The 70,141-nt window shown below is 53.0% G+C and overlaps 1 protein-coding gene across 1 annotated transcript; it reads right to left on the reverse strand.

The window, feature by feature from the left end:
• Positions 1-13,769: 13,769 nt before the first annotated feature.
• LOC131561679 (hydrocephalus-inducing protein homolog) lies at positions 13,770-44,395 on the reverse strand. Its single transcript, XM_058811058.1, has 17 exons — positions 44,366-44,395; positions 42,426-42,560; positions 40,987-41,186; positions 38,214-38,338; positions 36,736-36,940; positions 35,365-35,554; positions 34,174-34,273; positions 31,505-31,673; positions 29,547-29,614; positions 27,141-27,373; positions 25,134-25,234; positions 23,824-23,887; positions 23,140-23,202; positions 20,041-20,205; positions 15,717-15,800; positions 15,486-15,623; positions 13,770-13,811 (listed from the first exon to the last, which is right to left on the reverse strand). Exons 1-17 carry the CDS (start codon positions 44,393-44,395, stop codon positions 13,770-13,772), a joined length of 2,112 nt encoding a protein of 703 aa, XP_058667041.1.
• Between the last annotated feature and the right edge of the window lie 25,746 nt (positions 44,396-70,141).

Here is a 70,141-nt window from a genome sequence, read left to right on the forward strand (position 1 = left end):
TGGGGCAAGCTGTGCCAGGGTGGCACCATGCTCCGAGTAAACAAGTTCTTCCTTAGACCTACTCTGATTAGGTGCCCTTAGTGTTTAAAAATATTTGTCCATATCCTATTGTAACTGGCCCTGTTAAAAAAGATGTTCCCCACTTTCTTCAAAGCCACTGTGAAGTCTTGGAAAGTGGCAATAAAGTCTCCCTGGGGCCTGTCCTTCACAAAACTGAATAACTCCAGCTCCCTCTGCATTTCCTGTGAGGAGAGGTGCTCTGTCCTCTGACTGTGTCTGTTGCCCTCTTTTGTGATTTGGTGGAGTGTTCAGTTTTATCTAATGGCAAAAGAATTGAAGCAGAGCAATGCAGGGTACAGAGACATGAAATGGTGGTGGAGGAACCCAAGGAAGCCAGTCCCAGCCTAGGGGTCAGAGATTTGGCTGTGGGCAGGAGGGGCTGTGGGGGGCTCACTGTGAGCCTCTGAGGGGCCCTGGTTTGTGCCCCCCAGCCCACCCTCAGAGGTTTCTGCCACGCAAACAGGGACAGCTGGGAGGGACTTGTCCCAGCCCCATCTGCTGCCTGGCACGCTCAAGCAGACGGGAACTGTGCCAGGGTTACTGCCAGGTTGTGTGGCAGAGAGGGAACTGCAGGGCCCAGTGCCACTGGGCTGGCCCTGCTGGGAAGGAAGGTGCCATCCAGCACACGAGGGGCAGGGCATGGAAAGGCAGACACTGCTTTCTGTCCCTGTGGGAATCAGCACAGTGCCTGTCTTTCAAAGGCAGGGACCTATGTGAGTCATTGGAGTTTCCTGAAAGGAAGAAAACCCAGGGACAGAAAGCACCATTTCTAGAGCACTGGCAGGGCAAAAATCCCAGCATGATGAAGACATCACAATAAACAGATGAGTGGGATTCTGGGCCAGGTTTGCCTGTGATGGCAAGGTCTTGCACATTGGGGATGACTGGGGAGCAGATGGTCCCATTGCTCCTCTTTCTGGGTCTTTCCAGCAACTTGATGTATCCTGATTGAGTCCCTGAAACAATGAGCTTGGAAAGTAATGGTTCACTGTTCTTTGTTGTATTTTTTTTTCCGGTGGACAGCATCCATTTGTAACTTCAGCCAAGCCACCATTCATCCTGGCACAAGTCATCAACTCAGTGAAGAAGACGAATAACCCTAACCCTAAACTCTAAACCTAAAACCTAACCCTAACCTTAAATGCTAACCCAAACCCTAACCCTATCCCTATCTCTATCCCTTACCCTTTCCCTTACCCTTTCCCTAACCCCAATCCTAAGCCTAAGCCAAAGCCTAAACCTAAACCCAAACCTGAACCTAAATCTAAATCTAAATCTAAGCCTAAGCCTAAGCCTAAGCCTAAACCTAAGCCTAAACCTAAGCCTAAGCCTAAGCCTAGCCCTAACCCTAGGAGACGAGAACATAGCAATCATGTCAAGATGTTATCTCTGTTACCAATTTAGAGTAGGATTGTAGAGTAGGGTTGCTAAAGAGATTTGAAGCATAGAATTATAGATTAGAGTTGTAATTAATAAAGTTTCTGAAACATCAATTCACTTGGAAGATTCTCCTCCTTCTGACCCCTTCAGAAAATTCAACATTTTTTTTTGAATTACCAATTGTTTTTTATTGGTACTAAGTCACACATATGGCTTTTTTTGTATGGTTTCATAAGTGAGGAGGCCTCTTCTTCATTCATCCTCTCCAGACCGCACTGCCTTTGGAATATGACCCACTGGCTGGTTATGGCGCAGCTGTGGTATTTCTAGTTGAGGCAGAAAGGGCAATGGCATTTGAAGGCAAAACCAAAGGAAGAATGAGGCAGCCCAAACACCCTGTGCAGATGCAGGCCTTCAGCTGTGACTGGAGAGCAATGGGGTTCCTGCCACTTGGATTTGTATCCCTAAATGCAATAATCTCTTTGGCTGGAGGAGAGCCTTGCTCAAGTGAGAAAGCAGAAAGATCAGAGAGGGTGCTCGGGAAGGTCTCCTGTGGCGCAGAGCTGTCAGCGCCTGTGAGGTGAGAGCGGGCCCGGCCTTGCCCGGGCTGGAGCCCCAGCAGAGCCCCGGCAGAGGCCGGAGCAGCCTGAGCCCCGGCAGAGGCAGGCTGGAAGGAGGCCCTTGGAGCTGCAAGAGGCAGCAGCCGGGCCCTGGGTGCCTCTTGCTGGGAGCGGGCGAATCCTCCGCTCTCAGAGCCCAGGTGGCAGCTGGCTGCTGCCGAGGGGAAGCGCAGCCGTGCTGGGCACAGCCCGGCCTGGGGGCCATGGCCGTCTGGAGTGTGCCCAGGAGCAGAGAAATGCCAAGGGCAGCCGCGGGCCGCTGGGCTGGCTGAGGATTCCTCCTCTTCTGCCGGCTGCCCTGCAACTCCTGGCAAAGGCCAGCAGTGTGTGCAGCACTCTGGGCACCGGGGCAGGGAGCCGGGCTGCTCGGCAGGCTGGAGCACAGGGCAGCTCCTTCAGGCCCGGCACTTGTGCCAGGGAAGCGAGGCCAGCGTGAGGCAGGGACAGCTTGGCAGGGCCCATCTGCAGGAGCCAGCGCCTCACGCAGCTCTGGGAGGAAGCGCCTGCAACCCTGCAGTTCTGCACTGAGCCAGAGCAAAGGTGTGAGATGCAGCGTGTTTGGCAGAAATATTCAGGCCCACCAGGCCGGCCTGCTTTGTGCTCTGTGGTGCACAGCAAGCGCTGTGCAATGCAGCTCTGAGCTGCTGGGAGAGAGGCAGTCGGGGATGTGCCTGAGGTGAATCAAGGGGTTAGCTGAAAATGTAAGGAGGATAATTGAAAAGTGAGGATGAGTCGAGGGGCCAGCTGGGAATAGAATTGGGATAGTAGAAGATTGCATATTTTAGTTAAGATTTTAAAATGAGGTAAGAAGCTAAGTTAGTAATACAGCTAGCAGAAATCATGTGCCTTAGTTAAAGCGCAGCAAATAGATTAGGAACATAAAGCTAGGAGTGACAGGGATAGAGGAAGCATTTGTGAAGAAGCTGAGACCATAGAAAGACCTTGCCTTAAGAGTAATTGAACCAGGCTGGTTTTGTCCTGCCTGTAGCTCTGAGCAGGGGTCAGCAGAAGGGAACATGCAGCTCTTGGGCTGGAGCTGAGCTGGAGACCCGGTGTGACAAGCACTGGTGGCCACCATCCCCCTGGTTTTGTTTGTATGGTTCATGGATGGCTGGGGCCCTGGGCAGAGCCCTGACAGCCTGGTCTGACCCCAGGGAAGGAGAAGGAGCCCCTGGAGAAGCTGTTCCAAATGGGGCTGGTGCTGGAGACACCAAGGACAACCTCAAAGATGACAATCTCTTCCTTGGCCTGGCCAGCTGAAGATGATGGACTTGGATTCTGGCACCTTCTTCAAAGCCAGGCTCCAGGTCCAATTTGCAGGTGAGTCTATAGGTAGGGGGTTGCTCCCGGATCTGGGCATGGCACAGCTGGGCACCAAAGGTTCCCCCTTTGCTGGGGCAGATACAATGAATTCTTCAGTCAGCTGCCCAGCTGCTTTTTGGCTCTGGGCAGCTGCTGAGGGCTGGATGTGCCCTGGCTGGCTGCAGGCTGGGCACATGTGCTGCCCTCCTGCTCTGCTGCCAAAGGCAGCAGGGATGGGCAGCTCTGGGCACTGCCAGCATGGCCTGGGCACCGCAGGCCTTGGCACAAGGGCACAGGAGCCCTCAGCTGACGGGCGGTTTCTGCTTTCTCTCCTTGCAGCCGGGCTCTGCGGCTGCTGAGGCTGCTCTGGGCTCTGCCAGGGCTCTGCTGGGCTCAGCCCTGGGCCCAGCTGGGCTGGCTCTGCCCTCACATTGCTCTGACAGCTTTGCATCAGACGAGCCCGTTGTGAGCACAGCGCCTGAGCTTTCTGCTTTGGCAGGTGAGTGAGACTCTGCTGCAGGCCCAGAGATTGCAGCTGGGGACACACATCCAACTGGCAAGGACCCAAACTCTCCATAGTAGCAGCTGAACGCCTGGATCTGCACAGGGTGTTTTGTCTGTCCCATTCTTCCTTCTTGATTGGCTGGAATTGTGCAATTGCACTTTCTTCCTCCTCTGGCAGTGCCACGAGTGGGCCAAAGCTGGCGAGTGGGCCGTGCTCCTGAGGCAGTGCAGTCTGGAGCTGGTGGATGGAGAATTGCCCTTCTGCACTTCCACACCAGAGCAAAAAGCTGTCAGAGGGACTTTGTGACTCTAAGAAATCCCTGAAAGTTTCAATGGGAATGTTCCGCTCATTCCCAGGCTGAGAAGGAAGGTCGTCTTGTAAAGGATTTGGGCTTTGAAAGAGTTTCCATTCCCAGTCCTGCTTGGAGCTGGAAGGGCACAAAGCAACTTCCTCTTGCCTCGACCACAATTTAAAATAACAATATTGGAAACAATCCCCAAAAACTTTTTAAAAAGACTGCTGAGGTCAGTAAGATGGATCCATGCCATCAGCACATTTACAAAGTAAATAACTTTTCTTTTCAAAAGATCAGTTGCCTCTTAATTCAAAGTTAGAGATGACTTTTCACTGCACACTTGGGGTTTTTTTTTATCTTTCACATTTTATATAGTTTTTGATTACTTTTTCCTTTTTTTTCCTTTCAATAGAAAACATGTCCTATCAAAGGAACATCCTTTGCTCCTGGTTCCCGTGTGGAGCAGCTCCCTTCCTGCTGGCTGAGCTGCTCAGGCAGAGCCCGGCAGCTCCTGGCCCTGCAGGGCTGAGGCTTTTCCCCGTTGCTGGGCACAGACTGATGGAGCAGCACTGCTGAACACGGGCACACAGAGGCACCAGCAGCAGCTGCCTTTGGCCACCTGGGGCTCCAAGGCCCAAACTCTGAGCAGCCAGGGCTGGAAGAGACTGGCAGGATCTGATCCCTGACTCTGGGCAGACAGGGCTGCACAAATGACCCCACAGCAGCAGCAGCAGCACATGGAGCTGACTTTGAGCACAGCCCCTGCCCCTCTTCCCTCCCGTGTGCAGCGGTGTCACAGCAGCCTGAGGCACCTGGGAGCCCCCAGGGCCAGCAGGGACTGGAGATGGCAGCCCTGGGCTCCTGGAGGCTGTGCAAGGAACGGAGCTGGGCATTCCCTGTCCATGGGGAGCTTCCAGATGGAAAAGGCTGCTGTGCCCAGGCAGCTGCAAGGGCACAGAAAGGAGGCTCTGGAGTACTGGATCTGTGCCAGTGCCACAGTCCTGGGCAGCAGCCAGCGAGCCCTGGGGGAACAGAGGGCACAGCAAGAGGGACAGAAGCAGGCAAGGGCAGAGACTGGAGAGAGCCAGGCCTGGGAGCAGGAGCAGCTGCTCCATTGCACTCTTGGAGAAAGCTCTTGGCTGGTTCAAAGCACTGAAAGGCGTGAAGGGCAGAGAGGAGGCCACAGCAAGCAATGCTCCTGTTTGCACAGCCTCCCCTCTCCGTGTCCCAGAAGGAATTGCATGGACTTTGTTCTTCTCTCCGAGCCGTCTCGTTCAGCATGAGCAGCTCAGCACCAGGAGCTGAAGGAGCTGAAGCCTCAGGCCACAGGAGCTGGGCAAGAGGGAACTTTTGGAGCAAAGTAATGCTGCTAAAATAGACCCAGCTGAATGCAGTGGATAGAATCATGGAATCACAGAACACAGAATCCTTTCTGTTGGAAAAGCCCTCTGAGCTCAGCCAGTTCAGCCGGGCACCCAGCAGTGCCAAGCCCAGCACTAAACCACGTCTCTGAAGTGCCAAGGCCTGGACACCAGCCCTGAGTGAGGCCTGGACAGCAGGCCCTGAGCCAAAGGTGGCCTCTGGATGAACCTTCCTAGCAAACGTTATCTTTGTATCTGCTCCCTAATGAAATATGCATGGTCATTAGCACTGAGATAGATGTAGCCACTCATTAGTGAAACGTGGATTGACCTTTGTGTATTTAGAAGCCAGACAAGGCCATGAAATCTGACATCTGGCCTTGTTTGGGGCTGTATGGTCAAAGTCAGCTCCCTTGGTTCCTCCTTGAGCCCTGGCCAGGCTTTGGGAGGGACCCAAGAGGAGGATGAAAGCAGATGTTGCCACACTAGCAGTGCTGTCAGTTTGTTCATTCAGCACTGTCAGAGCTGGGCCCTCTCCCAGCGGGGTTGGAGCCTCACCTGGGGCTGGAGGCACCTGCAGGAATTCCCAGTGCCCAGGAGTGGCTCTGCAGCCCTTGGCTGTGACAGCTTCCCCAGCTGCTGTGTGGGTCTGGGGGATGGTAAAGGCTGAGGGTAAATGCTGCTGGATCTTTGTTAATCATTGCAGGCAATCTTTGGTGGGGATGGTTGGGTGCATTGCTGAGCTGCTCCTTTTGTGATTCTTTGCTGCTCTGAACTGCAGGAAATGACACTGATTCCTTCAGCTGGAGTCTGTATCTCTGGTGCTGACCCTGCCCACTGGTAAAACAAAACTGGCACAGTCTGGCCAGATGCCAACAAAATGTCATTTGTTCAATGTAAATGTGAGGAATCAGTCCTATCAGAAATTGCCAGCTGGGAAGCCCTTCCCTGGAGTTCCCTGGCTCTGGAGTGGGCTGAGGTCGGAGCCCCTTGTGAGCAGTGGGGCAGTCAGGTAAAAGAAGCTGCACCCCTGGATGGCTTCAAATGCATCCAAAAATTGCAAATGGAAAAGGAAAACACCTTGTGGGTTTGGGCAGACAAAGATGAATTTGTTGAGAGTACATAGGAAACAGCACTTTCAGAAGGAACAATGATTATTGGAATGCTCCCACATGGAGCAACAGAAGGTTTTAATCTTGAGCTAATATGCATTTGTACTAGTGAAATATTGATATAATAAATATCTATATACATATTTATAGTATATAAAGACATATATATATATATTAATATATTCACATATATATGTGAGTATATATGTGTATACACATATGTGTAAAAAATATGTATATATTTTTTATATTGTTTAACACATCCTGCCAGACCCTGTTTGCTCTAAGGGCCCCTGTGGAAAATGCTCTGATCCACGGGGCTCTGTGTGAAGGCTGCTGTGACACTGAGGGACTTGCACAGCAATTCCATCCAGGAGCCTGGGTGCCCCTCAGGGACTGGGACCCAGCCCCTTCCAGCCAGAGGGGAAAGGGCCCCCCAAGCCTTGTTAGCCACAGACAGCATGGTAAAGCTGAACAGCAAAGGACCTGGGGGCATTATTCTGGAATTAAAAAGGTGCCAGCTCCATGGACAACAGAATTCTTGTTCCTAACTCGAATGAGATTGAGAAAAAATAATGAAGAACGGTGTCACTAAAGTACTACTGATGTCTGTAAGGTGTACCTTGATAGTCAGCCAGAATCTTTGTCTGCCACAAATACCTCTGGTGTTTCACCAAGGGATTGGTCATCAAAATGTAATGATGGGTTATGATGGATTGTTGAGCTTCTTTTGTAATTCTTTGCTAATGATGATGTGCTTTGCTGAGCTTATCCTTTTGTAAATCTCTGCAGCTGTGCATGATATAAATGACACAATTCCTTAACTTGGTGTCTGTGTCTTTGGTAGTGACCCTGCCCACTGGTGAAACAGGGCCCCCTTTTGCCTAAGTGTTACCTGGGAAGGCAAAAGCCCTCCCTCCAAAATTCCCCCCTTCCTCCCTGTTCCCCCCTTCATACCCTGAGCATGATGTGCTCTGGTCTGGGCTATGCCGGGGGTCAGTTGGGGTCCCCTGTCCTGGCTGTGTCCCCTGCCCAGCTCCCCTGCAGCCCCAGCCCCTCCCCAGCGTGGCTGGACGAGGGGCAGGACAGGCCTTGGCTGTGCTGCAGCTCAGCAAGAACAAAACCATCTCTGCGTGCTCAGCGCTGTGCTCAGCACCCGGCCCAGCAGTGTCTCAGTGCCAGGGGCTGTGCCCTCAGTCCCTGCCGGGGGTTTCCATGGCAACTGCCAGGCCAGGTGACCCAGGTGTCCCCCCAGTGCCGGTTGCCATGGAAACAGTGCCCAGCCCTGCCCCTTTCTGTCTGGCTGACCTGGCCTTTGGCCCTGGCAGTGCCGGTGGCTGCTGGTTCCTGGTGCCAGAGCGGCCAGCGCGGCACAGGGCAGGTGGCCATGGCACAGCCCCCAGCAAGGGATCCCCTCTGGCTCTGGGCACTGACACCAGCCCTGAGCAAGGGCCCAGGGCAGCTTTCCATGGCCACCAACCATCACAACGGGTCCGGGCATTGGTTGCCATGGCACCAAACCAAGGAACGGGTCCCTGTGGCCGTTGCCATGGCACCTGGTGGCACCAACGAGTGTCACTGCAATTGTACCTGGAACAGCCCTGGCACCGCTTTGTCCCAGGGTTGCCATGGCAGCCAAGGGCAGCAACAGCTCTGCAGGCAAGTGGCCATGGAACCTGGCTGCAGAAATGGCTCCTTGGGCTGGTTTCCAAGGAAACCTGAACTGATGGGGGTTGCCATGGCACCCAAACCCAGCAGTGGGGTCCTTGCAGTGTCCATGGCAACAGTCCCTTGCAATGGCACCACTGCATGTTGGGATGATGATGCACCCTCACAGCTGGCCCAGGGCAGGTCTGGAGTGCTTCTGGTGGCAGCTTGGGCTTGGCACACAGTTGAGGAGGATGTCTGTTTTCAGTGGGGAAACTCAGGAGTTTTAGATTGCTTCAAAAACAAATGAAGGAAAATCCCTCTTTGGCTGTGTGCAGCCACTTCTCCAAGCAAAGCAGGTTCCAGGTGAGTGAGGAGAGAGACCATGGGCTTGGGAAATATGAAGCAAGGTTGTCCACACTGGCTCAGAGCTCAAGGCACCACTTCTCTGAGCAGGCCAGGGCTCCTTAGGAGAGTCCCTGGATCAATATCAGTCACTGAATGCTGCAATCACCTCTTGTGTAATAAGAACAGCAATAAAAAGACACCCTTTAAAATAGGACTACATATTTCCTGGAAGCTCTTTGAACTATTTCTCCATAACTGTCAAAGGAAAACCTCCTAATGAACTACACTGGAGCAGAGGGAAATCAAGGCAGAGCCAGGGTTTGTCAGGACTTGCTTGATCCTCATGAGCCTCACTGTGCATTTGGAGTGAGCCCTTGAACCTCAGGGCCTGGGAGGAGATTGCACAAACCTTGCCAGGAGTCAAAGGCAGAGGAAACACCCCAAGTGTCTCCAGGCATTCATGGCTCCCTCTGAGGTCCCTCTCCAATACAGGCTCCTCATGGACTCCTTGGAGGAGAGAATTTGTGGCCAGGATGGCACAAAAACCTCTCAGACAGTGTGGAAAAGAAAATCTAAAGTACCTTCAACACCTTGAGTGTCTCAAAGCATTAATGAGCCCCATTTCGTGTCAGTACAAAGCTCTCCAGGGACTAATTAACGCAGATAATTGGGGCCATGATTGGACAAATATCTCCCAGAGTCTATCCCAAGGGAAACACCAAATACCTTAAAAGAACTGAAGTACCTTGAAGCATTTATGAGCCCCACTGAGTGGTGTTACTGACAAAGCCTCTCTAAGGACTAATTGCAACACATAATTAGAGGCCATGATTGCACAAAGCTCTCAGAGACTCCAAGGCAAAAGCAAAACCCAAAGTCCTTTGAAAAACCTGCAGTCCCTGGAAGCATGAAGGAGCCCCCAGGACCATTCCTGAGCAAGGCTCCCCAGGGACTCCTTCCAGCAGATCCTTGAGGCCATGGGATGTGGGCTAGGGGAGGATGCTGAGGGCAGGACAAGGGGCTGACAGTGCCCAGCCTGGCTGGGGCTGTGCCAGGAGGCCCCCATGCCTCAGGACAAGGTGTCTCCTCCCAGCCCTTGGTGGCACAGACCCTGCTGTGCCCCAGGGCACCAAGACTTGGCTTCTCTTTGTCCCCACCTGTCATCACTGCCTCCAGTTCTCTGCTCTGCCTGGGGCCTGGGGACACTTTCCCTGTGGTGTCCCTGACAGGGATCTCTTCAAAGTACAAGAAACTTCAGTGTTTCAATAGAACTGAGTTCTTAAGGGTTCTTGAGGGTTGTGTGACATCACAAAGCTGGCTTTGACATCACAGAGCTTGCTGTGACATCACAGAGCAGGGTGTGAGGCTATAGAGCAGTGTCTGCTCTCATAGAGGGTGGCTCTGAGGCATCAGAGAGTAGGTTGTGACCTCACCTGGTGGCTGTGTAACATCATAGAGGAGGCTGTGACATCACAGACCAGATTGTGACATCACAGGGTGACTTTGTGACATCAGTCTTCTGCGATGTCACAGCACTGCTGTATGAAATCACAGGGTGACACAGAGTTGGCTCTGTGATATCACAGGGTCAGTGTGATATCACAGGGTCAGTGTGACATCACAGGGGCTGTGTGACATCATGGGGGCAGCATGACATCACAGGGGCTGTGTGACATCTCAGGAGCTGTGTGACATCACAGGGGCAATGTGACATCACAGGTGCTGTGTGAGGTCACTCTGCCCCGGCCCCCCTCACAGTTCCCCCCAGAGCAGTCCAACCCTGCTCGTGCACAGCGGGGTCCCCTGTCCCCCCGGGTCCCCCGGCCCCGCAGCCTCCCCCAGAGGATGTTCCACGGGATCGACCCCAGAGCCTGACACGGGGACGGGGCCCTGGGGGTGGGACAGGGGGACAGGGACTCCCCGGCAGCGTCCCCATGTCCCCCAGGGCCAGAGCCTGGGCCAGGGCTCCTTCACCCTGTTACAAACGAGGCCTTGAGAGCGCTGAAAAACCCCCGGCAAGGGATCAGCCAAAACCAGATTTAATATTAAGGGACAGCAGCACAAAGTTCCTTGGCAAGAGTCACTCTGCTCCTGACTGGACACTTCAGGCACACCAAGGAAACAAAGCAACTACAAAACCAAACAGAATCCAGGCAATAAAACCAGAAATTAACCTGGAACTGTCCCTGTGTGTGCATGTGTGAGTGACACAAGGACAGCAAGGGCAAGGATAAAAGGAACATGGTCTGAAAGCTTAACAGAGCTCAAACTTAACAGGACTTTACTTATACATTAACCTTAACTGATACTTTCAACCTCACAGTTTAGCAAAAGAGCAGAGTATGACAGCATGTAACCTAACTTAAACCTATGACTTCACAATTTAACAGAGGAATAACACTTAACAATATTGAACTTAACATAAAACTTATACTAAAGGTAACTGCTTAGCAAAAGAAAACCTCTCAGCAGCATTTAACTTCACTTAGGCCTTGTGATTTAACCTTCCCTACAGGCCTGACTGACTCAGCTATCCAAGGCACTCAAGCCCCTCAGAGTGCAGCATTTCTGCCACATTTCCCCAGCACAGGCACTCCTGTGTGCACACAGACACAAAGAGTCAGTGCAAGGCACCTGTGAGCAATTCCCCTGAGGGCAGGAAATGCTCACTGTGGGTCCTTTGGCATCTCCCCAGCGGGTGAAGGGTTGACCCTGGAGGAGTGGGGGGATCGGCCCAGGCTCTGTTGTTGTTCAGGATCCCCGAGTGCAGCAAACGGGAGAGTTCCCGGCTGGGAGAGGCCCCACTCAGAGGGAGTGGCTGGCCCAGGAGAGCTCCAAGGGCTCCTTTTGGAGCGCTGTTTGCAGGGCCCCAAGAGAGGGGCTTCAGTCCCAGCAATGGTTCATCCTGGCCGCACTTGGCATCAGCAGCTTTCTTTGGCAGGGTGAGAACAGGGATGTTGTGCCGCTCAGGGAACACAAACAGGTCCCAGGGCTGCTCCTATAGGAACCAGGAGCTGGTTGGGCAGCAGCAGTGCCTGGAGCAGACAGTGTTTGTGATGAGCTGCAGAGGAGCTGAGCCCAGGGGCTGTTGGCCAAGGCGAGCATTTGTTGCCCAGGGAGCATTTCTCAGCTGGCAGGGCGGCCTGAGAAGGGGAGGGGGGAATGCAGCAGCACCGGGCATGGAACCAAGGGACCATTGTGACCCTGTGGGGCCCTGTGAGACCAAGAGACCATTGTGACACTGTGGGACCCTGTGACAACAAGGGACCATTGTGACACTGTGGGGCCTCATGGAATCATGGAGAGCACTGTGACGTTGCTGGGCCTCATGGATCCATGGGGACTGTACTGACGCTGTGTGGCTCCATGGAATGTAGGGATCATTGTGACACTGAGAGGCCTCATCAAAACAAGGGGCCATTGTGACAGCGTGGGTCTGCATGGAACCATGGAGACCATTCGGACACTTTGGGGTGTTATGGAACCAAGGGGCCATGGTGACACTGAGGGGCACCATGGAAACACAGAGACCATTGTGACACTCAGGGGACTCATGGAAACGCAGAGACCATTGTGACGCTGTGAGGCCTCATGGAATCAGTGAGACCATTGTGATCCTGGGAGGACCATTGTGATATTGTGGGGCCTCGTGAAACCAAGAGGCCTTTGTGACACTGCAGGTCTTCTTGTAATCAAGGGGCCATTGTGACACTGCTGGAACCCATGGAATCAAGTCACCATTCTGACACTGCGGGGCCCCATGGATCCAAGGAACCATTGTGACAATATGGAGCCCCACAAAACCAAGGGAACACAAAACAAGTCTGGCTGCTTTGGCCTCCCATAGACTGCCTGACTGGTCCAACTGACCTTTGCATGTTGAGTGTCACTTCTCATCTGCTGCTGAAACACTGAGGCTCTGTGCTTTCCTTCCCAATGGAAAAGAACCGTCCTCCTGCTCTAGGCACCCATGGCCAGAATTGGGATTTCACCTCCAAAGGTCCTTATATCCAGGGATTCTTCCAATAGGAATATTGCCAGGACAAGTCTGTCTGGCAGTGGTTTCACAAGGGTCACCTCTCATCCGTCCCCAAAACATTGGGAAAGGCTCCATGCTCTCCTTCCTAAGGAAAGAACTGTCCTGCTTCTCCAGGTGCCCATGGCTGAGATTGGGTTTCCACCTCCAAAATTCCCTAAATCCAAACTCTGCAATTACTGACAATCTAGCTGGCCTTGGCCTGCTGAGGCTCTCACTTGCCTTCCAAACCTTGAGGCTCTGTGCTTTCCTTCCCATGGAAAAGAACTGTCCTTCTCAGCCAGGTGCCCATGGCCACAATTGGGATTTCACCTCCAACACTGCCTGTTTTGACAGACTGGAGGAGATTGTTGGCTCTAAACATTTTGTGTGTGGGGGAGGAAGGGGCAGGTCCAGCCTTGCCCTGCCCTGTAAGCCCAGCCCTGCCCTGCCCTGTGACCCCAATCCCCTCAGGGGCCTTCAGTGGGTTTACGGTTTCTACCTGAAGGGCGGCACCCTGAACCCCCAGCACCGCCGTTCCACCCTGGGCACTGGGGCCCTCTTGGCTCTACTCAGTGCTGCCGCTGTACTCGGGGCACCCTAAACGCCGCTAGGGACCCGTGTCCTCCTACTGCAGGGATTGTGCGCGACTCACACTGCCCCGATCCTCCACGCACCCGGAGCTCCATTCAGGGCTTGCGTGCCAACTCACCAATTCATCTGCCACCTTTACTCAAATTTGGTGCACAGGAAAAACACCAGCCAGATATTTGTAAGAGGTCAAAATGACACAAAATTCTACTGGCAAAGTGCAAAAAATCAAGAACTTTGGAATAGGATTTAACGCAACATCAAATTACACATAAAACACTAATCATAGCAGTAACTTCATTAACTTAGCCCATTTATCCTGGAAACATTAAAACACGTAAGCTGTTAGGGTATCCAAAAATGTTCCATATAAAGAGCATTAGAACAAGAAGAAAGAGAGAGAGACAGAAAGACAGAAGCTCTATAGAAAGACACATATATGACTAACAGCTCCTAGGGTTCCAGTGTGGGTGAGACACAAACCCCAGGAGAGGGCAGAGTCCATACCAGGGGCTCACCTTGTGCTCTATATTTTAAGCCCCCAGGCCCTTGTGAGCCTCCCCCAGGTGGGATTTCTGATCACACAGGCAATCAGGTTGCGTTAGCACTGTACCCACTGTGTGACTGATTGACAGCTCATCCCACAGTGTCTCAGGACATTGATCTCATCCAGCCTCTGACAGTGACCATGGTGACACAGGGGAACCTCATGGAACCGTGGGTCAGTTGTGACAATGTGGGTCCAAGGACACACCGGGGGATGTCATAGGTAGAATAATGATAGAAGAAAAGTATTACCGCACCTGAGTGGGCGCTGCTGGTGATAGAGAGACGGTGAATCTTGTTTCTTGAATCAGAAGGCTTGATTTATTAAGATATTATATATAATACATTATGACTATACTAATAAGAATATAGAGAGAGGTTTGCAGAGCAGCTAGGCTAGCTAGGAAGAGATAGAAAAGAATCCCAACAAAGCTGTGGCCAAGGACTCAGTCCTCTGGCTTACACTTTGTGATTGGCCCTTAATTATAAACATGGGAACATGAACCAATCACCAATCAAAATAGGTGCCCCTGTTGCATTCACCAGCAGCTGATAATAATTGTTTATGTTCTCCTCTGAGGCTTCAGCCTTCAAGAAGACACAGAAATCTGAAATAAAGGATTTCTGTGAAAAAATGTCTGCGACATCTCACCTTTCTAAATTGTATAAAATAAAAAAAATGCTGATGTGGAATGAACAGGAAATTTCTTTACCTGTAGAATATACAATAACTAACAAATCACTAGAACAATGCCACAATATAAGAAAAATGCAAAATACAATGCAAAGAGAATTTGAGTCCATGCAGCTGAGTTTCAGGAACAGTCCAAGAGCCAAAGTTGTTTCCCTTGGAATATCTGAGAGTCCTTTTTGGTCCTGAAAACAACTTGCTGCAAAAGGAATCCCATCAATAGTTATCAAAAAACCATTGACAGTCATAACACAATTTTTAAACAGTTTGTGGAATGTCCTTTCTGGCCCTTCAATGCTTCAGAGCTGCTGCCCGCTGTTTTCAATCTTTTTTATTTAATTTTAATTTTTTTTTTTTTTTTATTGAAAAACAAAAGAGCAGCAGCCAAGCAGAGCAGTGCCAGACAAGGAAAGGCCCTGGGGGCCCTGGCCCATGCTGAACCAGGAACCCCAAAACTGGCTCACAAAGGGGGACCAGGACCGGTAGGAGAAACCAGAGTCCCCAAAAACATAAGGAGGCCACGCAGTGGGACCAGCCCAGGAATTTTTTGAGCCCAACGGCCCAGGCCAAACCCATGAGGAAGGCTCTGCATATCCACAGGCCTGAACCCTGCTGCCAGTACAATGGTAGCACGGGTAGTGAGACGCTTCCTTTCCCCTAAACCACTGAGGCATGCCAGCAGCAGGGAAATAGAAGCTGCCCCGAGAATCTTCATCTTGGGTCTGGGAATGTTTGTTTCCCACAGCAACATGTCACCACCCCCACCGGGCTGGGGACCAGAGGCAGAACTTTCGGGAGCCCCCTCCCCCCCGCCGCTAGGGCACAAGATGGGCGGCAGAGATGGCAGCCTCTATGGGACAGCAACCGAAACACCACCCCCCAAACCGCCGAGCTTGAAAGCCGGCAGCTGGACTGCCGCAAGAGTCAGCTGGCGGGCAGCCCCCGCTCCACTGAAGGAGAGACCAGACTCCGGGGCCGCTTCCTGGAGCGGGCCCGGGGCTGGCGGGCTGACCATGGGGGGCGCTGGGCCAGGGTGGGGGCCCACGGGGCTGTGGATGACGCTGGGGCTGGCCTGGAACGCGGCAGTGACTCTGGCCACGGAGGAGCCGGCCGAGGAGGGAATCACGCTGATCGTGGGATCAGCCGCGGGCTGCTCCGAGAGTCCCGCAGGTTCAGCGCCGTTTTCTGCTGCTGACTCTGGGACTGTCTCGGCTTGAAGCGGCGGGGATGCGCGAGAACCCACCTCCGCCGCGTCCCCCAGCCCTGAAAGCAGCGGCAGGCACGACACGGGGCCGGCGCCGTGCCCCGCCGCTGACTCCGGGGTCTGCTGCAGAGGCGCAGTCGCAGTCTCCTTCGGAGCGCAAACAGGCAGCAGCGGAGCCGGGAGAAGCGGCGGGGCATCGCTGTTGCTTAGCAACAGGTCAATCGCCGAAAGTGCTGTTCTCTTCTGCCTTCTCCGACACAGGCTCTGGCGGGGGCGGGGAGGCCGGTGAAACCGCGGGCGTGACCTCCTGGAGTGACGGCTCTAGCAGGGGCGTGGAGGAAGCCTCGGAGACCGGTGCCGCTCCGATGTGTGAAGGAGGCGGAGTCTGAGAGGCCGGCGCTGGCTTGAGCGGCCACTCCCATCCCCCCGGAAAGAGAGAAGGGGGGGGAGGACAACACTCCATCTGAGCATGCTCCGGAGCAAGAGTAAAAAAAACTTCTTCGCGCCGCGAAGTTTCAGCCCCCCGCGCCGCGAAGCAGGGGGGGGCGAAAAGCCCAAAGTCATCACCCATGGGGTCTTCTGCCAAGGGCGGTGGAAACGGAGCTTGTCCATAACAGTTAGAGATCCATTGAAAACAAGCTGCTCTGCGCTTCAGGACTGGGAAAAGCTTTATAAATGCTGGGTAGATAGAAGGCAACACGCGTCCCTGACTGTAGACGCACTGGATAATTGAGTCCATGCACTCCCAGACGAAAACATCTAAAGCGTACAGGACATCAGTAAAAAACCCAAAAAGCTTTGCCCATCGAAAGAACCCATAGATATCTGTTTCTGACAAAAAGCAACCATCTTCTCTGCACCAATATTTCCAGAGGGCAATAAGCTTTTCCTCTGAAGCGGAGAACTGAATCTCTTCTGGCAAGGCATGTGTCTGCCAAACGAACAGCCACAAGCTATGAAGGGCTGGTTCATCAGGGATAGAAAAGCCCACAGTACCTTCTAAAAGAGTCCAGCTTGCTCTGGCCAGCTCCACAGGTCTGCTGCCCTTTTCCATCATCTTTCCTGATGGTTTTCCAGAAGAAGGTTCTGTTGTGGTCAGCCTTGGCTGTGAACTCTGTCCAAATCAGGATCTTCAGTTCTTCAGCTCCTGGCTTGAATCCACTTTCTTTGGTCACTTCAAAGCAACCAACCATCAAATGCCACACATACAGGATTTTACCCAGTGCAGCAATTTTGCTCCTCTGGTCTTATTAAATTAATTTTTGCTCTGACACGTCGGGTCACCAGATATTACCGCGCCTGAGTGGGCGCTGCTGGTGACAGAGAGACGGTGAATCTTGTTTCTTGAATCAGAAAGCTGAATTTATTAATATAAGATATAATACATTATAGTTATACTAGAAAGAATAAGGAGAGAGGTTTGCAGAGCAGCTAGGCTAGCTAGGAAGAGATAGAAAAGAATCCCAACAAAGCTGTGGCCAAGGACTCAGTCCCCTGGCTTACACTTTGTGATTGGCCCTTAATTATAAACATGGGAACATGAACCAATCACCAATCAAAATAGGTGCCCCTGTTGCATTCCCCAGAAGCTGATAATAATTGTTTATGTTCTCCTCTGAGGCCTCAGCCTTCCAGAAGACACAGAAAACTGAAAGAAAGGATTTCTGTGAAAAAATGTCTGCGACAGAAAAGCCTTTTGAAATGAAGCCTTGTTCAGCCACATCAATAGCTGGCCTATCATCTCTTCTGTGTGCAACTAAGCAGTTACAAGTTCCCATGTGAAGCTATTTTGAGAATGAGACTTTGTGACCATTCTATTCTGAGGGTGAAAAACAAATGCACCTGCAATAACAAGTAATTTGTCCCGTGAGAATCAGTGAAGAGGTAAACAATACAATAGAGAGATTTGATGCACAAGTAAAATCTATTTTATTAACCAATAATCGACTAACTGATAAGAAACCTTTGAATGAACTAAAGGTGCACACAAGGTCTGTTAAACTGTGTAAAATGAGTTGTATGAATAAAGAATAAAGAGTTCTTCTCCATCTTAGCTTAGTCCTATGGGATTTCAGTTCCCCCCTTCTTGACGGCTTTGGGTTCTCCCTTCTTTGGAGCTTTGGGTTCCGCCTTCTTTGGGTCTTTGTCTTCCTTCTTCTCTGGGATCTTGGTTTCCTTCCTCTCTGATGCTTTGGTGTCCTTCTTCTCTGATGCTTTGATTTTCTTCCCTTCTGATGCTTTGCTTTCCTTCCTCTCTGGGATTTTGGTTTCTTTTTTTGGAATTTTGGTTTCCTTATTCTCTCGGGTCTTGGTTTTCCCCTTTGCTGGTATTGGAGGTTGCTTGCCAACAGAGACACTCTTCTTTCCCTTCTTCTGCCTCTCTTCCTCCTTCCTCCTCTCTTCCTCCTCTAAGGCTTTTGCCTCCTCCTCGACCTTTTGAGCTGGCTCCTTCAGCTCCCTTCTGCAGACAAAACAGAAAATATGGCTGAGAGTCCCACCAGAACCTTGGGCTCCCTCGTCCTGGCTGGCCCTGCACTTCATTCCTTGACCCTGAGGCCATTTCCGTGAATTCTCCTCAACCCACAGAGGTTGGGAACATCCCAAGTGAGGGCATGGGTGGAAGGGGACCTCCAGGACCGGCCAAACCTGAGCTTTGCCATCATAAGGTCTTGACTGTGCAAGCTCCCTCTGAAGGCACAGCCAGACCCCTCCAGCCCCTGCCAAAGGCTGATCCAGCAGCTCTCTGCACTGGTGCCTGGAAACGCCCTTTGTCTCTTGGCTTCCCAGTTTAAAGCAGAGCACAGATTGCTGACATCTGCTTAGCTCTCCTACAGTTCTTACTCAGCTCATTCAGCCCCCTTCTCCCTGGGCATAGCTGAAGCATGATTTTAAAGAGTTCAGATTTCAGCTGAGGGTTAGAAGCAATTCCCATTGATCAGGATGTAGGTTAGATAGGCAGACCATAGGTTAATGATTATGAGATGCTTAAGCTGGAGCAGATTGTTCTATTGTTTACCATTAGGAGAGGGAAGTGGAGGAAGTGAACTGTTATAAGAACATCTTGAAACCAGTAGAACAATGGTTAGCACCTGGGCTTGATGTCAATCAATCACTAAGCAGGGGACCTTGGATGGTGCCAGAGGGTCACAGAGACCTGATGAAGACATTCCTGACTTCATCCCCTAAGACCACTGACCCAATTCGAGACACCAACCCAATTCAAGGGAAGAATTGCACAGGAGTGAAGGACCAATGACCTCATTTGAATACAGAGCAGGGATGGGAGGTGCTGGGGTTGTGCAGATGTATTGTGTGTAAGATCTTGGGAAATAAAGAGAGGGCAAAGAACCTTGGACAGCGCGGTCACGCCTTTTAGGGACGGCTCTGGTGCCGCCCGCCGGTGTTAATAAACATCCCACTGTCTAACTTTAATTAGTTAGAGAGTCTCTGCCCGTGATCTTCGGTTTTAACGACTCCTAGCCTGCTCCTTCATGAGAACAATCCTATCAGTCAGAAAGCAAAGGCTGCAGGAACTCCTCTCCTGCAAGACAGGCTCTTGTCGGGCAGATTTCCTGCTGGAACCCAGCTGGGACCAAGCAAACCAGTGCTGGCTGCCATGGAAACCACTGGAAGCAGCCTCGTCCGTCTCCTCCCCATGAAACCAACTTCAGCCTGGCCTGAAGAAGTCCTGATGCACAGGCTTGCTTTAAGCACCTCCACTCCCAGCTCCACACTTGGCCTGTGTGTCCTGAGCTGGGCTGCCTTGCTGGAGCTGAGCTTCTCCTGTGCTTGCCTACGGCTGCAGCTGCAGGGGAGCCTAAAGCACAGGAGTTTTTCTGGCTGCTATGCCACCATAAGGAGAACCCTGGCAGATCAGCAGTGCAAGGACTTCATCTGTGGCAGGAGCAGGACCCAAAGCAAGGTTTGCTCTGTGCCCCACGCCTGCCCATACCACAATCCCACTGTTCTGGTGAAGAAGGCAGATGATGAAGAAGATGCCACTCAACACCATGGACTTCAAGACACCTCTAAATGCGGTGCCAAGGCAGGCCCAGAGCCCAGCTCCCCGCAGGCAGCAGCTAAGCCAGGAGGGCTCAGCACTCAAATAGAGAAGATGATGTTCTGTCTCAACAGAAGAAGGTCCTTCCTCTCTTGGCAGCCAGGGAGCTCAGAGTGGCCATCCCTATGTTGCTGCTGGCCTTTGCTCTGCAGCTCCTCTGAGCTCAGAGGCCTTGGAGCAGGGAAGCCCTGCAGGGACAATAACCCGTGGCAGAGCAGGAACCCACGGAAGGCTGACTCACCTGTCCCTGAGAGAGGCCTGAGAGCCACAGTTGATCTCCTGGGGGCTCAGGGAGGAGCTGACACGTGAGGCCGCCCTGGGCACCAGCACCTCAGAGGTGGAGCCTCCCTCCATGTGGCACAGCTCCGGGACATTGCAGGTGGTGTTGAGGTGGCCAGAGAAGGTGGAGGTGACCTGCTGGCTCTCTCCTGGCTGCAGCACACCTGGCAGTGGCAGGATATTGAAAGCCTGGATGGAAGACAAGAGAGATTGAGGTGTTGAGCATGGAAATGGATGCAGAAGAGCATCTTGGAGCTGTAGCCAGAGGGGCCTATTCCCCAAACACTGCCAGAATCACCCTCACCTCATCCTGCATCCATGCCATTGACCAGTGCAGGGACCATGGGGAAAATCTTCTCCCATACTCACAGCACAATGCATTAATTAGTACATTACATGAAAGTGAACTAGGATGTCTCCTGGCAGTAGAAATTCTCTCTGATGCACAATTTGCCATTACAAAGTTTCAAAACTTCCTGCTTTTAGAAAAGGAGGAGACTCAGAGTGAGAGCTCTTGGAGCTGAGGGAAGGAGTCCAGCCCAGCTCATCTGACTCCTGAGGCTCTTCCCCTCTCTCTCTGATTTAAATGCTTCTTTCTCAAGGTGCTACAGCAAAATCTCCTGCAACAATTTCCTGTGGAGCACTTGAGGAGTTCCAGGGGGAGCAGTGCCCTCCACAGGTGCTGCACAGCATCCTTGGGCAGCCCTGCAACGTGTCCTGCACGGCCTCTCCAACAAGCAGCTGCTCCAGCAGCACTTTGCGATGGCCTGCAGGGATGGGAGGCCCCTCTGTGGCCAATGCTGAGGGCCCCCAGTGGCACTGGCAGCTCCAGCCCTGCTTGCCACACTGACAATGGGCAAGGGAGTCAGATTCCCTCTTGCCTTCTCTGCTCCCAGGGCAGTGTGCGCCACGTCCAGGGAGCACCTGAATCCCTCCAAGCCTCGAGGCAGGTGAGGGTGCTCAGGATTTGGTGCTGGCACCCAAAAAACAAGCCATTTTCTGTGCTGGGAGGAAGAGACAGCCCCTCTGCAAAGTCTGCCTTTGTCAGACAGCTCCAGGGCCAGCAGTGCAATAGCAGCTCTGGGTGAAAGCAGAGCCCTGCAAACAGGGAGTCTGGCTGCCTTGGGAAGAGGGTCCATGGAGATCAGCATAATCCCAGCTTGCTCTGTGAGGGAAGCTGGAGGTGTTACCATGATGATGCAGAGAAAAGCCTCATCTTACACTGGGAAGGAAACAAGGCAAAAAAATCCCACACTCAGCACAGGCCTGTAGGATCTGAGCCAGCTTCTCCAAGGAAAACTCTCCTATTTCTCCCTCCCCCTCAGCCCATGTCCAGCCACTGGCCCTGCTGCCCAGCCCACTGTCAGGGCACAGCACAGCAGGGCAGCAAAAAGGGAGCTCAGCATGAGCAGGACTTGGTGCTGGCAGGCTGGGGAGGCAAAGCAAGCAGTCGGTGTACAAGAAAATCTACCTCTGCTCCTGAAGAGTGGGTAAAATCCTGCACTTCTTTCAGGGCTCTGGCTGCCTCCTCCTGCCCAGTCCTGAAGTGCCTCCATCGAGTTGCCGCACAATCCAGACTGGTTCTCCTCTCCTTCGGTGGCTGGGGTTTGAATTTAGGTGGGTGGAGCTCATCTCTGGAAAATAAATAACTATGAACAGGGACCTGCAGTGGGAGAGAGGGAGGGAGGGACACCTGCACGAGCAGCTCCTGGCCAGGATGCAGCCCCTGGCTGGGTGCTGGCTCGTTGGACTGAGAAATGGTTTGATCCAGCCCTTCCCAATCCAGGCTGGGGCAGGTCTGTTCTAAAGGCAGCCCAGGGATGGCACTGAGGTGCTGCAGCAGCTGCAACTGCTCGCATTGAGCAATTACAGAGGACAGGCATTTACACCTGGTGGGGATGCAAAAAGCACAGTGGGAGAGGAAAAGACAGAGAAGGCAGCAAAAAGGTGAGATTTGAGACACCGAGGGGCAGACCCAGCCAGTGCCCAGCCAGCACAGCCCACCCAGTGCCCAAGGCCAGAAACTCTGCAGCTCCACCAGGGATTTATCAGGAATGTTCCCCTGACACCGCTGGGGGGTTGGTTGACATTTTACAACACTCCCAGGTGACTCAGGTCGCATTCCCCATCCATCCATCCTTCCTTCCTTCCATCCATACATACACAGGCTGTGGTGCTGGGATCCTGCCAAGCTCTGCCAGCCTTGGGCTTGGGGAGATTTCTGCCAGCCGTCCTGAGCTCCGTAATTGTGCTCTCTGTTCCAGGAAGCAAGCAAGAAAGATTTTAAAAAACCCAAAACAAACCACAACAGAGAAACCTAAAAAACCTTCAACAGCTCAACCCTGCTCAAGTTATTTCTTTAGGGACAGCTACCACTCTCCAGCTGAAATGCTGGGCTTTTGGGGAAAAAGAAAATTACATGTTCACCTCCAAATTGAAAAGGATTAAGCTAAGAGAACCTTTCAAACTAAAAGTTACTGTCCGAAAGGTTTTATCTTTGCAAGAAATCTCTAGGTAAGACCAGCCTGACGGTTAAACAACTGGTTCTTCTGGTGGGGAGAAACCCTCCTCTTTAAGGGAAGCAGCCTGATAGTTAAAAGCAACTGTTTGCTCAAACTTCAGGCTCCCTGGCACAGCCTGCATTGCCTTTCCTTCCTGTTCACTGATTTACAGGCAGTGCCACGACGGCCCGGGTTCAGATGTTTGGTGCCATCCGGGGAATTTGGCATTGCCATTTCCATATGTTTTAATCGAAGTTTCAGTCCTTGCAACCACTCTTCAAATGCCAGCTTTCCTTTCTTTTACAGAAAGCTCAAGGTTCCCAGAAGACTTCTGACATCCTCTCTTGCGCTCAGAGAGATGACATTTTCAAACAGATGTTTCCAAAGTTACCAGCATTTGAAAGAATAATGACCTCAAATGCCCCCTGGATTCCAGCTGAGCCCAACTCCATTCTGTGTCAGGCACTGAGATTCCCACCTCTAAGGCAGGAGCTGTTTGTGCCCCCGTCCCTCCTGTCCTTCTCCCCAGCAGCCTGTGCCTGTTTTCCCCGGCAGAATCCCTGTCCCTGTGCACCCTGCCAGGAGCAGCTGCACACAGGCTCACATCTCCCCTTGCCCTCACCAGGGGGTTTCTCTCATCCCCGAACACGCCGATGAGAACGTTGGTGCGATGAGTGCCCAGGGCCTGCACTGCCACCACAACTGGGATCTCTGCTGTGCTCTGGGGCTGCACAATCCCACAGGGCTTGGGGCTGGAGTAGAGCACAGCAGAGTCCTCCTTGCGCTTCTGGAAGGGACACAATGAAACGCAGATTCAGAGGGACCTCTCAAGAAACTGTAGGCTCCTTAACATCCACCACAACAGAAACTTACACACACCTTTAAAGCTCCCCAGGACAAAGGTCAAAGGCACAAACAAGATGCAAGAATTGTAGGGTTAGCACTCCCAGGGGATCCTGCAAGGAGGCTGCCAGCAAAGGCACTGGTGTCTGTGGGTGCAGCAGCTTTTCACAACCCTCTAAGATCTCCCACAGGAAAACACCCTGAGGACTAGAGCATCAACTGTTTTTTCAGGAGCTTAAACTGCCTCCTAAAGTTTACAGTTTGGTAGGATCCTGCTCTCAGCAGATCTTTAAGACTGAATAGAAAGCAGCAAGGTCTTATCCAAACCCTTGGTTCCCCTAATAATCTCCTCAGGAATATTTGACAGGAGGAGGTGGATGTGATGCCAAACCTGGGGAATAAGCCCGTAGCAGCCAGGAAGGTGGCTGGGATTCCTAATGAGGATCTTTCTCTCGTAGGGCACCTTCAGGTGGCACTCATCACACAGCAGCACTGGGGAGGACACTTGGAGCTCAGGAACGAGACATCTGGGCAAAGAGATGACCCCAGGACAATCAGAGATACTGAGAGAATGGAGAATGCCTACCCCCAAAGACTGTGAAATGGAGCAGAACCCATTGGTCACTGTCAAATGCACATTGAAGAGCCCTACAGGGATAAATTGCCTTCTACCTCTTCCCACTCCCACATGTCTTGTCAAGGAGGGGCAAACCCTGAGAGGCAGCACCCAGAGGCTGCCAAGCGCCCCAGGCAGAGCACTTTGCCCCACAGCTGCCTCAGCCCCTCCTTTACCCAAGAAGGCTTGCAAGGACTCCTGCAACAGTGCCAGTGACCCACGAGCTCTGGGGAAGCCTTCCCAACAAGGATCAGTGCTCCCTAAGGCTCAAGGAACACACAGCTCCAGGGTCTCAGTAAAACTGACTCCCTTCTCTGCCATTGTGCTGTTGCCCTGCCTGAGAACTCAGCTCTTTGCCCCAGCCCTGGAGGGCACGAGACAGCAGCTGCCCCACAGAGGGGCTGATCAGCCCCTGCCAGGCCCTGCAGCTCCCTGGCTCCTTCACTGCACAGCTCCAGGCACTGCCTGGCCCCAGCTCCACCTGCTGTACACAGTGGCAGCCCAGGCACTGCCTGGATGGCTCTGCCTGGCACAGGGAACAGCACCAGGGAGCTGCATCCCTCTGGGCATCACACTGACACCCACAGCAGCACAGCAGCATGGAATTCTGCTGCAGCAACAACGACTTTTGCTCTCAACTCTGACAACATTAAAGCTCAAAACGGGAAGCAGAGGGAAGGACAAAAACTGGAGCTGACCTGCCACATCAAGGGCTGCTTTCCCCTTGTCACACCTTGCCCTCCCCACTCTTGCTGGGAGCCACTTCTCCCCTGCCATGTGCCCTCATGGACAGAGGCAGAGCCTGACTCTCAGCAGCTGCTTGGTGTGGCCCAAACCAGTGCACCGTGCTCACAGCCAGCACAACTCCACCTCTTGCAGCCTGAAGGAGAGGAGGCCCTCAGGAAATTTGTTCCACCTCAAGCACCAAAAACAAGGCCAATCAATGATATAATTCCTGGTGCCTTTAGAAGAGGGCCCAGGACCGTGCTGGGCTGCGAGCAAACGTGCTTTTCACCACGGGCTTCTGCCCAAGCACTGCTGTTCTCGTGTCCAGCTGGCACAACATGAGGGCATTCAGCAGCACTTCTCCTTGGCAGCTGCAGCCAGCACAGCCTGGGCAAGGCAGTGCCTGGGGGAGGCCAGGCAAGGGCTGGTACCTGGCTGTGATGATCAGGGATGCCACTCCCTTGCCAATACCCTCCAGGTCCACCAGCAATCTCCGGTAGAACTCCATCACCGTGTTGGAGCACAGGGTCACCTGGTGGAAGAGAAGAACAGTTAATGCTTCCTTACAAAAGCTCATTACCCACGGGTGATAACCTCCAGTTCCTGAGGGAGGATTTGCCCTTCATTCTTCTGCTGCTCCATGTGTAGAGCACAGTCTCAGAGTAACAAAAGCCTTCTGGCAATACCACATTTGTTAAACACACCTTGCTATAAGGGCACAGGTCAGTGTTGGGAAATTTAGGAGACTAGAGAATGGAAAAGTACAAGACTGTGGCTAATTCCAAGTCCTGCACCTGTGAGATAGCGTGTCCTTGGGCCTAGCTGTAGTAGGATAACAAATAGTGAGAGAGACATGAGAAAAGAGAGATGTAACCCCTAAGGAATGAGGAAGAGTTAATGGTATAGTTTAACCAATAGATTGCTTGGCTTACAGAATATTCATAAGCTTATTATTTGCTGTATAAGTGTTTGAAGCTTTCTTCAATAAACTGGACCTGTGATGAACCACCTGGTGTCCTGGTCCCCTTCCTATGTCAGGTCAGCTACGTTAAAACATTAGACTACAGCTCCATGCAACACTGCATTCAAATTAAGGGGCCAATTTCTCATCTGACTACAAAGACATCCATGCCGAGGAAATCTGACTCGACCACAACGAGTTCAGCTTTACAGCAGGAGGCTGAGGGCAAAGTGTGGCCCAGCAGGTGCTGGGCAGTTCATGGCTGCCCTTGGACCCTGACCCCAGGCTGGCTCTGAGAACTCCGGCCCCACGCCAGGAGTGGGGAACTGCCCCGGGCTGGGCAATGACCAGAGGCAGAACCCTCAGAACTGCCCCAGGGTGAGCACTGACCAGAGGCAGAACCCTCAGAACTGCCCCAGGCTGGGCATTGACCACAGGCAGAACCCTCAGAACTGCCCCAGGCTGGGCACTGACCACAGGCAGAACCCTCAGAGCCTCTTGCTCTACGCCGCAAGAGACAAGCCACCAACGGGACCAGGCAGAGGAGAAAGGAGGAGGATCTCTGTCTTGAAGTTCCACAAGGAAGGGTTTATTCCAAGCAAAAGGGTCAAAGCCAAAAGAGCCCTGGACACTCCCGTGCAAGGGCTTTTGTACAGATACAAATCAGAGGGTGAATACAAACAGCAAGCCAAAAGGGAATCCTCAGGGGAGCACTGAGGGGATTACATCAAGTGTCTGGGGCCACTTTGGGTAGGAGGGTGGGGAGGATGGCTCACATGGGCCAATGGGGCCTCCAGGAATAGGGGAATTCCAAAGGGGCATTGCAGACAGGGATTGGCTCCAGGTTAAATTGGCAAAGAAGGTTGGGGAACAAAAGGGGCTGGGTTTGACAGGCAGGGAAAGAGCTGGAACAAGGGGCAGGGAATGGCATGAGGGACAGCTTTGAGGGAGGCTAAAACCCAGGGGTAAACCAACTCAGGGAGAACACGGGGTACCACAGAACAAACCACTTAACAAGGAATCAATACAATAAATTTGAACCGCTACACATGGCTGCAGATTTTTTTGTCTCCACTGGAGCTTCCTGCAGTGAACACAAATCATTCTGCTGCCCAGGAGGGGGGAAATGACACCACAAAGAAAAGCTCACTGCTTGATACAATGACATCTCTCTAACAGCCACCTTCTGCCCTCATCCTTGCTCTGCCCCATTGCAATCAAATCAATCGCTCTCAAAAACACAAGAATGGCTTCAGGCCTTGACCATAAGGTCTGTGAACTCAGGCATATGATTTTGGAAAGCAAACAGTGCTCTTTGAGGAACATCCCGAGTAAGCCAGCCAGCAGAGGCATCCCAGCAGTGCATATCTCTCAGTGCCAGCATGCTCCAAGCTGGCACCAGAGCTAAAGCCCTCCCACCCTGCAGTGCAGCTCCAGCCCTGGTGCTGCAGCGGCTGTGGCTGGGCTCTTGCCGTACCTCGATGTCCCGGTGTCCCTGGGGGAGGATGGTGCCTCCGCTGGGATTGATGGTGAACTCCCTGGGCTCCACATGGAAATGGATTCCCTTGCTCCAGGCCGGGTCGGTGTCCCTGCGGATCTGATCCACGCTGTCCACAGCCGGCTGCGTGCCATCGTCCGACATGCGGAGCTGGAACGTCAGGGGCACCGTGGAGCTGTTGGTGAGGCGGCAGCGCTGCGTGTAGGGAAAGCCTGGGCAAGGACACAAATATCCATTCAGGCACCCAGCAGGCCATGATCCTGGGGGCAAGATCCTGGCAGGATCAAAGTGGCATTGGAGTGGAGCTCTCTATGATCTGAACTACAGCTCACCCAGAAGCTGCGTGAGGAATTAATCGTCACTTAGCTCCCTTTGACACAGATTCCAGACTGCAGCCTTGAAAATGTCCACTCCTAGCCCTGCTGAACACTGCAAGCTTCTCTCTTTGTGATGGGGCCAAGCTCCCTCACCTGCCCCAAACCAGCACCAGTTCTCTCTCAGTGATGAGTGTGCACCCAGACCCAGCATTTACTCTGAGAATTCAAGCTGTCCAATTCCCTGCTCAGCCTGCCAACACTCCCACCTTTTTCAAGACATATAAAGAGTGAGTTGTCAGTAAGAAGAAGCTACAGCAAAAGAAAGTGAGGATGGAATCCGCAACTAGAACGTGAGGCAAAGAACCCTAATGCAGCTTCTCTCTGCAGGATCCTTAAGGCATCTCTTGCTTTGGGCCAAACAGACTGAGCACGTGACAGCTCAGAGCCCGCTCAGCTGGGGGCACAGCCGAGCCTTGCTTTGAGATTAGCAATCAGGAACCAGGTCCCACCTCAGCCCACAAACAGGGACATCACAGCCGTGCTGCTCACTGAGAGTGCTGCCTGCAAGGGTTTACCCCACTTTGGCTCTGAGATTTGCTTTCCATCCTGCAAAGCCAGAGATACAGCCACTCATGGTGGGGATGTCCTGCAGAGCGCGCAGAGCAGCCACAGCCTGCTCTGCACTGCACATCTGGCTGGGCTGGCCAGCTCTGTGGGCAGGAGACTTCTCCCCAGGCCTGCTCACCAAGAGTCAATGGGACACAGATGGGGAGGAAAAACAACTGCAGCTGCAGCCCAGAGCTTCTCTGTGCCCATCCAAGTGACCACTGCCAGCTCCAGCAGGGACTCCAGCAGGGAGGCAAGAGAGGCACAAAAAGGACAAACCCAGATGTCAAAACCTCCAAGGAGACTGAGGCCAGCACATGCAGACAACAGTCAAGAGTTACAAAGAAGCAAAAATACAACAGCTGCCTTCAGCCGAAGAGCCCTTAGGAATGAAAATGGATTCAGCAGGATCAATCTCCTGCTTCAGAACCATATTTCCATCTGTTGCCTTTCTTCTTTCATTCCTTCCAAAGTCAACTTGACACGTGCCTCCGTGGTGATGCAGGCTGGGGAAGAAGCAGCTCAAGAAAGGCAATGAGTTTCCTTCAGAAGTTCATGAACTTCATTGTTCTGGCTTTAGGCTTGGCAGTGAACGTTGCCCTGGGTCTGGGAAGGGGGACAGGGGTTCTGGGGGGTTTGGGGCGGTTTTGGCCCTGGGGCTGGGCTTTTCCCTTGGGGGTTCTTGGGAGTTGTGGCGTGATGCCGTGGGCGGCTGTGCAGTGGGAGCTGAGGCTGGGCAGGGAGCGGAGCTTCCCTTCCTCCCGCTCGGGGGTCGCAGCTCGGCCGCTGCTGCTGCGGGAGGTTTGTGCTTGGCCCGGGGCTGCCCTGGCTGCAGCTCAGCGCTGGCACCGACCCTGCCTGCCTGCCCCGCTGCTGCTGCTGCTGCTGCTGGGCACTGCCCGCATCCCCCTGCCCTCTGGGGCTCTGCAAAAGGAGCATTTCCTCCTTCCCTTCCCTTCCCTTCCCGCACCGGCTGGGGGGGATCCCTGGCCTGCCAGAGCCCACAGCTCCTCCTGCTGTCACCAGAACTCCACCAAAGGGGAAAAACAGGACTTGGCATCTGGGAAATGTCTGTCCTTGCCTTCTTGTCTGTGCTCTCCTGAGACAGTCTAGCAAAGAACTGTTATTCCTTTTCCCACACTTTTGCCTGGGAGCCCTGTCATTTCGAAGGGATAATCATTTGGAGGGAGGGGCTCATCTTTCCATTGCAGCAAGATTCCCACCTTCCTTGGCAGACATCTGTCTTTTAAAGCAGCACAGAGACACCAGAAAATTCTGCCTTTCTATTCCTTGCTTCCACTGGATCTCACAATGGCAAAATGACCCCTGAGGCAGCAGCAGCAGCAGCAGCTCTGCAGTTCACAGCCTGAAGAGGCTGCTGGGGCAGAGCAGGAGTGAGGGATGCTTTTCTGTTGGAAGGCACACATCCCTGAGGCTGTGTCCCAGCCCAGGGAACACTCACCAAAGGAGATGTCCCCGAAGTCGAGCTCAGCGAGGTCGAAGTGTAAACTCGGTGCAGTGACGCTGCCCCTGCAGGCCGAGGACAGAGCAGGCAATGGCTCGGTTAAAGGCATTGCAAAGCTCCGGCTGTCGTGGCTCGGGGGCACAAAACCCGGGCTCAGGGCACCCGGGGTTTCCAACCAACACAGCCCCATGTGCTCAGCACAGGGCCCTGGGCACAGGAGGCAGCTCCAGCCAAGGGGCAGCAGCCAACAGCCCCTGATGGGCTCTGGGCACAGGGCAGGCAGGAGAAGCCCCCGGGTTGCTGGGGGTCCCATGAAGGACCCTGAACACACACCCAGACATGGCTCCGTGCCTCAGTTTCCCCATCTGCAATGGCATGGACATCAAGGTGTCCCCACTAACTTCTGTAAGCAGCCCTTCCAACCACAGCTTCCCTGCTTTGCTCCTTCTGAGCTGCAACTGCTGTTCCCATGGAGGAGCTTTCTCAAGAGAGTTTGACCCACACAATCATTACAGACACTTTCTGAGATATGAATCCAGGGCATTCCCAAACATCCTCTGAAAAGAGCAGCAACAGTTCTACCCAGGGCACAGATGAATCCTAGAGGAAAGGACCAGCTTGTCAGCAGTGCACCAGCTGGCACAGCCAAGAGCAAGAGCTTCAACAACCAAACTTGGCTGTCCTGAATCTAGCACAGCACCTCACCTTCCCTTGAACTCAGCAGACACACTCCAAAAGCCACCAACATCCACTGAAATCAGCACTTGAAGCTGCACAACATTCACCAGTTGATTTCATGGTTGATGCCAATCAGTGCCCACTCTGCCTTTTGGTTCAAAATCAAGAACCAGTCAGCTGTGTCCTCTATTGTACTCACAGGACTGCCCCTGGCTCTGCTCTGCACATCTCAACAAGAGACACCTGCCCCTGCTCAAGGAGAAAGCTGCTTATGCACAAACACCCCATGGCCATTTTGGGGGAGGGACAGAGGAGAATCAATTATTTGATGGTGAAAGGTTCCCTCTTGATTTCCAAATGAAAAAAGCAGCACTTTTTCTCCAAAAACAAAGCCAGCAGATTTGTTTCTGCACTATGGGCAGACCTGCTCACCACTTTTCTCTTGCTAAGGAATAACTTCCTTGTTCTTCTTTACCCATCTCCCTTATCTCATTGGTACCATCAGGTGCAGATTGCTTTCATTTCTTCACTGCCTTGAGCCAGTGCTGCCCAAGAGCAGCAGCCCAGCTCCAAAGCTGCAGAGCAGCCAGCATCAGCTCTCCTGCTTCCACTCCATTATCCTGCAGCACATGGCTCAGGCTGGCAGGGACAAGGCCTCACGCTGCTGTGGTGCTGAGCACTGAGCTCTGCCTCCCCTATGATCCGCCCTTCTCCCTGTGGCTGGGCCAGGATTGTCTCTTGCCATGGCACCAGCCCACAGTTCCTGACTCCCACATCAGCGCTTTGCTGGCTGTGCAAAGGAGGCACCAGAGCCCTCTGGGCACAGGAGCTGGGGGCACAGCTTGTGCCCCACAGCATGGCCATGAGAGGTGAGCTGAGGCTGCTGCTGCCCATCTGGCATGGATTATTCACACAAGGTTTTACAAACACTGCTGCTGCTGCTGCAGAATCAGCCAGGCTGGCCTATCTGCAAAGCCCTGGGGGCCTTGCTGGGTGTTCAGGTGGGACATCCCAGAGCAGCTGCTGCCCAAAGCTGATCCATCCCACTGCCTGCCATGGCCCAAGGCACAGGGAGATCCCTGCAGGGACGAGTCATTCCAGCTCCCAGCCACCACACAGGGCAGGAGGCAGCCTGACACCAAAGCAATGCCAGCGGCAGAGCAGAGATTCAGACCTCAGGAAACACCTTTCTCCTCTGCTCCACCCCAAAAGGAGGCAGGTGGGGGATGTCCCAGAGACAGCTACAGATGTGCCCACCCAGCTCCCAGGGTCCTTACTTGATGGTCAGGATGGCAGGCGTAGGAGATCCAGCCACACTGAACTGGAACTCCTCCTCAAAGCTCCCCAGCACGGTGGCACTGAAGGAGATCTGCACAGCCTGGCTCCCACCTGCTGCAATGATGCCCTCCTCGGGGGCAAACTTGAAACACAAGCCCAGGTTGGTGGCTGAAGGGAGACAGGTGAAGGGAGCATCAATAGCTCCTGGGTTCATCAGTTTCACCTGCAGCAGCAAGAGAGCAAAATGGAAATACGTGTGGAATCTCCCCTTCTTGTGAGTTATTGTCTAATGATGCAATGAACACCCAGAAAAGGCAGAAAATGCTTTGTGCTGCTGAATGGCAGAAGTCCAAAGATTCAACAGGACAACTTCTGCCTTTGGGTTTTCATGCAGAGCAGTGGCAACTCCACAGAACTGCAGTCACCCTGGGCTTATCCCATGGGCACAGAGCAGTGCCCCTCTGCTCAGCAGCACCAAGCGCATTGAGAGCTGGCGCTGAGAGCAACGTGGGCTGATTGCAGCTGCCTAGGGAATCACCCCAGAGCTGCTGCTGCCCCAGTGAGCACAGCTCCAACAGCACCATCTGCTCATTCACCTTTTCCCAGACCATGAAAACAATACATTGAGAATGAGGCATCAGCGTCAAAATGTACAGAGAGCACCATCGTTTGTAACAAATCTCAGCGTGTCTTTCCCATCCACAGCCAAGATTTTGAAAGTGTCTGCCATGATGCAGTGCCTCATGAAGTTTTTGCAAGCTTGACTCTACTGGGGGGGAGACAAATAGGTAGAAAAACCCTTTGCTTTATTCCCAGGATCACTTTTCTCTTTCTAGAGCCAGAGATGCACCGAGGTTGAAGTGCTGTGAGGGACTGGTCAGCAAGGGAGAGAACTCCCAAGGATTTCCTGTGATTGCAGCAATAAGCAGAAGACACTTGGCTGGCAGCTGTTGGCAGTGGGCTGAAGCTCAAAGGCAGCCACTTTGGTGCAGCTGCTTCTGCAGAGCCCAGTCCAAAGGTGCCTTGTGTCTGGCACTGCCACAAAAGCCTCTGAACATGCAGCTTTTTGACCCAGGCTTGGTTTCATGTGCCAAGGAGTTGTTTTGCAGGAAGCCTCCCAGCTGATCCCTAAGGAAGGCTGCCCAAAAGCAGGGACTGGGGCTTCAGGAACAACTGACACACCTTTGTGTCCCCCCAGATTTGAGCAGTCCATCAAATATTCCCTGCTCACAGCTGCCCAGGTTGGCAGCAATTCCACAGCTGCACCAGGCTTGCTGCTGCCTCAGAAGCCATCAGGATCCATCCCAAGCCCTGCTGCTCACCTCATAGACATGGGGGGTGTTGACGAAAACGTTCCCAAGGTTCAGAGTAGGAGAGCTGAGTTCAACCAAGGGTCCTTGGCCTTCCCCTCTGAGCTGCAGGGGCAGCCTGCTCTCACAGCCTGGGGAGAGATGTCCATTGCAGTACAATCATTCCCTCTGCTACACTGGATTTTCCAGGCTGCCTCAGTGCTAGTCCCCAACTCTGAGCTGGATGCAACCAGCTCCCGATGCTGCAGGAGAAGATATGGACCCTTCTCTTCCCTCAGGACATATCCCCTGAGGCTGACTTGCAATTTCTAACCCATTCCCTGGGCTGCTTTCCAATTTGAGCCACCAGTTTGCTGAGTTTAAAACATCTCTGGTTCCTGTAGTGACAGGCCATGGAGGTATGGGTAGAAATGGAGAGAAAGGAGATTTAGGTGAGATATTCGGGAAGAAATTTTCCCTGTGAGGGTGGTGAGGCACGGGAGCAGGTTCCCCAGGGATGTTGTGGAGGTTCCAGCCCTGCAAGTGTTCCAAGCCAGGCTGGATGGGGCTTGGAGCTCCCTGCTCTATGGGGAGGTGTTCCTGCCCATGGTAGGGGCCTTGGGACTAGATGATCTCTAAGGTCCATTCCATCCTTACCATACTGTGATTCTGTGGTTTCCTTCCCCTGCACCTATAGGAGCTTTGAAATCCATTCAGTGCAGGCACAAAGCTCCAACAGGGTTTGGCAATTGCCAAACTCCCTGGCCCAGGAGCACAGGACTTTGTTGCCCAGGTGCTCCCCTTGTGACACTCAGCACTGTGTTCTATTGCCACAGACTGAGAGCTGCAAGGTGACAACTGCCACACAGGGAGAGAAGCAGCTGCTGGCCAAGGCTGCTCCCTCTACCAACAGCCCGGGCTCAGGGGGCTCAGCCCCCTCTGCTCTGCTGCTGTCTGGGCACTGGGAGGTGGTCCAGGCTCAGGGAGCCCGTTTCTAACTCAGCTCCTGCTCCCTGATGATGGATCCATGGCAAATGGAGCCATCCTGGAGGCCAGGGGCCTGCAGGGGCTGAGTGCTTGTTCACTGAAGCTGTTCTGCTCTGGAGCTCTCTGGCCTTTGAGGGAATGCTGGCAAAGCCACGGCATGAAAACCTCTCCCTGCACTGCCTGGGCTGTTCTGGGATCACTCAGGCACACACAGCATTCTGAGCCCTGGCCTGGCACGGGAGACTCCCTGGGAGCTGCAGGGCCAGGGGGGATGTGCCAGCACTGCCCTGCTGACCAGGGACCCTTCCCAGCACTTCCATGGGAGCCCAGTGGGCTCAGGCTGGCACCATGGCTTCACTGAGGGGGAGAGAGGCAGGGCAAAGGAGCTGCACCTGAGATGCTGCAGTAAGCCACACTTCCATACTCCAGTGCTTCCAGGGGTTTGAAGGTCACCTTGATTTCAGCTGAACAATTCGGCCTGATTTCTCCCTCCTACACCAGAAAGAGACAGCAAAAGATTGCTCTGCAAACTTCACATTCTTGTTTTCACCACCCTCCTGTAAGCCTTTGTTTAGAGCATCAGTGATGAGTGAACAACACAAGGAGCCAAGGAAACACTCCAAACCCAGCCCAACACAGCTCTCAATGCTCAGCTGATCAGCTCCCACTCTCCACAATATTCCTGCTGCTCTGACACAAGCTCTTGGGCACATCATGCTGCTGTCAGCTACAGTGGGATGCAACTGCCACTGTGCCCTGCTGGCTCTTGGCCTTAGATGGGCCATAGCTGTAACCAAGAAGAGAACATGATCCCCTTCCTTGGAAATAAAGATATTAGTTTAACCTCTACTGAAAGAAAGCAGAGGTTGGGATTATTCTAGGGTTTACTCCAAGATGAGAAGGGTGTTCCACTGTGCACACACCAGGCATTCATCATCTCTCACAATGCCAGTACTCAGAATCAAGGCTCTGGTTGATGGGAACATGTGGCAGTTTGCTTGCACCACCAGAAAAGGAAAAGGTTTTCTGTCCCTGTGTGCAGGACAACTCCAAAGGCCCATTTTAACCTTCCACCCTGGTGTCCAGGCTCACAGATGACGCTGGAAGGGACACTCAGAAATAGTGCAAGGCATGGTTACAGGAGGGGATTGGCATTTCTGTCATTAACCTTGGGCTGAATTTGGCCTCCTTTTGCTAGGGAACAATTGCAAGCTTCAGGTCAGTGTGTGAGCTGGCAGTGCTCCAACAGCCTCTGCTGAGCCCCACGTGTCAGGGGAGCCCCTGCCTACAAGAACTGCTCCCTGGGACACTGCAAGGACACGCAGGCAGTGCCCTGAGCTCGAGCCTGGCAGCAGAGCTGGGCTTTGTCAGGCTCCCAGCCCTGCCTGGAGCCTGCAGGGCACAAATGCTTTCAGCAGCGAGCCCTGCAGCCTCACCAGAAACTCCATGTCCTCCCTGCCAGCACATGGAGCCAGCTGAGGATCTGCCCAGTGACCGCAGCCGGGGAAGGGGTGGGTGTAGGGAGTAGGGTGGGTGGGAGGAGGAGGAGGAGGAGGAAGAGAATGTTCTCAGCTATCACTTACCATTGGCTCAAGGAAAAAAATGTCATCAGAGAACAGCATGGGGTCTTCTTGCACCTTTACCATCTTCTCCTTGTCCATGCTGCTCAGGAGGGCACTGTGATCTCCACAAAAGCTCTTCACCTTCTCTGTTTCTTTCTCCTCTGGGAAGTTTTCCTGGGACACCTCTTTGGGCGGCCGCAGCAAGCACTGCCTGCAGCCCCAGGGAGAGACAAGGCCAGCAGATGGTTTCATGAGCCACAGATTTGCAGAGAGAAGTGTGAGCGCCAGAGAGCAAAGCACTTGAGGAGCAGCAGCAGCAGCTCCCCAGCAAAGGCTGAGCCCAAGCCACGAGGGTCCCACAGGGATCAGAGGACAACTTGCTGTTCCCTGGCCCAGCAGGGAGTTTCACTCCACCCTTGCAAGCTCAGCAGAGGTTTGCAAAGCCAGCATCCCTCCAGAGAGCCTCCTGCCTCAAAGCCTCTGCCACAGCTGAGGGAGAATCAACCAGCCATTTCAAGTGGCTTTTCTTCCCACTGAGCTGCTCGGGGGGGCACAGAAAGATCACAGAGCACCCACTGCAGCATTTCCCTGGCAAGGGGAGACAAAGCTGGCTTGCAGCTACGTGTTACCAGCATCACTCTTTGTTTCTTCCAGTTTGGACCTGCCCCGTTCCCTACTCTGCCTTTCACAAGAGCATCCCAGAGCACTTCCACAGGAAATTGATGAATTCAGGCACTGAATCCCTTCAGGGACATTCAAGTTTTTATATGCAATATGCATGAAAACAGAGGCTCTGAGAGGGGAAGGAACTTTGTTGTGCAGGAGGGAGACAGCAAACTCCTGGAGAGACCTTTCCATGAGCCAGAGCTTTTTGGATCCCATCCCAGTGCATGGCACTAGAATGTCCTGAGAGGGAAAGGATCCTGCACTATCTTCTCTCACAAAAAATCCTCTCTGCTCTGAGAGCACAAAACCTCTCTGACAGCAGCACAGGGACACACTACCAGCCCGCATGGGCAAGGAGATTTTGAAGGAACTAAAGGGAAAAAAGAGGGTGTATCACCTTTGGAAAGAGGGACTGGCAACTCAGGAAATGCTTAAGGATGTTGCCAGGTCATGTCGAAAGAAGAGAAGAGAGACAAGAGCCCAATTAGAACCTGAGGAAATCCAGTCATCCCAATCAACCTTTCCTTCCCAAAATGCCATCCCTGGTTGGAGTATAAATGACCTGGAATGCTGAGTGCTGAGCTCCTGAAGCCCAGGGACACACACCCCAGTGCCGGGCATGGTTCACTTGGCCTAAACCATTCAAAAGCACCAACATCCCCTGAGGCCACACGTTAGTTTCAGTCTTGGGCCTGTATCTCACTGAAATGCATCTTTCAAACCAACCTCCTCTTCGCTTCATTCTCTTCTTCCTCAGTAGCAAAAGCCTTCCACTGGAAGTGGGCTGTGATGTTACTCCTGTTTTCAATGAACAGGGTTCTGTGGCTTGACATGCTGGTGAAAGTCTTGTCAAGCTCCACGGAATTTGTGCTCAGCCCAACGTTGACATCTACAGCTTCTCCCTGGAGCTTTGTGTGGATTCTTTCTTCACCTGGAACAAAGCAAAGGGGAGTCTTTGCTCAGCTCACTGGCTGATGGAAGCACAAGGGACAGAGCAAAGCACAGGGCACAGAAGAAAGTGTCCCAGTTTTGCGCTGAAGGAGCACTTCTGTGGACCACCCCATTGATCACATCCTTCAGCTCTGTGTGTACAGCGTGAGGATGTCCTGGGCACCTCCTAAAACACCTTATTTCTGAGGGTGTTTGTAGAGATTTGGCCCCAAGGGGACAGGATGGACAGGGAGATTGGTCCATGTGCTCCGGTGACCCACTCAGATCACCAGGATTTCTGCATCCAAGTCCTTCAGGTGACAGGGCTGAGGAGCCCTGCTCAGTCCTGCCTTGCCCAGGCTCTCCCCGGGCATCCCAGGAGACTCCTGTCTCTCCTGATCCCTTGGATCCCTTCTTGCTGACCAGCAAATATGCCTGGGGGCAGGTGGGCAGCAAAAGGAGGCCCAGAGGAACAAGTGAAGTGACAGCCCACAGCAGGAGGGGACACAGGTGAGGAAACACAACCAGCCTGGCTCTGCAATGTGACAAACCACTACAGAATGAGCACCGTGAAAATCATCTCCCTGTCCAAACCCACAGCCACATCAGTCTTTAAATATTTTATACTGTTCTGATCTGAAAAACCAAGCTGGAGCATTGCAAATCAAAGAAGAAAGGGACAAAGGAAAGATCAGTGAGTACAGAGCAGTTTCTACATTAAGACTGAATGGGATCCCTCAGTCTAGAAATCAAATGGGAGATAGATGTGAGAGGTTTGCAACAGCTTCAACAGCCTGGGAAATGGGGACAGGGAAAAAATTGTTTTGATTTGTCACAAAAAAGGAACTTAAAGGCCTGAAAATGTTGTTAGACAGAAACTACATCTATGTGTAAGGGCCACACAGAAAAAGGGCCTGTGACAAGCCAGTGGAGAAGCAGCATATGGGACAGAGGTGTGCAAGAATTCCATTGCATTGGAGAGAGTCTGATGGAGACCTCACCTACAGCACTGCCCAGGAATCAAATAAAACTTCACCCAGGCATAGCCACATGGTAGTGGAGAATCAGAGTTCCTCCTTCCTCCACTCAGCAAGTCCCAGCAAAACAGCAGTCAAAAATCTTTGCCTTTCTCAAGCCCCTAAACACCAAGGAGTTCTCAGTTTGCTTTGGGGTAAGGCTGAACAGGGGAGGCACCTCTGGAGGCAATGCAGGGGATGGGACAGCAGGGAGCCATGTGCAGAACTGTCCTGTGCCCTGCAGGGCCCAGCACTCACCTGAGCTGCAGCACACGGCCAGGGAGCCGCAATGGGCACCGCTGGCCAGCGGGTGAAATGCCACTGTCACCTGCACGGTGTCACCAGCGCCCAGAGCTCCTGTGGCCGGCACCACGGAGAAAGGACTGCAACACAGAGAGAGGGGTCAGGCCTGGGGACGCCTGGCCATGAGATTCCTGCTGCACTGCAGCTCCCTGCAGCTCCCTTGGCCAAGCAGGGAGCAAACCAAGCACAGGCAGCACAAGAGACAGAACAGACAGGATCACAAACAGCCACTGAGCCACTGCTGACAAGATCCAGCCCTCACAAGACCCTGGGGGTAAAAGGGCCTCAGCTCCCCATACTCTGCATCCAGCTCTCTGCAATGAGCCTCAAGGCTCCCACTGCCAGCAATCCCATCAGAGAATGGTTTGTGAAAAGCACAGAGAGGGTTCAGAGCTATTTGCATGCACAACTTGACACTGACTGCCTCAGGAATTTCTCTTTTCCTGCTGCCTACAAATCCCATCTCAAGAGATGCAAATGGTAGGGCACTCCCTGTCCTGGGAGATTACAGCCTAGGAATCAGACAGGGAGAAGGAACTTTTCCCTGAAGACCAAGGAATAGTTGCTGTTGAATTTGCAGTGTGCTTCTTTGGTTTATTTTACCTTGAAATCATCGTGATTTAGCTTAAAAAGGGCAACTTTTCAAGGCATTTCAATGAAAGCTGCTCTAAGAAGAGGAGTAATCAAAACTCTGAAAGAGTGCAAATGCAGACTAGAGCAATACAGTGACATGGAAACCCAAAAGGACGATGCCATTTACAGTCTGAAGGGTCCAATCCCAGCTAAATGAAGCGCCATGAGCAGGAGCACATCAAGGAAGCAGAACCGGAGGTTTCTGTGTGTTTGCCAGCAATGCAGTCTGGGACTCTGGGCTGTCATGCAGGCTGGTAACTGTTTGCTTGGCCCAGCAGAGAAACTCTGTGCAATGTGTTGGAAATAATGATGCAGATGAGTTGGTGCACTTTGGATTTAACAGGAGCAATCAGGATTTAGTCACCAGGTAAACAGCTCTTGCCTGACAAACACAAGACTCTGTGCTTTGATGCTCAGGGACAGCTCAGGGGAAATGTGCTTCTGCCCAGCAGCTGCTGGGCTTTGTGCCCTTCTACAGCCCCACTGAGGAAACCGAAGTTCCTGGCCTTGGTGCTTTGTTGCTGGTCAATCTGTCACTTCAAATGTGTTCTGGGGACTTTGCTGATGAATGCATCACACACAAAAACAAAGAGAACATCTGTCAAGCTGAACTTTGTTCATGTCAGTAGTAACAGCTGAAGAACTCGCTTCAGGTTCTGCTCATTCAGGACCTCTTGCTGTAGTTATGGGCTGACCTGTTCCCATTGCCACTGGTGAGAACATCACTGCTGGCTGATGGAGAAGCCTTGGGCCAGCAATGTTCATGTGCTGGACGTGAGACTTTGGAGGGAGGGGAGGAAAGACAAGGCCCCAGCAGCCCCAGAGCCAGATCAGTGCTCGTGCTCCTGCATCTGCCCCGGGGCTGATGCCAGCACTGCTGCAGCTCTGCTGGGGCTGGGGGGATCAGGGCCTGCTGGGGGCAAGGCACAGCATTCTGTTCTTAGTCTTTGGCCAGAAATTTCACCGCAATAGAGAAGCTGCCAGTTAGGGGAATCCCTGGCCAGGCTTCAGCACTGCCTTCCATTCCATTCCCTTCCCACTCCTGCCCCATCTTACATGCTCCTGCCTTCAGGTGGCAGGATGGGAATAACATTTCAGGGATGACTTCAGGGCTTGCCTGAGAAAGAAGGTGTCTTCTTCTTTTCAAATTATCAGGAGAAGAGGATCCAGCCAAGTTCAGGACTCAGCTGTCAGGACTGAAAAACTGAGTGCAAATCAGCCCCCGCATCGCCTCCATCCCTGGGCTCTACCCACCAGACTCCTCTGTCCCTGCTCTAGCAGTCATCTCTCACACACACCTGGCTCCCCAAGACCCAAAGACACAAGCTCCACAGCTAAACTTAACTCCTCTGAATTTTGGCCAACACCACTAAACTGTTCCCTGAGCCCACAGCTAGAAGAGCTGTGAAGGAGACATCCCTGACACTGTAAGAACCAAATTAAAATCGCTGTCAAGAGATGGGCCTGGAAAGCTAAATTTTGGGCTTTTCTCTGTTAATTGTCAGCTGCTCCTTAAGACACTTCTCATCCTGTTAGATCCATCCTCTCAATGAATCACTACTGCACCTGACAGGCAGAAAAGATAAGGTATGGAGGGGGTTTTAAAAGGTTGTTTTCTTCTGCTTTTATACTAGGTCCATTGACATGTTTGTTTTCTTGTAAGGCATCTTACAAGATGCCTTACAGGTCCATGTCTCCCAATGGCACCTTGCAACCCCCAGACACTGCTCTTGCTTTGAGCAGTGTCTTTGCTCAGATGATTTCCAGAGGTCCCCTCCAGGACCACTGCAAAGCCACGTGCCTGTGGCCTCCCAGAGAATGGCTCTCTTTGGCTGACAGTGCTGAGGAAGCATTTCTGAAGCTGCTTGTGCTCAGCAGGGTGCAAGCCAGCTCCCAACATGTTCCAGCAGCCTCCAGGAAATCTGGGACACAGAAAGCTCCAAGGCCACTGGAAGCAAGAGCAGATGCCTTCCATCCTGCTCACTTCCAGCCAGGCTGCAGGGCAGCAGATCCGATGCTTGGTTCCTTCTGTAGCTCTTTCCCAACTCCGCTCTCACCCAAAGGTGTTTGCACAGGGACAGATGAGCTGCCTCACCTCTGCGTGCTCAGCTGGTACCAAGCTGCCCGGGCACCGACATTGCGCACCAGCAGAGTCTGCTGGGTGCTGACCTTGACTGGACACTTGGAGAAGTCCAGCTGGGCAGGGAAGTCCAGCACAGCTCGGGCACCAATGGCCCGAATTGGCACAACGATCCTTTCCCTTGCAGTGAGGCACACCAGCTCGTGGCAATAATCCTGCAGGAAAAGAAACTGGCTCAGCACAGGACATTTAGTGCCATCCCCATGGCAGAAGAAAAACCATTTCCTATACCCCTTCAAGGGCATCCATTTACCTATTGCACCCTCAAATCAACACTAAGTTCTACTACTATATCACATTTTAAAGGCACCTGCGCACTTTGCAAAATCCGTCTCAGTGGCATTCAGCTCTTGTGTCACTTGGGTCATACAGATAACAGCCCTAGGCCACCATCATTTTTACTCTAAACTTTAATGATGTTAAAGAATTCCTAAGCCCCTTTCTAAGCAACATGGAGCTGGGGAACACAGGACATTGCTCTTTACAGTTCTATATTCCCACTGTCTGAGAATAGGACAAAGTGTTCAACTGACTCTGAGCAGCAAAAGGAAGAGGAGAAAACAGCTGCACCCAAAGACATCCTGCACCTCTGGCCTGCACCCAGCACTGAGATCAGACTTGCCAGGGCCTCAGCACTGCTGTTCAAAGCTCCCCGCAAAAGCACCTTTGGCACGGAATGGGTGCCAGCTGACAGAGCAAGCACAGGGACAGGCATGAAGACAGAGCCCCAGCAGTGTCACTGCCACGGGCGCTGGGCTCACAGCTCTGCCTGCAGCTTGTACCTGCCCTACACCAGCTCCTTCAGGCAGGTGTCCAAGTGCCCTGCAGCTCAGCAACCTCCTGCTGACCAAGGGCACCCAGGGCCCAGTGTGCCTGTGCCAGGCCGGGCTCACGGGCACAGCACATCCTCTGCCCTGGCCCTGCAGCTGTGCCATGCTCACTTGTGCTCTGGGACAGCACAGCTGACAGGCTGCACAACAGAGGGGGTGAAAAAGCACCGGCTGTGCTCCAGCCCAGGGGCAGGCAGGGAAGCTGTTGGCAGTCCAGGAAGGAGGAAAGCTCTCTGACCTCTTTGTTCCTCTGGTGTTTTCCATCAGAATGAAACCCCTTCCACTGGACCTAGAGATGGCCCAACATCTATCAACAGCCCTCTGTCATTTTCATCCTGTTTCCCGTGCATCTTCCCTTGGCAATGCTCAGCAGTGTGCAGGGAGGGCAAGCAGAGCCTGTCAGGCCTGGCTGCAGTGCCTGCCAGCAGTGCCAAGGTGTGACTGGCTGCAGGCTGCCTGCCCACGCCTGGAGCCCAGCTCACAGCATGCAATGGGCTGGAGCCAGAGTGCAGGGAAAACAATGGCTGTGGAGATCATTGTGTGCTTTGGCTCCTCCAGCCTCACCTTGTTCTTGCTGGGGGTGAAGCGGATGCGCACAGGGGCAGAGGCGCCCGGCGGCACGGCACGGTACGCATCGCTGGAGCTCACCAGCTGGAAGTAAGGTGAGCTCTCCATGGAGACCTTCACCACGTGAAGAAACTGCAGCAAAGACATGAAATTATGATTTTGCCACTTGTGGAAACATAGTGGAAACTTGTGGACGAGAGGAGACCTGTCCATGCCCTGCTAACATCCCTCCCCTGCCCCTTTTCCAAAGCACTTCCAGCTGAGCAGGCACAGGCACATCATTCACAAGGCTGAACTTGAATCCCTTCTCTCTGGCTCCAGCATTTTGGCCAGGGGCAGTAGGGCAGCGCCTGCTGGGAAGGAAGGGCCGAGCAGGTCAGCACCAGCAGGATGGAGACACAGCACCTGAACCAAGTCACCTGCATGTTCAACAAGGCCAAAAAACCTGCTGGCTTCTGCCTGCACACAGCCATGAAGTGGTCATGTTCCAGAGGGGGAATGTGCTACCTAAAAGCAAACCAGCCCATTTCTGTGGGGGAAGGAAGAAATTCCCTTCCAGCAGATCAGGTTTGGGTAGGGAACTTCTGGGGATACAGTCAGGCAGGCAGAGCAGCAAGACAGGAGACCAAACACTGTGGTCTTACTGGGAATAAAAGCAAACCTGAAAAGCAAAAGAAGGAATGAACACAGCAAGACAATCCCTAAAACAAGGAGATGGCAAAGAGAATTTAAATGGGCAGCAAAGCAGCAAGCAAGAATCATAAAACCATGAGAGCAACCAGCTTGCCAAAAGTGACAGAAACACAGACAGGCGGTGTCTATTGACCATGGGGCTTCAGAGGCATTTTCTGCCTGGAGAAACAGGGCCAGCACTGACTGACAGTGTGGTTCCAGTATGAAAAGCCAATCTTGGCTCTCCAGGGCTTCCTGCTGCCTGTGCAGGCAAGCTGGGCTGCTGGGCATTCCTGCCTGCAGCCAGCAGGCCAGGTTCGGCCCTCTGGGGTACACAGACACAGCACACATGCATTTTCTAGCACACTGATCTCATCAACCCCTGAGCACCAAAATGCTCTCCAAAAATCTAAACCAGGTGATTTGGACTCCCTCCTGTCTCCTCCCACCAGCCCACTCTTGGCACAAGCCTCACTTGAGAAAATGTTTCCCTGACTGAAATTCAAATGGTCTCAAGTTTTCCTCAATACAGTGGAACACAATTGACATTTTTCAACTTTTTCCCTCTCAGCTCTCTTGGGAAACTGCAAAACAATGCCAATTTCTTCAGGTGAAGGTGGAAACCTCCAGGAGCACATGGCTTTGGATGTGCTGTGCTTCTGCAAAGGGAAAGCAGAGCACCGTGTTGCTTCTGGAAAAGTTGAGCAGAGCTGGATGAAGCTGAGCAGGAGCCTCAAGTGGAACCTGAAGGCCTCTCACTGCTTCTGCTCCATCACTCTGATTGCAGGGCTCTTGCAGAACACGGTTCCTGCAGGGCCAATGCCATTAATGAGAAGTGATTCCAGCATAAAGTGCAGAAGGCTCAGCCCCTGAGCTTTGCCTGTGAGCTGCACAAAGGGAGCCAAACTGGCTGAGAGAGGCAGAGATTCCTACCAGGAGCCAAGATTAACCAAGGACACACAGGGTGTGCTATAGACCCAAGGCAAAGCATGAGAGCAGGTAAGAACTGTACAGCCCTCAACATTCCAGTCAATCCAGAGCTTTCAAGAGAAGGAAACTCCTTTGGGATAGACACCATCAACGCCTGGCCAAAATCTGGGGACAATTCCCAGCACAGGAAGATTTCCACCATCTTGCAGAAGAAGGTGCTGAGACATTTTCTTCTGCATGTGCTGCAGCAGATAACTTGCTTTGCTGTACACTGAGGGAATGAGAGCACTCTCCTCTTCCAGCACAGCGTTAAAGCTCTGCGTGCCAGCACTTACCTTGTCCTTATTCATGAGAGACAGCACCATTTCCGACACCTGCCGAGCGACGAAGTTCTGAAATACCAGCTCTGGTGGGGAAACCCCAAACCAACTCTGTTTCGGGGCAGCTGACGGCAGCTGGAGGGGAGAGAGAGCAGGGAGAGCTTCAGCTGCTGTGAGGAAGGTTCATGCAGGAGAATCTTCCACTGATCCCCAGTGAAGTACAGACTCTGAGGGAGCACGTCTGCCCAGCCCACACTGGGCAAACAGTGGCTCACCCACCTCTGCTCTGAGCTCATCCACAGCTGCTGGGCCACACAGAGCAGGCTCAAGCCAAGCTGCTCTTTCGGCATGGATTCCTCCAGGTTTCTTTCTCCAGAATGCCAGGCAGCACGTTCCTAAAACACAGCCCTGTGCCCATGCGGTCACAGAGCTCTGGGGCACTGACTGAGCACTCATGGAGTAAGTAAAACCCATGAATTTACAGGAGACTCCATGGGAAAGGATTTGGGATGTCTTTTACTCTGAGACAGGGAAACCGAGGCCCACACAACTGCAAATATCTTTTTTGCTCTAGAACTTAGACTTCAGTAAGAAGAGCACAGGACCAGAGCAGGTGTGAGAGATGAGGTGACATTTGGCTGAAGCCAAAAGGTTATTAAGCAAAAGAATGGAATTTGTTGGCTCTGTGTGTTATTTGTGGTTTGCATTTGTTCAGGTTGGTTTGTTGAGTGTCACAAATAGAGGGACAGGGTTGAAGACCTGACCAAAAGGAAGGAGGACGAGCAGGGAGCGGACAGAAAAGTTGGTGCTCAGTAGAGAATGGAAGCTCCTGAGTACCCATCCAATGGCAAAGGGCACAGGGACCGCCCCAGCCGGGTACAAAGGGGATACAAAGATTGCCATTTTCTCAGAGGGTGTGTGTGTGCCCTTGGCTCTCAGGGAGGGAGACATCCCCAGCTCAGCTGAATCCTTACTAAGAAACACTTTTCTTTTGCTTTGATCATTTTGTTCCTTTTCATTGTATTTAAAAGTTAGTGTGTTCCAAAGAGAGGAAAAGGCAAAAATAAAAAGACAAATGAGCTGAAAATAAAAAGACAAGTAAGGTGGATGCTGAATGAGGATAAGTTTCAGTTATTTTCTCAGCAACTTGGGTAAAAGTAGAGTTGTTATCTCCTTTTTCAATGGCCTTTAAATGGGTGCTTTCCTGTCATTACTGCAACCTTATTTCATGCCATTGTAGAGGCACGTCTGGAATGACACAACAACAGCAAATGCTTCTGGAGCAGAGACATTGCTTGGAGAAAACTCTGCCCTGCTTTGTCTGCCTTCTCCAGCCACACTGCTGTCACCGCAGAGACACAAGCAGGTCTCCTCTGTGACTTCACAGCAGATGCATTCCGCTCAAGGGAGTGGCTGCAGCACACTGTCCCTTAGCTGTGCCCTTTCCTGAGGTGTTCCCAAGGCCCCTCTCCAGGACAATCCTTAACCTGGATTGTGTTCCGTGTCTCTTGCTGCCAATTTCCTGCTCAACAGCCCACCTCAGTCACCTACCCGTTTGGACTGTGCTTTATACCGAGCTAGTCCTGCCAGAAAAGCAGCTTTAAACACACCTCTGAGTAGGCACTGATCCAGACAAAGCACATCCATTCCCCTCTGCCTAGGGCCAGTCCCCTGTACATCTGGCAGCCTGCAAAATCTAACACCCCGTCAGGCTCCAACACATTGTTCCAGCCCAAAGCAGTAATGCAATTTGTTTTGTTCCATCTGAAGTAATTCCTGCAGATCCTTGGCCTTCAAAGGCCAACGCTGCCACTCTGCAGGGAATCCTGTGACCCCGAGCATTTGATGGTGACCACACCAAAGCAAGAGGTGGCTCCTTCAGCAGGAGAATGGCAAAGGGCAATTTTGGGCCTCTGTGTCCCCAGCCTTCCTCCCATTGTTTTAGCAATGGCAGCTGCACTCCAGCACACCCCAGCAGCTTCAGCAGAGGGTATTTGTGTTGGCTTAGTGCAGATCAGGACTCCCAGTCCACCACTCCCAGCACCTTGCAATGACAGCAGGACCTGGACACTGAGGTATTTTGCTGGAGGCAAGCCTGTCACAAGCACACACCCTCTTCAAACTTCATGTGAAACAGAAAGGAAAAGAGCAGGAAAAGGCTACCTTTGGGCGAGTCTCACTCCTGTCTAGAAATGGGCCAATTCTGGGCAGAATACTCCCCCCAGTGCTGGCCTCCTTCTTCCTGCTGAGAAACTTCTCCCTCTGGAACTTAGAGGGAAGCAGCTGAAAGGCAAAAGTAAACCAGCTAGAGCCTCATAGTTGTGCCTGTTCAGAAAGGCTTTTCTCGAACAAGTGGCACTGGTGAATAACTTGTGATCACAGCCACTAGGACATTCCTGGAAGCCCTGGGAGTTTCCAGCTGAAATACTTAGCATCAGTGAATTAATAATACAGAGTGGAACACACATACTCCAGCCATATGGCTCTGTCCCATTGGCTTCTCCATGACTGGATGGGACATGGTTGGGGATTTCTGCTCTTTGGGCATTTGTTTCCTCTTACGTTTCATTGGATTGAGGCAGTGACCTTTCCAGGGAATGGGGAGGAGCTCTCAGAACTGCCTGAACTCCATCCCTGCACAACACCCAGAACTCACAGCAAGGAGATATCGCTGCTGGATGAGTCCAAGAGATGCAAGAAAGGAACGCTGTACCAAGAGTGAGGTGCACAGCAATGTCTCTAGGTTTTAGTTCTCCCTGTTGATTGTTTTCTCTGCCTGGGCTGACAGAGCCCGCCACAGAAGAAAACAGAGGCATCTCCTTGACAGAGCCTCAGCAGTGGGGCATCTTCAGCCAAGTGAGCTGCAGACAGCAAGGGACCTTTGCAGCCCTGGCTCCAGCGCTGCCTGCAGGCCTGCATCTGTGCCCACACAGGAGCTGGGAGAGAGCAGCTGCTTTGGAAGCTCTTCCAGCTGGGACCAGCCGTGGCTCTCAGGGCTTTGGGCAGAGTTTGAGCTTCCCCCCACCAACACGCCCAGGTGCCCAAGGGCAGCATGGTCAGAGCAGCACAGGTGAGTGGTGCCCAGCCTGAGAGAAGGAATTCCTGTGGCACAGGGAAAGGGACAGAACACATGCTCAGGCCTTCAGCTGTACATTGGTTTCACTTGGCTCTGCTGGCACAGCCAGGCAAGACACAGCTGAAGCATCCCACAGTGTTCCCTATTGCACCAGGACAGCCCCAGCAACAGCAGCACAGCACAAAGGGCTGGGCAGGGGCTCTGCAGCTTCACAGCACTGCTGGACAACAGGGGCAGGGAGAGCAGGGACACCAGGGCAGTGCCAGCCTTAACACAGCCCCAGGGGGTACTCACAGTATTAGGCTTCAGCCCTTCCCTGGACAAAAGACGAGGGGTCGGTGTCTTCTTTGGCAATCCAGACGCCATTTCCAAGGGACGGTGTCGCAGGTGAGCGACAGTGCCTCAACAAAACTGGAAGGAGCAACAATGGAACTCTGAAAATCCACAACCCAATTCATGGCAGATTCAAGGCATATTCTGGTGCTAAAAATGTTACATTACTTGAAAGTAGCTAAGTGCTTGTTTGGTGTAAGTAGCTAGTATAATTAGGCATCCAGTTGGACTTTATTTGAACTCTATGGCTACCTTGTGCAATTCAAAGTTAGATCATACTGAAACCTGGAGCTAAAAATCTGAACATTAATAGCAGTTCAAACAGACAAAGCTGTAGCTTAAATATTACTCAAAAATTGCTAGAGTGGGCCTCCTCTTCTTTAGGCTAAAGCACCCTTGCTCTCTCAGCTGCTCCTCACAGCTGAGAGACTAATGAGAGACTGGAATGTTATGGCTAATGGCTTAAATATCATTATAAAGGACTTTCTGCCCATTGTGACAAAACTCTATAAAGAAGCTGCGAACACCCAAGCCCACCCCTCCCTGAAAATGCCTCCTGACTGGAACTTGGCACTGTGAGTTAAGCTGCCTAAGGGAACTTGAGACAAGATCAAGGTGACACTATTGTCCCATTAGCTCAGGTCTGGGGACAAGTAAACAAGGCTGAGGAGTAAAACCTATCCACAACAAAGCCAAACCCAGCAGCTGTCCTGAAAATCAGCTCTGTCTGGGTTCAGGCTGGGGAAGTCATAGCCACAGACTCTTCTGCTGAGGCCAGGTTTGCACACAAACCTCCCAGCAAAGACCTCCACAGTGCCTCCAGACCCATTCCTGAGGCCTCGCACCAGACGACTGCAGGGCATGCAAAGTAACACAGCAAATCTGAAAATCCAGAACCCAACTCATGGCAGACTCAAAGGATATATGGGTGCTAAAGATTTTATATTATTTGAAAGTAGCAAGAGACAGAGTCCAACTTGCCCCACTCCTGGGAGGTACCTGGGCAAGGTATCCCCTTGCCCAAATCTGCATTAATCCATTGGAGTCTTACATTTTGCCAGACCTCACCACAGAGAAGACCAGAAGAGGATTTAATGGTAGGCCAATGGGAGCCATGGAATGGTGATATTTTCTACTAAACCTCTCTCTGTCACTCTCTTTCTCCTCCCCCCCTTCCCAACCTCCAGCCCCCTCCCACTTTTTCTTTTCTTTCTCTCTCTTTCTCCCTCACATTTACTGTTCCATAAAATCCAGACCATTGACTTTGGCATATGGTCTCCTTTGCACCTCAATACAGAGGCAACTCCCTAAAAATTTTAAAACCCAGATGATAAAAACCTACTGAAACTTGAACAGAACTCATTCACCTTTAAGCAGTTTAAGCAGTTACTATAGGAAAAAAATGTATATACTACTACCTTTAGAAAATGTTCCCACTTCTTCCTGGTCAAACCACCACAACATGTCACTGAACTGCTGCGCCAGAAGACTGGCATGATCACATCCTCTATTTCCCTTTGGCATTCTCTTTCAGAGCACAGATGAAACAAAACCAAAAAGTTCAACTTTAGTCGGTCTTTACCTTCAAGTGAAATTCAGGACTCCCTAGCAGACACCAGTGTTCTGCACGCTGCGGAGCTTTTCGCAGAGGCCAATGCTCTGCACCTTTAGCAATTCTCTACGCCGACAATTCACCCGGCGAATGGCCCGGTGCAGCCGCCTGCAGGAGCCCAGGCTGCGCACACCCAGCCAGGGCCGCGCTCTCAGGCAGCTGAGGCCGCGCCGCTGTCACAGGCGCTGAGGGCCCGGGCGCGGTTACCGGGCAACCGCGGCGCCGAGTGCGGGGCCGGGCCGGGCCGCAGGGCTTTGCCAAGGACATTGGCACTGCAGCGACTGACTGCAGTTTGGGGCTTCCCAAGAGTCTTTCTGTAACCAATGAAAGGTTAAAATGTGGTGACAAAGGCACCTATGCCAGGTCTGTACATTGCTCTTTGCAGCACTAGTATCCGACCCTGGCTGGAACAGCAGGTGGGGCTGAGGCAGCAGGGAAGGGGGCTCAGCCTGGAGAAAAGGAGGCTCAGGGGGGACCTTCTGGCTCTGCACAACTCCCTGACAGGAGGGGACAAGCGGCTGCTGCAAGTTCAGGCAGCGCCGGAGCCGCCTGGCTCCCCCTCTCCGCCCCCGCTCCGCCTCTTCCTCCCTTCCCTCCTCCTCGTCCTCCTCCGCTCCCGCAGCCATCGAAGCCCCCGGCAGGAGCGGGGATGGAGCCAGGACAGGTCGGAACGCAGAGAGGCCTGGGGGGATGCCAGGACTGGGAGTGACTGGGCTGTACTGGGATCATCCTGGGAGCAGCTCCTGGGTGACTGAGTTCTACTGGGATCATCCTGGGATCACACTGGCAGTGAGGAGGAGCAGCGCGATGGCTCCAGCGCTGGGGCTGAGGGCGCTCCTGGGGGGCCAGGGGCGAGTGGGACCCCCGGCACGGGGACCCTGAACCGCCACTGCCAGCACCGGGACCCCCCTGCTCCCCTTAGCCTGCACAGGGACCCCCTGAATCCCCCTGTTCTGGACATCAGGTCCCGCTGCTCCCCTTTTCCCGGGCACCCCATGGCTCCCAGCCTCCGGGACAACCTGGAACGCCTTGGTCTCCCATTCCTGCCTTTCCCAGGCACACCTTTCTGCAAAACCAGAGATCCCCTGAAGTCCCCATTTCTGAACATCCCGGGTGTCCCCACTCTGGTCCCCACTTTTTGGGAAACCCTGGACTCCCCTTTCCTGGGCTCAAGGACCCCCTGGAACTCCCTTCTACCTCTCCACGTCCCTGCCCACCCCCCCATTTTCATGACCCTGAGACCCCCCTGGCACCCCAATTCCTGAGAACCCAGATGCCCTTTTACCCCTTTGCTCAGTACTGAGACCCCCCTACACCCTTTATCCGGCACCAACTCAACCTTTTCCCAGCCCCTTCTTCGTTTTTTAGAAGCACAAGACCACTCTTTGTCTGTTCGAACTCCTCATGGGATTACAACTATTTTAACATCTGCTTACTTTAACATAGAAGCCTTTATTTGATATCAATTTGAACACTTTAATCTCTTTATAGTTTAATGCGTTATGAAGAAAAAGAGTATTTTCTTGTTGTTAGAAACACCAGAGGTTTATGTTCACAAAGGAGACAGAGGAATCCTTTCTGGTTTTATTCCAATAAAGGGAGAGGCCATGGGGCATTCCCCTGGGATCTCTTGAATTTTTGGAGGATGCAGCCTTCTTTTTATCCTCATTTCCTGGCCACATTTCCCTTCTCTCTTTGCCCTTGGCTGAGGTGCTTGAGAGGTACAGATGCCCTGATACGCCTGACACCGAAGATTTCCCAAAGATTTCCCTCTAATGTATAACCCTCCCTTTTAGTTTTTAATTCTTACGGAGTTTAGGGGTTTTTCTTCCCCATTGTTTCTTTCATTTCTCAATGGCTTATTTCGTTTATCTGCAAACCTAAAGTGTATTTGTAAAAGCAAATATCTTTTTCCAATTATCGATCAGTGGAATCCTTCCCATTGTTTCTTTTATCTTCCAGAGCTAGTTTTATCTACGAGCAGACCCACAGATTGTTAGTAAAAACAAATTCACTATTCCTCTCCTTTACAGCTTACAAGAAAATTTCAGCTCTAAAAACAAAGCATCTTCTCAGCCCTCTCATCTAAGACTTAACTTCTTCTTTATTGACTTGAGTGTCTTCATGTTGTTTTTTATATACTTGCATTTTGTTCTTTTCTCTCACTCAGAAGAAGACTGAAGTACTGAAAAACTTAACATCACGCATGAGGCCTACCTAACCCACCAATAACTTGTAACAGAAAGCTGTGGCTCAGTTGTGTTCAGATCAGCTTTATAGTTGGAGTTTCGTTTTCTACACCAGCCACAGAAGTCTCTGGTCTCAGCCACGCTAAGAAGAAGCAGCAGCCTGACAGCGAGATCTTCGCAGCCACAGCCAGCCCTGCTCTGGCTAAAGCTCCACAGCCTCCCCTGTCTCCTTGCCCGGCAGCTGCTGAAGCCCAGCCCGGCCAAACCAGAGCCCATGGAGAGAGAAGCCAGCAAGCAGCCCAGAAAATAGAAAAGAAGCCCCGCCTGCAGCAAGACTGCCAGCCCAGCCCAGCACAGCCCAGACACAGAGCAGAAGCCAAAACCCAGCAGCTCCCTGCCGACCAACAAAGAAAAAAGGTTTCTGAATTTTTTCATCTTTACCATGTGTGTTTCACAAAAGCGTGTCTAGCTTTCAGTAGCTCAACAGACTGTCAGATACACAAAAAACTTTGCATCACTTCCCTAAATTTCCTCCCACTCCAAAGCATAACACAGGGCCGCTGGGAGCAACTGGGATCAGACTGGGAGCAACTGGGAGCAACCAGGACCATACTAGGAGCAACTGGGATCATCATGGCATCAGAGAAGGATCATACTGAGAGGGACTGGGTCTGTGCTAGAGGCAACTGGGATCACACTGGGAGGAAATGGGGACATGCTGGGGAACAATGGGATCATACTGGGAGCAACTGGCACCACACTGAGGGTGACTGGGATCCTTCTGGAATCATACTGGAAGTGATTGGGAGCAGGCTGAGAGCAACTGGGACCATGATGGGGCAACTGGGATATACAGGAAGTGACAGGAATCATGTTGGAGGTGACTGGGAGTGGTTATGAGAACTGGAATAATGCTAGAAACTACTGGGAGCAACTGGGAGTGAGTGGAAACACATTAAGGACAATTGGGATATACTGGGGGAGACCAGGAGTGACTGGGATCACAGAGGAAGCTTAAAGTTACTGGAATAATACTGGGAGTATCTGGGAGTGACTGGAATCATACTGGGGGCAAATGGCACTGTACTGAGAGTGACTGGGTTCATATTGGAATCATACTGGGAAGGACTGGAACCATACTGGGAGTGCCTGGAACTATGGTAGGGGTGAATGGGAACAGCTGGGACTGTGCTGGGACCATGCTGGGATCATACTGGGAGTGACTGGGATGATACTGGGATCACACTGAGTGTAACTGGAAGTGACTGGAACCATCCTGGGGGTGACTGGGAGCCACAGGGCCCATGCTGGGAGTGACCTGGGGGGAACTGGCCCAGCTGGGGCTCAGGGTTGTTCTCCCCCAGGGCTGCCCTGGGTCCTGCTGCTGTCCCTGGCCCCACAGAGCCGAGGGACAGGGGACAACTGAGGGACAGGAGACAGGGGCAGGGACGTGGAGAGGTAGAAGGGAGTTCCAGGGGGTCCTTGAGCCCAGGAAATGGGAGTTCAGGGTTTCCCAAAAAGAGGGGACCAGGGTGGGAACACTCGGGATGTTCGGGAAGGGGGAGTTCAGGGGGTCTCTGGTTTTGCAGAAAGGTGGGGCTGGGGGCTGGGAAAGGCAGGAATGGGGATCCAAGGTGCTCCAGGGCATCCTAGGGTGACGCCCATGGCAAGTCTGGAGGCTGGGAGCCATGGGATGGCCGGGAAAAGGGGAGCAGGGGGTCCTGATGTCCAGAATGGGGGATTCAGGGGGAATTCCCTGTGCAGGCTAAGAGGAGCAGGGGGGTTCCGGTGCTGGGGGTCCCACTCCCCCCTGGCCCCCCAGGAGCGCCCCCAGCCCCAGCGCTGGAGCCATCGCGCTGCTCCTCCTCACTGCCAGTGTGATCCCAGGATGATCCCAGTAGAACTCAGTCACCCAGGAGCTGCTCCTAGTATGATCCCAGTTGCTCCCAGTCATTCTTTATTATGATGCAATTTGCCCCTGGCACAGTTCCAGTTGGTCTCAGTTGCTCCCCCTTTGATCCAGTGTGTTCCCAGTTCTCCCAGTTGCCCCTAGTGTAGCCCCAAGTAACTCCCAGTATGATGCCAGTCTCTCCCAGCAGGGCCACAGTCATTGACACTTGCCCCCAGTTGCCCCCAGCATGGTCCCAGTTCCCCGTAGCACGCTCCCAGTGGCTCCCAGTGGCTCCCAGTCCAGTCCCAGTCATCGCCTGCATGGTCTCAGGCACTCCCAGTATATCCCAGCTGCCCTGAACATTCTCGTAGTCATTGCCAGGCACTCCCAGTTACCTCAGCATGGTTCAGCTGCCCCCAGTTTTATCCCAGTCACTGCCAGGACATCCCAGTTGTCACTAGCATGCATCCTGTCATTCCCAGTTGCTCCCAGTTCTTCCCACTGTGTGCACAGAGAGCTCCCAGCATGGGCCTGGTAGCTCCCAGTAACCCCAGTGTCACGATCCGTCCTTATGAACGGGTTTCGTGATCGTTCATGGATTGATCTCAGGGTGCAAAAACCGACACAGGACAGGGGGATTTGCAGTAATAATCAAAACAAACGCACCTTTATTGAATGACCACAGCAAAATGCAATAGAGGGATTAAGGGAGAGAAAAATTCAGAGAAAGAGAGAGAGAGAGAGAGAGAGAGGGGAATATAACTGCCAAACGTAAAGTCCTTTGGTCCAGTCCAGTTGAGGATCCGCCTGTTACATCGGGGAGATCTCAGAGGCGCAGTTCATCTGGACCCCAATTGTACTCTTTTTCAATGGGGGAAGGGGGAATGAATTTTGCAACCAAATCAAAGGTAGTTTTGGGGAAAGAATGGTGTTTCGAAAGGGTACACACAGTCCATGTTCGGCAGTGGGCATGAGCCATTGTTTTTGTGGCCCAATGCTCACACCTGCAACATCCATCTCGCTTTGGTCAGCTTGCCTCTCCCCACACACCTCCCTCGGGTTGGGGGTCTCAGTCCCAGTCCTTGGAAAGTATAAGAGGGGGGCTTCTCACATGCGGGTTTGATGTCTGGGTCTCTTGATGAAGAGGCTTCTTACATCTCAGTCTGTGTGTCACGGTGGTTGCAAACGAGTGAGAGGGGTCTTCTGCAGGGTTCCACCACTCAGGAGAAGTCCAGCCAGACCGAGAGGTGGGGCATCTTCCAAGGCTGTTGTTGCAAAAAGGGCACGGTGCCCCCTTCTCATTGGGCTCAGTGTAGCATACAGCAAACAACACTTGTGGAAACAGTAGCTTAGCAATGCTCTCAGGTCTCAGGGCCTTGTGGCATATGACTTTCTCCTACAGAGGAGACGGGGGGAGGGGGGGGATCTTCTCTTCAGTGGTCCTCAAATGACGATCGTGAGGCAGATGAGGGAAAATTCGGACAGACTCTTACACCTGCTCAAGGGGAGGTCTCTGTCCCTGTCACTCCCTTGCTCTCCCCCCCTTTTCTCTTTCTTTCCATCTCTCTCTCTACCTCACATTTACTGTTCAATAAAATCCACTTTGGATTTGGTCTCGTTAGCGCCTTAATTGGGGCTGAGGCATCTCTCTAACAATTTTCTTAACCAGATTGCCACATGATTTTGGCACAGTGAGTTCAGGGCACTGTTGTCTGTCCCCAGGTGCCTTTGACAACAGCATGGTTCCCGTCCTCTGAGGAGGTTGTGGTTCTCTCTGGAGGAACTCTTGGAAACTTGGACACAGCTTCCTCTGAGCAACTTACGGGAGAACTGATGAGGAAAATGGCTGTTGTGGGTGGCCAGTGAAAAGAAAATATTTTGTTGTCCTTCCTTGAAAAGTGTGTTAAAATCATTGGAGGAAAGGGAGCAAATGTTACCAGCGAGACTGACAAGGTTCATTCACCCCACGGTGAGGAACATAAGGCTGCTGAAAGTCCTACAAGAAGCCCAGCTCAAGTACCTAAATTCCTGAATATCTCCTGAATTCCCAGGCTTGGGTTCTTTGCCAAATGTGAGAATCATTTTTCTCTTGATCCCTGTCACCTTTGTGACAGCTACACAGAGCTTCCCCTTCCTTTTAATAATCTGTATTGGGCCAAATATTCTCTTTTCTTCTTTTAGAACCTGCCAGCAGCTGAGCTGGAGCTGTGCAGGAACCAATGAAACTTGGAATTGCCACATCACTGCTTGGATTGTCAGTTTATTCATATTTGGGATTTGTTTGCATTTCCATCACAAGTTACTTGTGGGAAGAGCAAATATTCTTCAAAGTGATTTATGCAGAGTTAAGTTTGATTTCTGCCAAGTTTATTTTGTCCAGTGCCCAGGAGATGCTCAAGGGGTCTCTGTGCCTCTTGCCCTGGGGGATGCTTGGGAGGGGCTTGGGAGTGTTGTCCCTGTCCCTGTCACCCCAGGCCATTCCCCAGGGGACAATAAAACCTGGCTGAAAGTGGAGCAAAGTTTGCAAAAGTGGCAGTTAATGGAACAGTCAGCGCTACCTTGAGAGCTCAGTAACAAATCAAGGCGGCCCAAGGTAATTATGGGGCTCTGTGGACACCTAAAGTAGAACGTTTAGTAAATGGCAGGTATTGAAGGGAAGAACTTGATCTGTCTTCCCCAACAGTCTTGGGGACATTGGCAGGAGAAATGATGTCATTGTCTTCTTTATGGACTGTCAAGCTGACATAAAACCTGACTTGGAGGAAAATGTCCAAAGGCTTCACCCACAGAGACTTTTTGCCTGAACTCCTGAGAAGAAAGGATTCTGTGCCCCAACAACCCCATAGCTCAGCCAGGGGCTCATGCACAGCCCCCCTGGCAAAGGCTGATCCCAATGGATGCTCCAAACCAGGCTGTGGGTTTGCAGCAGTGGGGGAACTGGCTCAGATGTGACACACATCTTAAACTGATCCAAAGAAAAACAATGAGGCTGTACTCACCTGGGAGAACTTTGAGCACTTTATGGCAATTAAAAGGACTATAAAAGGGCTGGAGGTGGACTTTGTACAAGGGCTTGGCATGGAAATGGCGTCACAATGACAGAGGGGAGAGATAGGTGGGATATTGGGAAGAAATTCTTCCCTGTGAGCATGGTGATGCCTTAACAGAGCCTGCCCCATTCCTGGAAGTGTCCAAGAGCAGCTTAGATGGGATCTTGCCGCAACCAGGTCTAGTGGAAAATGTTCCTTTACCTGTCCCTGACAGGCGGTGAAACAAGATGATCTTTTAGGTCCCTTCCAGCCCATGCCATTCCAAGGCTCCATTAATCTATGACTTCATGGGCCCCACTGGCTCCCAGGAGTGGAGTGGGGTGCGTTGCCTGGCTACAGGAGTTGTGTTGAGGAGGGCCTCAGTCCTGCAAGGGATGTAGAAGGAGAAAGAGCCTGCTGGCTGCTCGTCCTTTTTATCATTGCTTTGCTCATTGCTTCTATCACCCTTTTGTTCACCCTGTTTGTCGTCCATTTTGCTCATCCCTGACAGACCCAACTGGGCAGAAGGCTTGTGACAAATCAGGGACAGAGTGTGTGCAGACAGCGGGAGAGGAGTGTGCTCCTACATCCTGGGGTGTGCCCCAACCTTGCTGTGGTGTCATGGGTTCCTTTCTGTGCTGAAAGATGCTGACCCAGTTCCTGGAGAAGCTGCAGAAGGAGAAAGCAGATCAGCAGGACATGATGGCTGCCATGGACATGGTACATTCTAAGGGGCTTCTGTGCCAGCCCAGGGCTTCCTGGGCAGGGTGACAAATGCCCCTTGTCCCTTGGGGGCTGGGTGGCAGAAATTGTCCCCTTGGGAGGGGGAATTTCCTGAGCTCATGGGGTCCCTCACCCTTCACATGGTGGGACCAAGCTCACCAGGGTGATGGGGCAAATGGGGCCACAGCAGCCTGAAAGGGGCATGATGGCCTGGAGGAAGCACTCCTCCCTCTGCCCCTCACACGCTGGCCCTGCCTGGCATTCCTCATCCCTTTCCCCGCCGCTCTCCTGCCGTTCCCCTCTGCTAGAAGGCGGACAAAGCTGCCTTGGACAGCAAAGTCAATTGCAGCCAGTTTGAAGAGAACATGAAGGAGCTGGATGAGAGAATGCAGGAGTTGCAGAGCCAGATTTCAGGCCAGGAGCAGCACTGGAACAATATGCAGCAGCAGTTCAGCAATGCAATTGAAGACAAGGTGAGGGGTATTTCGTCCCCACCATGAGGAACTGGCACCTTTGGGACTTGACAGCCTGTGGCAGCATCCCTCTGAGGATCCCCCTCCAGGCTGTTCCCTGGAGAGCTCCATGTCACATCCTGGAGCAGCTGGCTGAGGCTGTGCACCTGTTCACAGCTGGATCGCCTGGAGCTGAAGACTTTCCGTAAACACCTGGAGGACTCCTGGAACAGGAACATGGAGGAAGTCGAGGATAGGCTGTTGCATGAAAACGCCGCTGGGATTAAGAAGTGAGTGCGATGGAGATTCTGATGGCTTTGGGAACAGAGATGGCAACTGCTCCTCCAGGCAGGGCTGTCACACACTATGTCCCTGAGCTGGGCCGTGCCCTGCCCTCCTGACCGTGCACACGGGGGGACTTTGGTGCCAGAGAGGGGCTGAAAGCGCTGCAGGGGCTGCTTGAGATGGTGGCATGGGTGCCTGTGCCCCTCACCTGGCATCAGCAGCACCTTGGGGATGGGGAGAAACAGGCTCAACAGCCCACGGTTCAGCCTGCAATGGCCGTGAGCCTGTGCAGTGACCTGCCCAGCAGCTGGCTGCTGCAGGGAGCTGCTGCCTGTGTGCTGCAGGGCTGTGGGCCCAGGAGCTCAGCTGGCGCTCTTCCCTCACCCTCCTTAGGCAGCTGCCAGTGCCTTTCACGTGCCTGTCCTGTGACCGCATGCTCAGCATGCAGGTTCCTGGCCAGTGAGTAGCACCCGTGCATCGGGGGCAGCAGGGCTGGCATGGGGGGAGATGGGTGCCAGCGGTGACCCGCTGTGCTGGGCACAGGGGTGACAGTGTCTACTTGGGAGGGGCTGATGTGGGGAGCCCCCTCTGCAGCCCTGCCCATCAGCAGGGCCTGTGGGGGCTCATCCCAAGGGCTACAGGCAGCGAGATGCCATGGGCTACAATCCCATGGCTTTGGGAGTGCTGCCTCCAACAGGAACAGGTTCGTTGTCCCCTGCCCCACACCTGTGACTCCTGCCCTCCCCAGGTACCCCGAAAAACTCCCATATTTGCAGCCGATGCCCCCTAGCAAGGAGCCACCGCCCAGCCAAAGGTAAGGGCTCTGAGGACACATTCCCCGCGCCTGGGGTGCAGGGTAGCCCTGACACAGCAAGGAGGGCTCTGCACCTGGGCTGGGGCAGAGGAGCCTGGGGGGACGGGGCAGGGTAGGGGAGCAGAAGGCAGCTGTGGAGGGCCAGTGCTTGCCCCAGGGCTGGGGGCTTTTGCATTCCTTGCCTTGCACTGCCCTGTCTGGCCCACCTCTCTGTCCCAAGGTTGCTGAAAGCACATCTGATGAGCTGTGTCTGTTTTCAGTCTGAGCTCAGGCTTGGTGGGGACTTGTGTGCCTCCTGTGAAAGGAGTTCCCAAAACCAATCCCTGCAGCTGGGACAGCGCAGCTCCTGCCAGCTGGTGTCCTGTGCACAGGGACCTGCCATGGCCATGGCCAGCACACCTTGCTGTGGGGACAGAGCCAGCAGATCAAGCCTGGTGGGATGGGCTTGGGGCTCCTGCAGCAGATGGACAGGAGCTGGCAGGGACATGCCCCTGCAAGCAGCCCTGCTAGTGCCCTCCCTGGCACAGCAGGGTGATGCCCTGCATGCCACAGGGCTGGGCACTGAGCCTCCTCTGTCCCATCCCACAGGAGGCCGCTGCTCTGTGCCAGTGTCCCCCATATGCCTCAGATCTCTGGGGACCATCAAAGCAGCAGTTTTACGATGCAGAACATCAAGGCTTCCCCACATACAACTGCACAGCTGCAGCGTCTCCTGGTACACCACAACAAGGCAGGTGTGATGAAGGTAGAGACACAGAATGGTGACTGAGGCTTTAAGCATTGCTGACTATCCAGGAGGAATCTGTGCCTTCAGTCCCCAGGGAGACCTGGGTTAGGAGGATTATTGGGGGGTGCTGGATTGGGCCCTGCATTGCAGCCAGCTGCCCTCTCCTCCTCAGCCTCGTGTGACCCTGCTGCACGGTGATGGACACATCTGGAGGGGCCGTAATGACCAGCATTGCACGGCGATCAGGACACAGGATGCGTCAGACATGGCCCTGTCGGGGCAAGGGGGTCAGTGATGACAGGGGGCTGATTATCTGCAGGGTGCTAGCTGGGGGATGAGTGGTGTGCTGGGTAATGTGGCATGGGTATTTTGTGTCTGGGGTAAGAAGGAAGGGGCAGAATGGAGCAGGAGGACTGGCACATGGGGCAACTGAGCTTGGAGCCGCAATTATGTGGGAGAATGGCCATGCCCAGTGTGGGACAAGACCTTGACTGCTGGTGCGCTGGGGCCAGCACCTGTGGCAGCTCACCCTTGTCCTTCACCGCCCAGGCCCTGCCGCCTCAGGACAGCACCGGCCAGGCACAGCTCCTTGACAGGTCTCATGGGCCCCAGGGCTCGAGCAGCCTCTCCAGCCCCGCCAGACATCAACAGCCCCCGGCCAGCTGGAAAGGACTCAGCGCCCAATGCTCGGCCTGGGACATCTTGTCCGAAGCGAGAAACACCTGTGACAACTGTCATAAGGAACTTGACTTTTTACTTGTATATAATAACTAAGTTAGTTGTACATAGTTATTAGGTTAATAAAAACTGTTAAAATTACGGGCAGAGCCTTGTCTCACAGCCTGTCTCTCCCCGGGCTCCCTGGTGCTCCTTCAGCTCCTTCCCCCCTGCTGTGGCTCTGCCCCCGTGCTGAGCAGATCGAGCCCCGGGCCAGGCCCTGAGGCCGCTGCTGCTCCCGCAGCGCCTGCGGGGCAGCCCTGAGGCACCGGGCCGGCTGTGGGAGCCGGAGCCGCGCTGCAGAGCCCGCGGCCCTCACGGGCTGCGAAGGCACGGGCAGATGGCCATGGGGCCCGGCTGGCAATGCCGGCGCTGCTGCTCTCGGCTGCCGCCTGCAATCCTTACAGGCAGCCCTCATGCCGGCTCAGGAGCCGCTCGGAGCCGTGCCCGAGGGCTGGCCCCGACCCGCGGCCCCAAGGGCACTTGTCCTTCATCTCAGCACTGCCACATTCCGAGCTCATTTGTCAGCTCCCTCCTCCCCTTCCTTTCTGCGGGGCAGCGTTAGGGGCCGGCCCAGCAGCTTTCCTCCCGCACAGCCGGCAGCCCCTGGCCCACAGCTCCCTGGCGGGAGCCAGAGCTGCTTTCCAGCCGGGCAGCCCCGCCGTGTCCCGCAGCCCGGGCCGGCTCTTTCCCGCCGCCGGCAAGGCCCAGCGGCTGGGCCCGGCCATCCCGGGCCAGAGCAGCTCCCTGGCCGGGGGAACACAGCCGGACATGGGGGGACACACAGCAACACAAAGGGGACACACGACGGGCACCGTTTCCCGTGTCCCCGTTGCCGCAGAGCAGTGCTGTGTGCGGGGCTGGCACAGACCCGGGCACAAAGCCATGTCTGTGCTGTCACCGGAGAAAGGACACGGCAGGGGTGCTGCTCACGGATGAGGGTGCTTGGGGCTGGGGGAGCTCTCCGACCTTCTCACACCTGTGGAGGTCGGGGCAGTCTCTGTCCCTCTCAGCCCTGGTGTGACCCCACCCAAACATCATCGGGGTCAGAGGGACAGAGACACCCGCAAACCCCCAGAACAGCAGAACCTGGGATTTGGTTTGGGGCTGAGGATTTAGGAAGGGGCTGGAATTGGGGCTGGGTTGGAGTTGAGGCTGAGATTTGGATTAGAGCTGGGATTGAGGTTAAGGCTAGACATGGATTGGCTTTGGGCTGGGGTTGGGTTCCAAACTAGACAAATTTGGAATTGGAATGTGATTAAATACAGAACTGTGAGTGTGTCTAAACGTGGAGTGAGATTGAGACCAGGATCAAGGTCAGGTTTGGGACTGAGCTCACCCAGAGCGGGACAGAGGGAATGTCACTGCAGGATGTCCCTGGCATCATCCCAGCCCTCCTCAGGCACCTCCAAACATGAGGGGCAGCTGGGTGCCCCAAGATCCAGGTGCTCCCACGCTGCCCCTCAATACCAGGCAAGCATTCCCTGAGGGCAGCCCTGACTGTGACCCTTAGGGCTCTGGGATCAGCCCTCACATCCCTGTGGGAGCAGCTGCAGACAGGATGAGAGATTTCCCCCCCCTCTTCCCTGTGGAAAGATGAAGCCCAGCTGCCCTTTCCTTCTGGTGCCTCCTCCTCTCCTCAGCTGAGGATGTCAAACTTCCCAGGAGCAGGAAAATCCCCATTCCCTGTTTCCTTGTGGCTGCAGCTTGGAACACCCACTCAGAATTAAGGACTTTCTGACAGCCCTGCTGAATGACACTGGGAGGAGATTTGTGAGAAAGGGAGGAAATTGTATTTCAATAGTAAATAAAAGGTGCAAAATTATTTCTTTCTGTCACATTTGTTTTCAGTCAGTTGCACTTCTGGTCCCAGGCCAGAGAAAAGGGTGGGGCTGGGGGCTGGGAGAGGCGGGGGGCTGGGAAAAGGTTGCGTTGGTGCTCGATGAAGAGATGCAGGGGGGTCTGGGTTCTCAGCAATGGGGGTGCCAGGGGGGTCTCAGGGTCATGGGAATGGGGGGGGTGGGCAGGGATGTGAAGAGGTAGAAGGGAGTTCCAGGGGTTCCTTGAGCCCAGGAAAGGGGAGTCCAGGGTTTCCCAAAAAGGGGGGACCAGAGTGGGGACACCCGGGATGTTCGGGAAGGGGCAGTTCAGGCTGTCTCTGCTTTTGCAGAAAGGTGTGCCTGGGAAAGGCAGGAATGGGAGACCAAGGCGTTCCAGGTTGTCCCAGAGTCAGGCCTACGCCAAGTCTGGAGGCTGGGAGCCATGGGGTGCCCGGGAAAAGGGGAGCAGCGGGACCTGATGTCCAGAACAGGGGGATTCAGGGGGTCCCTGTGCAGACTAAGGAGAGCAGGGGGGTCCCGGTGCTGGCAGTGGCGGTTCAGGGTCCCGGTGCCGGGGGTCCCACTCGCCCCTGGCCCCCCAGGAGCGCCCTCAGCCCCAGCGCTGGAGCCATCGCGCTGCTCCTCCTCACTGCCAGTGTGATCCCAGGATGATCCCAGTAGAACTCAGTCACCCAGGAGCTGCTCCCAGGATGATCCCAGTACAGCCCAGTCACTCCCAGTCCTGGCATCCCCCCAGGCCTCTCTGCGTTCCGACCTGTCCCGGCTCCATCCCCGCCCCTGCCGGGGGCTGCAAGGGCTGCGGGAGCGGAGGAGGACGAGGAGGAGGGAGGGAGGAAGAGGCGGAGCGGGGGCGGAGAGGGGGAGCCAGGCGGCTCCGGCGCTGCCTGAACTTGCAGCAGCCTCTTGTCCCCTCCTGTCAGGGAGTTGTGCAGAGCCAGAAGGTCCCCCCTGAGCCTCCTTTTCTCCAGGCTGAGCCCCCTTCCCTGCTGCCTCACCGCCTCCTGCTGTTCCAGCCAGGGTCGGATACTAGTGCTACAAAGAGCAATGTACAGACCTGGCATAGGTGCCTTTGTCACCACATTTTAACCTTTCATTGGTTACAGAAAGACTCTTGGGAAGCCCCAAACTGCAGTCAGTCGCTGCAGTGCCAATGTCCTTGGCAAAGCCCTGCGGCCCGGCCCGGCCCCGCACTCGGCGCCGCGGTTGCCCGGTAACCGCGCCCGGGCCCTCAGCGCCTGTGACAGCGGCGCGGCCTCAGCTGCCTGAGAGCGCGGCCCTGGCTGGGTGTGCGCAGCCTGGGCTCCTGCAGGCGGCTGCACCGGGCCATTCGCCGGGTGAATTGTCGGCGTAGAGAATTGCTAAAGGTGCAGAGCACTGGCCTCTGCGAAAAGCCCAGCAGCATGCAGAACACTGGTGTCTGCTAGGGAGTCCTGAATTTCACTTGAAGGTAAAGACCGACTAAAGTTGAACTTTTTGGTTTTGTTTCATCTGTGCTCTGAAAGAGAATGCCAAAGGGAAATAGAGGATGTGATCATGCCAGTCTTCTGGCGCAGTAGTTCAGTGACATGAACACCTGAGAGGATGAACAATAAATGGACTACTGATTGTGCTTTTTTTTACTGAAGAAATGCAACATTTTCTAAAGGTAGTAGTCTATACATTTTTTCCCTATGGTAAGTGCTTAAACTGCTTAAAGGTGAATGAGTTCTGTTCAAGTTTCAGTAGGTTTTTTATCATCTGGGTTTTAAAATTTTTAGGGAGATGCCTCTGTATTGAGGTGCAAAGGAGACCATATGCCAAAGTCAATGGTCTGGATTTTATAGAACAGTAAATGTGAGGGAGAAAGAGAGGGAAAGAAAAGAAAAAGTGGGAGGCGGATGGAGGTTGGGAAAGGGGGGAGGAGAAAGAGAGTGACAGAGAGAGGTTTAGTAGAAAATATCACCATTCCCTGGATCCCATTGGCCTACCATTAAATCCTCTTCTGGTCTTCTCTGTGGTGAGGTCTGGCAAAATGTAAGACTCCAATGGATTAATGCAGATTTGGGCAAGGGGATACCTTGCCCAGGTACCTCCCAGGAGTGGGGCAAGTTGGACTCTGTCTCTTGCTACTTTCAAATAATATAAAATCTTTAGCACCCATATATCCTTTGAGTCTGCCATGAGTTGGGTTCTGGATTTTCAGATTTGCTGTGTTACTTTGCATGCCCTGCAGTCGTCTGGTGCGAGGCCTCAGGAATGGGTCTGGAGGCACTGCGGAGGTCTTTGCTGGGAGGTTTGTGTGCAAACCTGGCCTCAGCAGAAGAGTCTGTGGCTATGACTTCCCCAGCCTGAACCCAGACAGAGCTGATTTTCAGGACAGCTGCTGGGTTTGGCTTTGTTGTGGATAGGTTTTACTCCTCAGCCTTGTTTACTTGTCCCCAGACCTGAGCTAATGGGACAATAGTGTCACCTTGATCTTGTCTCAAGTTCCCTTAGGCAGCTTAACTCACAGTGCCAAGTTCCAGTCAGGAGGCATTTTCAGGGAGGGGTGGGCTTGGGTGTTCGCAGCTTCTTTATAGAGTTTTGTCACAATGGGCAGAAAGTCCTTTATAATGATATTTAAGCCATTAGCCATAACATTCCAGTCTCTCATTAGTCTCTCAGCTGTGAGGAGCAGCTGAGAGAGCAAGGGTGCTTTAGCCTAAAGAAGAGGAGGCCCACTCTAGCTATTTTTGAGTAATATTTAAGCTACAGCTTTGTCTGTTTGAACTGCTATTAATGTTCAGATTTTTAGCTCCAGGTTTCAGTATGATCTAACTTTGAATTGCACAAGGTAGCCATAGAGTTCAAATAAAGTCCAACTGGATGCCTAATTATACTAGCTACTTACACCAAACAAGCACTTAGCTACTTTCAAGTAATGTAACATTTTTAGCACCAGAATATGCCTTGAATCTGCCATGAATTGGGTTGTGGATTTTCAGAGTTCCATTGTTGCTCCTTCCAGTTTTGTTGAGGCACTGTCGCTCACCTGCGACACCGTCCCTTGGAAATGGCGTCTGGATTGCCAAAGAAGACACCGACCCCTCGTCTTTTGTCCAGGGAAGGGCTGAAGCCTAATACTGTGAGTACCCCCTGGGGCTGTGTTAAGGCTGGCACTGCCCTGGTGTCCCTGCTCTCCCTGCCCCTGTTGTCCAGCAGTGCTGTGAAGCTGCAGAGCCCCTGCCCAGCCCTTTGTGCTGTGCTGCTGTTGCTGGGGCTGTCCTGGTGCAATAGGGAACACTGTGGGTTGCTTCAGCTGTGTCTTGCCTGGATGTGCCAGCAGAGCCAAGTGAAACCAATGTACAGCTGAAGGCCTGAGCATGTGTTCTGTCCCTTTCCCTGTGCCACAGGAATTCCTTCTCTCAGGCTGGGCACCACTCACCTGTGCTGCTCTGACCATGCTTGGGCACCTGGGCATGCGGGGGGGGGGGGGGGAAGCTCAAACTCTGCCCAAAGCCCTGAGAGCCACGGCTGGTCCCAGCTGGAAGAGCTTCCAAAGCAGCTGTTCTCTCCCAGCTCCTGTGTGGGCACAGATGCAGGCCTGCAGGCAGTGCTGGCGCCAGGGCCGCAAAGGTCCCTTGCTGTCTGCAGCTCACTTGGCTGAAGATGCCCCACTGCTGAGGCTCTGTCAAGGAGATGCCTCTGTTTTCTTCTGTGGAGGGCTCTGTCAGCCCAGGCAGAGAAAACAATCAACAGGGAGAACTAAAACCTAGAGACATTGCTGTGCACCTCACTCTTGGTACAGCGTTCCTTTCTTGCATCTCTTGGACTCATCCAGCAGCGATATCTCCTTGCTGTGAGTTCTGAGCGTTGTGCAGGGATGGAGTTCAGGCAGTTCTGAGAGCTCCTCCCCATTCTCTGGAAAGGTCACTGCCTCAATCCAATGAAACGTAAGAGGAAACAAATGCCCAAAGAGCAGAAATCCCCAACCATGTCCCATCCAGTCATGGAGAAGCCAATGGGACAGAGCCATATGGCTGGAGTATGTGTGTTCCACTCTGTATTATTAATTCACTGATGCTAAGTATTTCAGCAGGAAACTCCCAGGGCTTCCAGGAATGTCCTAGTGGCTGTGATCACAAGTTATTCACCAGTGCCACTTGTTCAAGAAAAGCCTTTCTGAACAAGCACAACTCTGAGGCTCTAGCTGGTTTACTTTTGCCTTTCAGCTGCTTCCCTCTAAGTTCCAGAGGGAGAAGTTTCTCAGCAGGAAGAAGGAGGCCAGCACTGGGGGGAGTATTCTGCCCAGAATTGGCCCATTTCTAGACAGGAGTGAGACTCACGCAAAGGTAGCCTTTTCCTGCTCTTTTCCTTTCTGTTTCACATGAAGTTTGAAGAGGGTGTGTGCTTGTGACAGGCTTGCCTCCAGCAAAATACCTCAGTGTCCAGGTCCTGCTGTCATTGCAAGGTGCTGGGAGTGGTGGACTGGGAGTCCTGATCTGCACTAAGCCAACACAAATACCCTCTGCTGAAGCTGCTGGGGTGTGCTGGAGTGCAGCTGCCATTGCTAAAACAATGGGAGGAAGGCTGGGGACACAGAGGCCCAAAATTGCCCTTTGCCATTCTCCTGCTGAAGGAGCCACCTCTTGCTTTGGTGTGGTCACCATCAAATGCTCGGGGTCACAGAATTCCCTGCAGAGTGGCAGCGTTGGCCTTTGAAGGCCAAGGATCTGCAGGAATTACTTCAGATGGAACAAAACAAATTGCATTACTGCTTTGGGCTGGAACAATGTGTTGGAGCCTGACGGGGTGTTAGATTTTGCAGGCTGCCAGATGTACAGGGGACTGGCCCTGGGCAGAGGGGAATGGATGTGCTTTGTCTGGATCAGTGCCTATTCAGAGGTGTGTTTAAAGCTGCTTTTCTGGCAGGACTAGCTCGGTATAAAGCACAGTCCAAACGGGTAGGTGACTGAGGTGGGCTGTTGAGCAGGAAATTGGCAGCAAGAGACACAGAACACAATCCAGGTTAAGGATTGTCCTGGAGAGGGGCCTTGGGAACACCTCAGGAAAGGGCACAGCTAAGGGACAGTGTGCTGCAGCCACTCCCTTGAGCGGAATGTGTCTGCTGTGAAGTCACAGAGGAGACCTGCTTGTGTCTCTGCGGTGACAGCAGTGTGGCTGGAGAAGGCAGACAAAGCAGGGCAGAGTTTTCTCCAAGCAATGTCTCTGCTCCAGAAGCATTTGCTGTTGTTGTGTCATTCCAGACGTGCCTCTACAATGGCATGAAATAAGGTTGCAGTAATGACAGGAAAGCACCCATTTAAAGGCCATTGAAAAAGGAGATACCAACTCTACTTTTACCCAAGTTGCTGAGAAAATAACTGAAACTTATCCTCATTCAGCATCCACCTTACTTGTCTTTTTATTTTCAGCTCATTTGTCTTTTTATTTTTGCCTTTTCCTCTCTTTGGAACACACTAACTTTTAAATACAATGAAAAGGAACAAAATGATCAAAGCAAAAGAAAAGTGTTTCTTAGTAAGGATTCAGCTGAGCTGGGGATGTCTCCCTCTCTGAGAGCCAAGCGCACACACACACCCTCTGAGAAAATGGCAATCTTTGTATCCCCTTTGTACCCGGCTGGGGCGGTCCCTGTGCCCTTTGCCATTGGATGGGTACTCAGGAGCTTCCATTCTCTACTGAGCACCAACTTTTCTGTCCGCTCCCTTCTCATCCTCCTTCCTTTTGGTCAGGTCTTCAACCCTGTCCCTCTATTTGTGACACTCAACAAACCAACCTGAACAAATGCAAACCACAAATAACACACAGAGCCAACAAATTCCATTCTTTTGCTTAATAACCTTTTGGCTTCAGCCAAATGTCACCTCATCTCTCACACCTGCTCTGGTCCTGTGCTCTTCTTACTGAAGTCTAAGTTCTAGAGCAAAAAAGATATTTGCAGTTGTGTGGGCCTCGGTTTCCCTGTCTCAGAGTAAAAGACATCCCAAATCCTTTCCCATGGAGTCTCCTGTAAATTCATGGGTTTTACTTACTCCATGAGTGCTCAGTCAGTGCCCCAGAGCTCTGTGACCGCATGGGCACAGGGCTGTGTTTTAGGAACGTGCTGCCTGGCATTCTGGAGAAAGAAACCTGGAGAAATCCATGCCGAAAGAGCAGCTTGGCTTGAGCCTGCTCTGTGTGGCCCAGCAGCTGTGGATGAGCTCAGAGCAGAGGTGGGTGAGCCACTGTTTGCCCAGTGTGGGCTGGGCAGACGTGCTCCCTCAGAGTCTGTACTTCACTGGGGATCAGTGGAAGATTCTCCTGCATGAACCTTCCTCACAGCAGCTGAAGCTCTCCCTGCTCTCTCTCCTCTCCAGCTGCCGTCAGCTGCCCCGAAACAGAGCTGGTTTGGGGTTTCCCCACCAGAGCTGGTATTTCAGAACTTCGTCGCTCGGCAGGTGTCGGAAATGGTGCTGTCTCTCATGAATAAGGACAAGGTAAGTGCTGGCACGCAGAGCTTTAACGCTGTGCTGGAAGAGGAGAGTGCTGTCATTCCCTCAGTGTACAGCAAAGCAAGTTATCTGCTGCAGCACATGCAGAAGAAAATGTCTCAGCACCTTCTTCTGCAAGATGGTGGAAATCTTCCTGTGCTGGGAATTGTCCCCAGATTTTGGCCAGGCGTTGATGGTATCTATCCCAAAGGAGTTTCCTTCTCTTGAAAGCTCTGGATTGACAGGAATGTTGAGGGCTGTACAGTTCTTACCTGCTCTCATGCTTTGCCTTGGGTCTATAGCACATCCTGTGTGTCCTTGGTTAATCTTGGCTCCTGGTAGGAATCTCTGCCTCTCTCAGCCAGTTTGGCTCCCTTTGTGCAGCTCACAGGCAAAGCTCCGGGGCTGAGCCTTCTGCACTTTATGCTGGAATCACTTCTCATTAATGGCATTGGCCCTGCAGGAACCGTGTTCTGCAAGAGCCCTGCAATCAGAGTGATGGAGCAGAAGCAGTGAGAGGCCTTCAGGTTCCACTTGAGGCTCCTGCTCAGCTTCATCCAGCTCTGCTCAGCTTTTCCAGAAGCAACACGGTGCTCTGCTTTCCCTTTGCAGAAGCACAGCACATCCAAAGCCATGTGCTCCTGGAGGTTTCCACCTTCACCTGAAGAAACTGGGATTGTTTTGCAATTTCCCAAGAGAGCTGAGAGGGAAAAAGTTTAAAAATGTCAATTGTGTTCCACTGTAAGGAGGAAAACTTGAGACCATTTGAATTTCAGTCAGGGAAACATTTTCTCAAGTGAGGCTTGTGCCAAGAATGGGCTGGCGGGAGGAGAGAGGAGGGAGTCCAAATCACCTGGTTTAGATTTTTGGAGAGCATTTTGGTGCTCAGGGGTTGATGAGATCAGTGTGCTAGAAAATGCATGTGTGCTGTGTCTGTGTACCCCAGAGGGCCGAACCTGGCCTGCTGGCTGCAGGCAGGAATGCCCAGCAGCCCAGCTTGCCTGCACAGGCAGCAGGAAGCCCTGGAGAGCCAAGATTGGCTTTTCATACTGGAACCACACTGTCAGTCAGTGCTGGTCCTGTTTCTCCAGGCAGAAAATGCCTCTGAAGCCCCACGGTCAATAGACACCGCCTGTCTGTGTTTCTGTCACTGTTGGCAAGCTGGTTGCTCTCATGGTTTTATGATTCTTCCTTACTGCTTTACTGCCCATTTAAATTCTCTTTGCCATCTCCTTGTTTTAGGGATTGTCTTGCTGTGTTCATTCCTTCTTTTGCTTTTCAGGTTTGCTTTTATTCCCAGTAAGACCACAGTGTTTGGTCTCCTGTCTTGCTGCTCTGCCTGCCTGACTGTATCCCCAGAAGGTCCCTACCCAAACCTGATCTGCTAGAAGGGAATTTCTTCCTTCCCCCACAGTAATGGGCTGGTTTGCTTTTAGGTAGCACATTCCCCCTCTGGAACATGACCACTTCATGGCTGTGTGCAGGCAGAAGCCAGCAGGTTTTTTGGCCTTGTTGAACATGCAGGTGACTTGGTTCAGGTGCTGTGTCTCCATCCTGCTGGTGCTGACCTGCTCGGCCCTTCCTTCCCAGCAGGCACTGCCCTACTGCCCCTGGCCAAAATGCTGGAGCCAGAGAGAAGGGATTCAAGTT

Source organism: Ammospiza caudacuta, chromosome 10, assembly GCF_027887145.1.
Source record: "Ammospiza caudacuta isolate bAmmCau1 chromosome 10, bAmmCau1.pri, whole genome shotgun sequence".
NCBI lineage: Eukaryota > Metazoa > Chordata > Aves > Passeriformes > Passerellidae > Ammospiza > Ammospiza caudacuta.

Bases quoted from the DNA above. Each gene is read 5' to 3' on its own strand.
- LOC131561679 (XM_058811058.1), bottom strand. From the start codon at position 44,395: ATGGTGCTGTCTCTCATGAATAAGGACAAG. The intron at 38,339-40,986 runs GTGAGGCAGCTC...TCTGTGTTGCAG, and splicing joins TACCAGCTGAGCACGCAGAG to TCCTTTCTCCGTGGTGCCGG. The intron at 20,206-23,139 runs GTGAGGGCAAGG...TCTTCCATCCAG, and splicing joins GGGATGAGAGAAACCCCCTG to GCTTTCAATATCCTGCCACT.